The 68,787-nt window shown below is 43.6% G+C and overlaps 11 protein-coding genes across 11 annotated transcripts; 7 read left to right on the plus strand and 4 right to left on the minus strand.

Moving 5' to 3' along the window:
- Nucleotides 1-1,777: 1,777 nt before the first annotated feature.
- Nucleotides 1,778-5,633, plus strand: LOC127754768 (disease resistance protein RGA5-like). Its single transcript, XM_052280341.1, has 5 exons — nt 1,778-1,933; nt 2,009-2,080; nt 2,204-3,094; nt 3,357-5,391; nt 5,487-5,633. Exons 3-4 carry the CDS (start codon nt 2,214-2,216, stop codon nt 5,383-5,385), a joined length of 2,910 nt encoding a protein of 969 aa, XP_052136301.1. The 5' UTR covers nt 1,778-1,933; nt 2,009-2,080; nt 2,204-2,213; the 3' UTR covers nt 5,386-5,391; nt 5,487-5,633.
- LOC127755801 (probable protein phosphatase 2C 36) lies at nt 5,495-7,620 on the plus strand. Its single transcript, XM_052281444.1, has 5 exons — nt 5,495-5,795; nt 5,891-6,186; nt 6,269-6,475; nt 7,255-7,371; nt 7,588-7,620. Exons 1-5 carry the CDS (start codon nt 5,495-5,497, stop codon nt 7,618-7,620), a joined length of 954 nt encoding a protein of 317 aa, XP_052137404.1.
- Nucleotides 7,621-17,925: 10,305 nt separating this feature from the next.
- LOC127753993 (protein WVD2-like 1) lies at nt 17,926-22,670 on the plus strand. The gene is made up of 7 exons (XM_052279447.1): nt 17,926-18,111; nt 19,900-20,547; nt 20,792-20,871; nt 20,968-21,049; nt 21,143-21,214; nt 21,738-21,848; nt 21,949-22,670. The coding sequence occupies exons 2-7, from the start codon at nt 19,948-19,950 to the stop codon at nt 22,228-22,230; spliced, it is 1,227 nt and encodes a 408-aa protein (XP_052135407.1). The 5' UTR covers nt 17,926-18,111; nt 19,900-19,947; the 3' UTR covers nt 22,231-22,670.
- A 473-nt stretch (nt 22,671-23,143) lies between these two features.
- Nucleotides 23,144-28,499, plus strand: LOC127753992 (uncharacterized). Its single transcript, XM_052279446.1, has 13 exons — nt 23,144-23,631; nt 23,825-23,967; nt 24,637-24,753; nt 24,865-24,979; nt 25,733-25,870; nt 26,339-26,434; nt 26,521-26,634; nt 26,887-26,955; nt 27,138-27,208; nt 27,313-27,406; nt 27,713-27,838; nt 27,935-28,024; nt 28,158-28,499. Exons 1-13 carry the CDS (start codon nt 23,227-23,229, stop codon nt 28,254-28,256), a joined length of 1,677 nt encoding a protein of 558 aa, XP_052135406.1. The 5' UTR covers nt 23,144-23,226; the 3' UTR covers nt 28,257-28,499.
- A 236-nt stretch (nt 28,500-28,735) lies between these two features.
- On the minus strand, nt 28,736-32,537 carry LOC127753991 (CDK5RAP1-like protein). Its single transcript, XM_052279445.1, has 3 exons — nt 32,251-32,537; nt 30,446-31,500; nt 28,736-29,701 (listed from the first exon to the last, which is right to left on the minus strand). Exons 1-3 carry the CDS (start codon nt 32,499-32,501, stop codon nt 29,199-29,201), a joined length of 1,809 nt encoding a protein of 602 aa, XP_052135405.1. The 5' UTR covers nt 32,502-32,537; the 3' UTR covers nt 28,736-29,198.
- A 388-nt stretch (nt 32,538-32,925) lies between these two features.
- Nucleotides 32,926-35,342, minus strand: LOC127755581 (uncharacterized). The gene is made up of 2 exons (XM_052281260.1): nt 34,750-35,342; nt 32,926-33,561 (listed from the first exon to the last, which is right to left on the minus strand). Exons 1-2 carry the CDS (start codon nt 35,212-35,214, stop codon nt 33,388-33,390), a joined length of 639 nt encoding a protein of 212 aa, XP_052137220.1. The 5' UTR covers nt 35,215-35,342; the 3' UTR covers nt 32,926-33,387.
- A 1,755-nt stretch (nt 35,343-37,097) lies between these two features.
- On the minus strand, nt 37,098-42,049 carry LOC127755579 (non-specific phospholipase C4-like). The gene is made up of 2 exons (XM_052281258.1): nt 41,282-42,049; nt 37,098-38,325 (listed from the first exon to the last, which is right to left on the minus strand). The coding sequence occupies exons 1-2, from the start codon at nt 41,902-41,904 to the stop codon at nt 37,350-37,352; spliced, it is 1,599 nt and encodes a 532-aa protein (XP_052137218.1). The 5' UTR covers nt 41,905-42,049; the 3' UTR covers nt 37,098-37,349.
- A 1,292-nt stretch (nt 42,050-43,341) lies between these two features.
- LOC127755580 (uncharacterized) lies at nt 43,342-46,435 on the plus strand. Its single transcript, XM_052281259.1, has 2 exons — nt 43,342-43,542; nt 43,650-46,435. The coding sequence occupies exon 2, from the start codon at nt 44,753-44,755 to the stop codon at nt 46,223-46,225; it is 1,473 nt and encodes a 490-aa protein (XP_052137219.1). The 5' UTR covers nt 43,342-43,542; nt 43,650-44,752; the 3' UTR covers nt 46,226-46,435.
- A 4,729-nt stretch (nt 46,436-51,164) lies between these two features.
- On the plus strand, nt 51,165-52,854 carry LOC127755239 (putative F-box protein At5g38270). Its single transcript, XM_052280897.1, has one exon. The coding sequence runs from the start codon at nt 51,225-51,227 to the stop codon at nt 52,623-52,625; it is 1,401 nt and encodes a 466-aa protein (XP_052136857.1). The 5' UTR covers nt 51,165-51,224; the 3' UTR covers nt 52,626-52,854.
- A 528-nt stretch (nt 52,855-53,382) lies between these two features.
- LOC127754042 (uncharacterized) lies at nt 53,383-54,840 on the plus strand. Its single transcript, XM_052279494.1, has one exon. The coding sequence runs from the start codon at nt 53,383-53,385 to the stop codon at nt 54,838-54,840; it is 1,458 nt and encodes a 485-aa protein (XP_052135454.1).
- Nucleotides 54,841-66,424: 11,584 nt separating this feature from the next.
- On the minus strand, nt 66,425-68,295 carry LOC127754162 (uncharacterized). The gene has a single exon (XM_052279635.1). The coding sequence runs from the start codon at nt 68,136-68,138 to the stop codon at nt 66,867-66,869; it is 1,272 nt and encodes a 423-aa protein (XP_052135595.1). The 5' UTR covers nt 68,139-68,295; the 3' UTR covers nt 66,425-66,866.
- Nucleotides 68,296-68,787: the final 492 nt, after the last annotated feature.

Genomic DNA, 68,787 nt, shown 5'->3' on the forward strand with positions numbered 1-68,787 from the left:
GCTTTGCACCTTAGGTGCTTGTCCTACATAATGCACTTTCCTATAAATACAAGACAAGGTACCATCTATTAACTTAACTTAATTGTCTACAAGCGGCGCGCCATTGGCACGCCCCAACCTCTAGTCATCCTTGATGGTGATGCTATTTAGACCATTTGATTCTTCATGGATACTCCCTCCGTTTCACAATGTAAGACTTTCTAGCATTACCCACATACATATAGATATTAATGAATCTAAACACATGCATATGTCTAGATTCATTAACATCTAAATAAATGTGGGCAATGTTAGAAAGTCTTACATTATGAAACGGAGGAAGTAGTAGATAGCGACCATCCTAATAAGAATCAGCGTATGTATGGTGGGGGTAGAGGGTGAGGGGGATTGCTTCTACAGCTGTATCATATGGTAGAAAGTTGAGGGATATGGTGGTAGTGCCGGCGTGCCCGTTTTAGGGCAGCGGCTTCCTGACGGGACCCACAGGGTGGTAGGTTTGCTACGCTTGATGCTAGCAACTAACTTTTATGCGGCACAAAATCTATCATTCTATTATATTATTAAGATAACTTTAAAAGGAGTCACCACTGTTCGTTTTTTTCCATGTCGTTGAGGTAGTAGCTGCATAGGTGCCCTCCCTCGCCCCGGATTCCCTTCACATGTGCACCAGGTCTCAGGGCCGTGCACGTGGGCGTGCGAGCTGTGTGACCGTACATGGCCTCCAAATTTTCAGGACCTCAAAAAAATCAGCCCAATCAGAGAAGGCCCATGTATTCGTGTGAGGCTAGAGTGCCAGAAACCCGTTCGAGTCCACGCGTGTCTCCGCATGGCGACTTCGCGTGCGTGGCGCTCCGTATTCTCGACTCCAAGCCCCGAGGCCCCACAGCCTTTTGTATTATCTTTCGTTTTCGTATATGTGACTTATTCAATTCGTCTTGAGTCTGAACGTCTCGTCTCCTCCGAGCGCCAGGCCGCCAGCCAGCTCCTCCAATTTCATATTTTCATTCATCCAGCGAATAGCAAGTTAGCAAGCAACCAACATGCAAGGCACTAGGCAGCAAGCCAGCAACAACAATGAATATTCTCCGTTTTTAGTTTGACAGTTTCTGATTATGCAAAACAAGAGTTAAAAAATGTACTATTCTTAATATACCGCATTTGCTCTATAGTATATAGTATATACATTATTTTAGCTATATTTGATACCTGATTTAGGCCTCACTTAGAGCCTTGTACAGGGCCTATAAATTTAACGGCACGGCCCTGCCAGGTCGCACCGGCACAGCCGCCCTCCCGTACTCGCCCACATGCCATCGTCGCCGCTCCAGTGCTTTCTGTCACCAATTCGGCCAAGGTGAAGAAAAAAAGGAGAGAGGGAGGAAGAAGGAGAGAAGATAGCATGTGGGTCCCATAATTTTTCTATTGTGTGAATGACAAATGGCCCATACATTTTTTTTAATTCTAATCCAACATAAGCATCACATCAACGCCACGTGGAACGAAGACTAGGTCAATATTGTCATATAGGCGCCACGTCAGCGAAACCGCCCTTCAAAACCACCGAGAGAGTCAAATTACACTGGTTTTAATAGTTGGGGGTCGAGATATCTGGTATTATGGTTTAGGGTTAGGATATGAATTACACTAGTTAAGGGAGTCAAAAATGAACTTATTCCAGAAAAAAAAATAGAAACGAGGACGGAATCCAACACGGTCCATAACCATAACTGATACGGAGTCGAGGCCCAGCCCAAAAGGCATCGTCTCTTCCCGGAGCCGTTCCGTGTCGATTGGACTCGACTCGAGCGCCGTCTTCTCCTGGTCCTGGACGCGGCGCGGTGTCGGATTCTTCCGTACTTCCGTCTCGAGCGACGCCGCCGGCGACAACCGCTTCCTCGCGACCTCCCGTCGCCGGCGAGGAAACCTCGTCTTGGTGAGTGCCCGTCTCCACTTCTCACTGGTAGACCATATCCTTGTCTTGATCTAACCCTAGCCCGCCCTTGCACAGGTCCTCCAAGTTCAAGGTATCGAGCTATGGGATAATCCCGAATTCCCGATCGATTTCGATTCTATTTACACGGTATGTTCTTCACCCTCTCATCAATTTCTCGCTATTCGTTTAATTTCCTGCTATCCGTAATTCAATACCCATGGTTTCCTGCTATCCACATTCAATCCCCATGGTTTATTTGGTGTTCTCTAGTGTTGGGAAGATGGATCCTCCCATCACTGCCTCGCTGGGAGCCATTCATATTGTTTTTGGGAAACTGGTCTGGTTGCTCTCCGAGCCTGGACTGCGGCTGCACAAGGAAGGGATGAAAGCGCTAGGTGTGCTCAAAGACGGCCTCCAAGTTTTGATAGAAGATTATCTGATGGAACCATCAGATCTGGAGGGCCCTGCCTTCAAGGCTAACTACTGGATGAAGGAGGTGCGGGAGCTGTGCTACGACATCGACGACTTTGTTGATGAGCTTTTCCATGCTGCCGCTAATGTCAAGATCCAAAGAGCTCTCCAGTTTAAGGCTTCTCCACTCCGGAAGAAATTGCCCCTCTTTAAGACTTCTCAGCTCCAGGAGAAGTTATCCCGCTTCAACGCTTCTCAGCTCCAGAAGAAATTGTCATGGAGGCAAAAAATTGTTGATGAGGTCTCAAGTTTCAGTTCTTGCTTGAAGGAATTGATTATGCTTTATAAGCGTTATGATCTTGGCAGTTTAGAGAGACGTTCCGGGTGGGAATCAAATGGAACAATGTCTTTAACTCTCCCGTTAGCTGAAGAGACTAGCCAACGCTGCTACCTCGGTATGGACAAAGATATGGATAAACTTGTTGGGTTACTAAATGATGGGCAGCAAGAATGCAAGGTCATTGCTATCATTGGACTTTGTGGTGTTGGCAAGACCACCCTTGCTGAAGAACTTTATCAGAAGTTTGGATTTCAGTTTCAATGTTGTGCCTTTCTAAGGTTATCTCGAAAACCTGACATGAAGAGGGTGCTAGGTAGTTTATTCTCACAAGTTCGGCAGCATGATCCTCCTGGTACTGTTGAGGTGGATAATTTATCCCATGAGATCAAGTCATATCTGAATGACAAAAGGTAAAAATGTTGAGTTTCTTTCTTTTAATTGGCTTATCATTTTGATAATTTAATTTATTAGCTTTAATTGTTCATTTTCCATTTTTAGTAATTGATTTCCTCCATTTAGTAACTTGTTTATTAGATTTTTTTTATCGTTGGGTATAGATCCTGCGGTCAAAAAAAAATCTGACTACTTTAAGCCCTGGTTTATATCGTCACTTATTTAGATGGTCCCTTATTTTTTGAGACTCTGGGTTAGCTAAATTATGACTTTTGGCAGGTATTTTATTGTAATTGATGGTGTTTGGTCATCATATATATGGAACACTATCAATCAGACTTTGCCAAAGAATTTTTACAGTAGAATATTGATAACTACAGAAATTGATCATGTAGCTCAGAGGTGCTGTGTTGATAACCGCAAATACATCTTTAAGAAGGAACCATTTAATAAAGTTGAATCTGATGAATTCTTCAGCAGAGTCCATGAGTCAAAAAATGCTGAATATCTAAAGGAAATTTCTTCTGAGATTGCACAACTCTGTAGTGGCTTACCGCTCATGATGGCTATTGTAGCTAGTATTTTAACACGATTGCCACCAAGCACAGAGCAATGGAATGTTGTAAAAAAATCATTGAGTTCTAAATTGGAAGGGATTTTGGACCTCATTTACAACATTCTTCCTCATCCTTTAAAAGCATGCATGCTTTATCTTGGAATATATGAAGAAGATGATATAGTTTTAAAAAATGAACTGTTGAGTCAATGGTTTGCAGAAGGATTTATTGATACAGTTGATGGAAATGAGGAGAGGGTGGCATTGATCTATTTTGATGAGCTTATCAGCTATGGGCTAATACAACCTGTAGAGACCAGGTTTGATAATGAAGTGTTGTCCTTTAGAGTGCATTACATGATAATTGATTCTATTCGGTCTAAGGCAGTCCAGCACAATTTTGCCATTGCAATTGATAATCATCAGACAGATGTGCGAATTGCTGATAAGATTCGTCGGTTGTCCCTTCGTTTTGGCAATGCAAATGATGTGACAACACCAATTGGGTTGAGATGGTCACAAGTTCGCACGCTTGTCTTTTTTGGACCTCTCCGCTGTACACCTTCTATTGCTGAGTTTAGAGTTCTTCGAGTTTTGATCCTTCGATTATCTGCTGATGATGATGATGTAACTTATGACCTCTCAGAAATTGTTGAGTTGCTTGGATTAAAGTATCTGTATATTGATGCATGCCATCTGAATATAAGGCTACCAATGCAGATGCGACAGTTGCAATATTTGGCAAAGTTAAAAATAGAAGCAAGATTGAGTTATGTTCCATCAGATATTTTTTATTTGCCACGATTGCAACAGTTGATTCTTCCAAGTGAGACTACTTTGCCCCATTTCACTGAGCCGATGAAGTCTCTTCATACTTTAGGGTGTTTTGATCTCAGTGGGAGCTCAACAGAAAGTATTGTGGATATTGGGAAGATGGTAAATCTTCAAAATCTAAACATGACATGTTCTAGTGGACAGCCTGCCAATCTGAAACTTCTAGGATCTGTTCTCAATAAACTCAAAAACATGAAGTCTCTAATTCTGGTAGTTACTGGTTCATTGGATGATGCTGATTCTTCAATTATGGAAATTTCTTCTGATGACTTCAGTGTTTCATCTCCTCCGGTTCTTCTGACAAGGTTTGAATTTTCATGGCGCTCATGCATATTTTCATGCCTACCTAGGTGGATCAAAGAACTGAACAATCTCAGTATCTTGAAGATTGCCATTAGTGAGATGTTGGGACATGATATTGATGTTCTTAGTGTGTTACCTGCACTCACTTCTCTCTCTGTGTATATCCAAAGAGCACCTGAGGAAAGGATCAGTTTTGGTAAAGGAGGATTCGCAGCTTTGAAGTACTTTAAACTCAAGTGCACTGTACCTTGGCTCAAAGTTGAGGTAGATGCAATGCCTAATCTTGAAAAACTGAAGCTAAGGTTCAATGTTGGTCTCAGTCTGCAAAGAGTGGGGGGTCTGCATGGCAATAACCTTATCAACATTGAGCACTTGTCAAGGCTTAAGGAGATATATGCAAAAGTGGAGAGTGAAGGTTCTGTTGATGCAGGGTCTGCTTTGATGACTGGTGTTTGGAATGATCCAAGAAATCCTACAATTACCATTCAATTGATTTGTGGTTTCTATGGTGAAATGACTAGACGGATGACAAAAGATGATATTATCTTGGAAGAAAATCCAGACAGCATAACTGAGGATGAGGTCAGACAGAAGGATGAGAAGAAAAGTGGATGATCACAGGTTTCAATTTTTCGCTTCTTTACTTGTTTCACTTTTTGAACCTAATTACTCGTGTAATTCCTATTATAATGCAGCTAATTGGTGTTTGTAATTAGGACTTAATATGACATCAGAGGCTAGTCCTGCACTTCCTCGAAGACATATTGCTCATGAAATCCCACGGCTTCTTCCTTCATGTGGTGGGAAATGGCCCTCCTCTAATGCTGCCTTTGAAGGCCACAACCTTGTGAACTGCTATGCTGGCAACCTCTCCATCGCTGTCATCCAAGCCAATAATTCCTTCAAGGAGCAATACCGTGTTGAGTCATCCCAACCCTTCGGCACCGTCATTGGCATCTTCGATGGACATGGTGGCTCCGAAGCTGCCCAATTTGCTTGTGACAACCTCTTCCTCCACCTCCAAGGTGAGTGAATCCCCAACTGCAACCACTGACTATCATACATATTATGTTGAATTATTGATGTGACACGAGTTATTTGGTTTGATCTGTGTGTGCAGAGAATTTGTCCAGCTCACAACGTGTGACAACTGATGCTATCAGCAAAGCATTCAAGGCCACTGAAGAAGGGTTCATTGAGCTTGTGTCTCGCCAATGGAAAACCGATCCACAAATTGCAACTGTTGGGGCATGCTGCCTTGTTGGTGTTGTGCAACAAAAAACACTATTCATAGCCAACCTTGGAAACTCTCGGGCTGTTCTTGGAAAGATCAGTTGCACTGGGCAGATTGTTGCTGAACAGCTCTCTAGTGAGCACATTGCCAATGATGCATGGAAAGCAAAGGGCCTCGTACAGGTCAGCTTTATGTTACCATTTCATTTGTGTCACAATATTTGAATCTTATATGTTCTACTTATGCATTGTATGCATGATGCAGGTGTTGAGAGCGATAGGTGATGCATACTTGAAACACCCACAGTATAGCAGGGAACCACTCAACAAACCAATACTAAGTGCCAATCCATCTATTGTTTCACACGTTCTTCGACCAAGTGACCGCTTCATCATATTTGGCTCAGCTGTTCTATGGGAATATCTGTCCAATCAGGAAGCTGTTGAGATTGTTAAAAACCATCAAGCTTCTGTAAGCTTCCAACTATCTATTTTCTCACCTTCATCTTGTTTATATAGTGCTTCATTTAAATTGTTTAGCTTTCTTATGTTGTCAATAATGACTAAAACCAGTCAATTTACAAAACGTTTGTGCTGTGCCTATGCCTTGCAAAAAAGTTTACGCACAGTAAAAAGGCTTAGGCATATAGCAATATTTGAGATTCTGATATGCCCCCCCCCCCCCCCCCACACACACACACACAAAAAAAAAAATTGATGTTCACTCATTTGGTTCACGTGGTATGACTGTATTAGCTATATGCAAATTGTAGCTGTATCACTCATTGCGCTCCTGTAGTTCCAAGTGATGTTACTAAGTACTGTGGGTCCATACTAATACTAAATGTTATTAATTACATGGAAAGAACACCAATTTTTATGTTCAAGTACTCGAGATTTATAGCCTGCTGCAGTATATGATCAAGATTTATTTACATGCAAAAAAAAAAAAGAGTTCTGTTTAGCATGAAAACAGTGCTGGTAGTATGCTTGCCTTGTAATATAATTTTAGTGCCCATCCTCCACATTCATTCAGGATTCAGGATGAAAACATGTTTCTGTTAGTTGACTTTTCTCAATTCAGGCTTGAGAGGTGTATAATGGATTCTTTTTCCATTTAGTTACCTGTGTTCTAAGGCATACAATACATATTTGTGTTTGGTACTCTGGTTCTTGATGACCTAAAAGGCTGCAAGTTTGCTGCTATGGCCATAAATGTTACTGCTGCTAACTTCGTTCTGTTCTGTTCAGGGAAGTGCCAAAATGCTAGTAAAAGCAGCTCTTCATGCAGCAGCCAAAAAGCACAACTTGCATTACTCAGATCTCTTGAAGATGGACAGGGATGATCCTAGGCATGTCCATGAGGATGTAATTGCCGTAGTCTTATTTATAAACTATGATCAATTACTGAAAGGGAAACAAGGGCGGCCTCTTTCCATCAGATACCCTAGATCCATACAACATGGATTAGTTCCTTCAAGCAGAATTAGTTAATGAGATGTTTTCATTGAAACAACCTTGAAAAGAGGACACAACAAAACCTCTGACTATGCTAAATTATCAATACCTTTTGTATTATGATAGATAATATTCTGTTGTTTTGCATCATACAAGTAATGGGAAACTTTGATTGTAATATATATACTCACTCTGGTCAGATTTACTCAGAATTGTATTTCTTATATCGATATATTGATTAAGGAGTACGTACTTGGAAAGTAAAATGGAAAAGATGAATCATCTCAGAACTCAGATGCAATTGTGGTTGATTGTCAGTGCTGTAGTATTTTCGTACAGACGTACAGTGTCCGTTCCATACGGATATCACAAACTCATTTTTCCTGAAATTTTACCAGTGCAATATTTGTATTTAATATTTTTATCAGAAAGACCTCTGTTTCTCAATGGGAGCTTTGATGTAACTATGTAAGTGAAAGCGAAATGTCTCGCATAAGAGAAGGGCCAGGATATTGTCGGCAATGCAACGACGACATAATCAGAGCTCAACAACACAAACTAATCCAAACTAACTGCAAACTTTAACTGATTCATTGGTCTTTGATATTGAGCTCAGAATGTACAACTGATTGAACAAAAGGAGTACATACGTTGAAGCATGGAGCTTCTTTTTAATTCTTCACTCTACATATATGCAACCATCTCAACATTCGTCAAGAGTTCATCACCTGTAATATTCGTCAAGAACTACGAGTGTAGGGTTAGTAGAGTAGGTGCGTAACTCTTATCTGTCCGGAGTTAAATCGCAGCGTTTATGATTATGCTCATACGGATCTATATGCCTTTCCTATGAGTTTATTGTGGCTCATGGATTTATCATTGGTGCTCCATCTATTGAGAGCGCATAACTACGACGATATACGTTTGTGATGATCTGTATGTACTTCTACTACCTATCTAATCGGAGAAAAAAATAGTCAATAACTCTTGCAAGTTGCAACAATAAGAGGATGACTTCAAAGAAAGACCCTAGATTGAAATAACCAAACTGTTAATAATTACTCCCTCCTTTCCTAAATATTTGACGCCGTTGACTTTTTTAAACATGTTTGACCGTTCGTCTTATTCAAAAACTTTTGTGAAATGTGTAAAGCTATATGTATACATAAAAGTATATTTAACAATAAATCAAATGATAGGAAAAAAATTAATAATTACTTAATTTTTTTGAATAAGACAAACGGTCAAACATTTTTTAAAAATTCAACGGCGTCAAATATTTTAGGATGGAGGGAGTAGCACGCTACCGATCTTTAACGCGCGTGATTTTACCCTGCAATGCTATGAGGATGCTATGGCTAGAATGCTTCAAATCTGGCTATATAGCTTTGGAAAAAGTAAGAGATTGTTTTTTTCTGAAAAAAAATAAAGACAAAATATAAGTCATTTCCCATTCCCATCTTTTTTTTTTTTACGATTCGATGCAAAATCAACCTATCAATGTATACGAACACGTGCACGCGAAGAAGAATCCGCCGTCGATTGGGTCAGGCCAGCGTCAACAGCACCCCAAACGTCGACGGTACACACGATCAGTCGATGAATCTTGCTTCATCCGTTTCAAAGGAGACAATCCCGCATCCAGGTTGACTTTTTTTTTTTTTAAGATGAAGCGAGTAATTAAGTCTATAAAAGAAGGTGTTTTATCTGCACTCTAAGTAAAATATTACTGCTTTCGTTTCACGTTATAAAACGTTTTGATTTTGGTCAAAGTTAAACTGCTTCAAGTTTGAGTAAGTTTGTAGAAAAAAATATTTTCAACCCAAAACAATTTATTATGAAAATATATTCAATTATTGATTTAATGAAACTAATTTAGTATTATAAATATTACTATATTTGTATAAACTTAGTCAAATTTAAAGTAGTTTGACTTTGACCAAAGTCAAAATATCTTATAAACTGAAATGGAGGAAGTACTAATTAACACTAACATATATATAAATTTTAATGATAATACAAAAATGACAAGATTGATTATTTAGGATGATATAAGACACCACATAAACATACAAGTCCAAGGGCTCCTACTTCACTTTGCTTTTTTACTTTGAACTCTATTAATTTTTGGCATTACCAATTTTAAGTATGGCAACAAACTAAATATACTCTTGTCCTTATCTCTCTACTAAAAGTTACTGGCATTTTCGGAAGCTTCTTCTCATACAAACACGTCCTACTAAATTTAGGTAAGGTTATAAAAAAACATCCAAACGTTAACAAGATTTTAGTAATTGTCGAAATTTAGCAATGTAATATTGGTACGGTTAATTGTGAAGATTTATGACGTGGCATGCATGCAACGGTGATATATTAAATTAGTTAGCACGCTACCGGTTTTTAATGCGCGTGACTTTACCTTGAATACAATGAGGATGCATGGCATGGCTAGAATGCTCAGATCTGGAGATAGCTTTGGATAAATGGAAGAGTTTGTTTTTTTTTTAAAGAAAGTAAAGACAAAATATAAATCATTTCGAATTCCCAGCATGATTTTTTTTCTTTTTTACGAGGATCCAAAACAAAAAAAAAACAGCCAATTAATCAAATGTATACGAATACGTGCACGCAAAGAAGAATCCGCCGTCGATCGGGCCAGGTCAGCGTGAACAGCACCCCAAACGTCTACGGCCGGCACACACGATCAGTCCATACTCTACCGGAAAATATTTAATTTGTACACCCCAGATATAATTACACATACATATATACACATGGTTTAAACAGTTACATAAAAATTTTAAAAAATTTAACAAGATTGTGATTACGATGATAAGACACATAAATATATTAGTCTAAATTTGATCACGTATGGAAAAAAACAAAAGAGTAAATTGCATCGGTGGTACGTACACGAACGTGTCAGATGGGTGCAATCTAGTGTATGAACTTGTAAAATGCTCGTTTTGATACATGAACTTATCTTGTGCGTGCGACCTAAGATCAAAAGGACATTACATGATTAATTTTGTTGATTTATGTGCCGATTAGGATACTACATAAACATATATATAAGAAGGTTGCTACTTAGTCATGCACATGTTCAATAAAAAGATAGAATGAGATATAGTGATCGGAGAGAGATATAAAAAAACGAGAAATGATAAAGGGTTAGAAACACACGAAATTCAAGATAAAGTAGAAAACAAATTTATAAATATAGCATGTTTTATGTATACTCACTACTACCTCCGTCCCAGAATATAACAACTTTGAGCTATGAATCTGGACATACAATTATCCAGATTCATAGCTAAAAATGCTTATATTTTGGGACGGAGGGAGTATATATGTATACACGCCACATCCTAATCAACATCAGCTAGGTAAAATTAACCTTGCCAAGTCATTTTGAACCTAGTTCGTACAAATTAGATAAGTTCGTGTACTAAATTATACCCACCTTACCACCAATGCAATTTACTCAAAACAAAAACTACAAACCCAACCCTTATAGTTGTATCACCCTCCTCGTCCCCGGCCACCGCCATCGACGCACGCACCCATCGGCAACAGGTGTTCATGGTTGACTTGAGCAAATCTTAAGATATACGCCGGTTCAATCTTCGAATCTGCTCATATACGTTTTGTATATTGTGTTTTTTTTTCAAAAAAAAAAAAACAAGCTCAGCCCTCGTATCACCACCCTCGCCTTCCCCCCACATCCGCCGGCCGTCGTCGTCGCCGTCGCCCCCACTCGCGCGCGCGGACGGTTGTGCGCTTGATCGTACGGTGTACTTGGCTTAATTAGCCCCTTTTCCTCCTCGACACATCGCTTTTTGCCCCCATCCCCTCGACGCGCACCGCACCGCACCGCCCCCGCGCGCGCGCAACAGCTAGCTAGCCTACAGTGACGCGCGCGCACGCACGCGCGGGCGCGGCTGGTGGTGGTGGGATCTCCGGGGCGAAAGCGGACGCGGCAACCGCACGGCCTTATCAACCCCGGCCCCCTGCCCCCGCGCGCGCTTGCATTGCATCCTGTGGCGGCGCGCGGCGGGATCGAGCGATCCATCCATCCATCCATCCGCGGCACGCGCGCTGTACTCGTACCAAACTACGTGAAGTAGTACGCACTTTTGCTGGGTCGTACGTACGTCGGCGGCGTCGGCGACGGCGACGCGTGCATGGGGTGTGGCGATCGAGAGACGGCGGCTGGGGCGTCGGCGTCGACGCGACGATGGCGACGGTCGCTAGCTAGCTTGCGTGGTTAGCTAGATGGTTTGGGCGCGCGGTTTGGTTATGGCTACTGGCTAGGCTTGGAAGGAGGAGCGTAGGCCGTGCAGCCTACACGCACCTGCCAGCCACGTCGACGTTGGCAAAGGTTGGTGGCCGGCCAGCTAGAGCTAGGCATTGCAGCTGACTGTAGCTTTGGCCCAGGGCTACAGCTATAGCGTATTTACTGTACAAATGGCCAAATAGCTTTAGCCAATGCATGCATGCACTGATGCAAGGCAATATTGTAGCCTGGAAAGCAAATATTTGGTGGAGGTGGATCCATGGTTAGGCCATCCACAATGGGTGCCCCTAGGTCGTGCCCCTAGCGACGGCGGCAAACTTTTCCGTCTGTGCCGTCCCCCCGCGATGGAGCGGCGGCTCTCTCTGCTCCTCGCTAGCTTTTTGTGGGGAGCCGCAGCCAGGCGACGTGTTGGGGGGCTTCGACACTCATGGACACAGTTTCCTCGCTTGCGATTTCCCCTTCTACCCTCGGCCTCGTCGCTGGGAGGAGGCCGACGGCGGTGGGGAAGAACGCGAGGCGGCGGCGAGAGACACAGGCGGCATCGCCGGAGCTGTGAGGAGGGAGGCGGCGTCGAGAGAGAGTGAAGAGAGAGGCGACGGCGACGACGACCGGATCCGGCGGAGCAGCGACCGCGCCACCGCTTGAGGCACCCGTGGTCACCGCCATCAGCCGCCGCGCAGAGACGAGCGGCCTCCTCGACCTCCGCCTTGGCCTCCTCGACCTCGGCCACAGCGACCTCCTCCACCTTCGCCTTGGCCTCCTCCGCGCGGCGGCGAGAGAGAGGCAAGCAGCGGCGGCGCGAGAGAGAGGCAAGCAGCGGCGGCGCAAGAGAGAGGAGAAAGCGGCGGCGGCGCCGGCTGGGGAGGGTGAGGAGGGAGGTGGCGCCGGCACTCGTGGGAGAGAGAGGGAGATGGAGGGGGAGGACGGCGACGACGCCGAGTTGAGGAAGTGAGGTGGGTCGAGCGAAGAAAAAAAGAAGAGGAGGGGAAAGAGGCGGAGAAAAAAAAGGAAAGAGAGAGAGGGTGGGGGTGGGGGTGGGAGGAGAGGGGTAGTATAGTAAAATACCCACCATGGGTTTTTTTTTTTGTTGGGACACCCATTGTGAGTTGAGTGCCTTCATCTAGTTGCTTCAGATTTTGAGGAGCCCATTCAAGGGTGTCTACCATTGCGAGCTAAGTTCCCCTACGAGTGTCCTCAGTTAGTGAGGACGCTCTAGGAGTGGCTCACATTGTGGATGCCCTTGAGGACCGGTTTTGTTTTTATTAAGCCGAAGGAAATGTAATGGATGAAAAGCAGATGAATTATTTTTGAAAGGCCTTTCAAATGATTTTTTATGAGAATTTAGAGGACACAAAAATGAGGTGAGTGATTGAAGAGGGCATGTATAGCTCAATTGGTTAAGTCTTATTGGGATGAAACCTATTTATCCAAGGCCAAGTTTTAGACTTGATATAAATGCTCAGCTTAATTTTTTTTTCAAGTAGTAAAAAGAAAATGAGGTGAGCTTATAAAAAATCATCTAGAGGTACGAGTTTGAAAAATTTTATTAGTTACTGGTCAAATCAAGTCAGTTCGCATTAAGAAACTGTTTCAATAAACTAGATTCAAACTAACTTTTTTTTTTAAACGAATAGAAGTCTTTCTTACCTATATCGAACATTATTCCTTTCCTTTTATTTCTAGTGTTTTTAATTCATATCTCGATCTATTCCTTTCCAATTCCCTTGTGCTACACGTGGCTTATACAAGTTGTTTCCAGAGATAATTTATCTCAGTTGCGTCCCATGGACACTCATTTGTTATCCTATATTATCAAGAAAATTAAAAGCATGTCTTCCACACGTGAAAACTTCGTAATTTATATTACTGGCATAATGTGTACTTGGCACAACGGAATTGCATGCACGCCAACACCGTCCATGGAAGCTAATTTATAATTAAGCTATAGCTTAGTTTTCATAGTTATTTGTTAGCTCAGTTCACCATTGTCAGCTACCTTTCAGTGAACAATCCAAACGGGCCCTAGCTCAATCAAGCCATCCATTTCGAATTCAATATCTTTTGATTCCCCTAAACACTTTGCAAACTCATGTTTCTGATCTGATAGAGTGTTCTAAATTAATTCTTTGTGTTTGCACGTCAGTCTCAGCATTATAGATATCTTTATTAATTTGTAGCTAGCTTTAATTTGCTTCTCCAAGAAAATTTTAAAGGTTTCAAGTCTACATATACATGTAGTTGAACTGTTACATGAAGCCCAACTGTTATGTCTAGAGAGAGAGAGATACTTCAATGTGTAAGTGCAACTCAGAAGATTTCTTGGAGCTTTCAGTGATTAGGACTGTTCATCGAATGCCCTCTCATCAATCAGCTGATCAAAAAAAAAAAAAGAAGAAGAAGTTCAGAAATGTCAATGTGCCAGAAGAAATAATTAGCTCATGAGTAGGTGATCAGTTGCAAATTAAATCGATGATGTGCACAACGATCGTACAAAGAGAGTTGGTAGCATGTCATGATGTGTGGGCTAGTGTGCTTATTACTGTGGCTTAAGTAGTACACTTAATTACAATAATCCCCACTTGTATGGTCATCACTGCTATGATTCTTTGATGATTACGACGATGAGACCCTGATGAACGTTGCCTTTGCATCTGATTTTGATTGCAATGTTATTCTTTCAGTTTGGTTTCTAACTTTCTGTTTCAATTTGATTCCTTTGGCAGGTAAAGAAAGACTATGTTTGTATGATCACTAATCGCACACGTGCACTTGAATAACATTTGTGCGATCTCTCTGTGATACAAGAGTTTAATTTGATAATCATTTGGAATATCTTGTTGATTATTATTCAGGTTTGGATTGTTTAGTGTAGTTCTGCTTGCATAATTGAATTAGTTAGGATGCACGCGTTTAGCATTATTATTATTATTAGGTGAGCTCTTATCTTCAAAATAGAAAAACAACCGAATTTAATTATCTTAGAGATAGTTAATAATTTCCAAATTAAACATGATAAATGCACTAATCACTTTTGTAACGTCTGGTCTATATATTAACCCGAATATTTGAGGAAGAAAAGCAGAGCAAAGATATAAAACACAGGGGAAGTTCAAACAAATTGCATAAAAAATAAGTATATATATAGTTATAAATGAGCTTAATTAATCTTCTCTGCTCCCCTTGAGGTGATCTTGGACCGTCTGATTCGATGTACTAATTAAGAATATCATGAGCTGACTAATGACCCAACTCACCAATGACAAGAGAGAGACATAGATATGCAAGCTAGCCCCATCCTACTATCCTAGGCACAGATTAGCCGTACAAAGCTAATGATCAGTGGTCTACACACTAGCTAAAAACCAAGGGAATTTGATGTCTGATGTTTAAGTTTTTATGAGTTCATTATCTAAAAGGTTTCTATGAGTTGAATTGAAGTTACATTATATTTCAAATCACCAGATGGCCCCTGGAATTAGCCACACTACCCTGTTTGGTACCTTTTTCTTTCATGTGTGAATATATCAAGGGACTAGAAAGCTCATGCTAGCTAAACCAACTATGTATATAAAAAATGTTCATGCATGGTAGCTAATGGTACTTTGTGTTCCTTTAAACCTTGGTTCTGTGGAAAAGCTAGTGCGTTCTGGTGAACCAGAAATGTGAAAATGAAGGGGAGCTCACTTGCCTACATGGGATAGATGCTCATGCTACTAACTAGCTATAATACAAACTTATGAAAATTATGGGGTAGCTCAATCTAAACAACTACACCTACTAGTGACTTCCAAAATATTTTTATTGAATATGTGAGGTATAGACAGCAATATATTATAAAGAATTCTCACATTCTGTGGTGCAATTAAGAATGTAAACTAGTAGCGAACTGAGCGTAACTCAGCTGGTAAGGCTCTTTATAGTTGAACTTGCCTATTGGGTTTAATTACTACATTTGATAGAGATACTCGCATTTACAAGTATTATTTTTTAGTGTTAGGCCACATACCCGTCGATAGATAGCGAAATTCATATGTCCATTCTTTATGAGGGTAGAGATAGGGTGTGAGTGTGCACGCATGTATATAAATGTGTTTCATAGAAAAAAAATGTGTGTGTATGCTCGTGTATACAATTATATGTGTATGTACTATATACCGTGGATTCATGGTTAAAAAATATACAATAAAGTACATTTGTTATTTAACTGAATTAATATTATCCTATACCATGATGATGTTTTCACGAGGATATAATATCATCAGGAATTCTGAGACATAATCATGCTAGCTAGCAGAGCTAGCCCTTCCTACTCTATAGCCTTCAAAACACTGTTGATTCGAAATGACCATGGAACTGTAAACCTATCCTATCACAACGAACTGTCGACATGCGTAAACAAGGCTTAACTATAGCAATCAGCCAACTAATCAAATAGTCATCGACCAACTAATTTAACTTCCGGGCCAACCAACCGTCAAATTATCTTGACAACACAGTGCTCTAATCCCCACCATCAAACCGTACCTGCTATACTTAATTATTCGACAGTATCGTTAGATTTTCCATCCCACGTAATCCCAATTTCATAATCAAAAGTACTTTAATTTTTACTTAATTAATCGATCTAAGTTTAACTCCTCGATATGCCTTCCATCTCATAAAAAATCAACTTCTGGGAATAAACCTAGATAAGCATTTTTCCAGATTCATCTTTAGAGGTTGTCTTTTTTTTTTTTAAGGAACATGTATATCATAGTAACATTTCTGGAGTTAATTCTTACACTGTTTGTGGAGAAAATCAATCGTTGTTTATTTATGACATGATCCAAACGACCGGAAACTAAACCGAACTATTTCACGTGAAATGTATTGTTCCTTTATTTCACGCTTACATAATTTCACTCTACCCACAATGACAGTAAAGCTTAACTTACCTAATCGACTGTTTAACTCTTTTGTTACTCACTCTAATCAAATTCATTTGACGTAGTTCTCCCGACGTCAAATATTTCTTATTCGAGGGAGTATATATGACACATCTCGAGTTAACCCTTAAAATTTCTGTAGAGAATCGTTTTTTCTTTGGCTTACCATCAGCCGCAGCTAAAATTTAAATTTTAAACCTTAGTTTAGAGTTGATTTTGAGATATTTTTTTATTATTTATTTACTACTAGCATTTGCTTTTAAAAAGCTTAAAAACACAGATATAAAAATTTTACCCATCAATATTTTTTGAGTTGCTCTCTAAACCCAACCACTACATTAGGTCCCTATTTATGACACGACCCAAACAACAGTAAACTAAATGGAACTATTTCACGAGAAACTATTTTCCTCCACTTTTTACATGCCGGTAAGTTAGAAGGAGATGATCACACAATTGCACAAACAAGAAGGATGGCTGCAGTTCCCAAGAAAGGGAAAAAAAAAACACAGAAAGGATGGCTGACAATCAAGTGATCAACCGATAGGAAGGCAGGAGGAAGAAGAGGAGGCGCCCAAACCATTCGAACCAACCGTGTACCCGGTACCCGTTCGTACCACCATACTCCAAGCAGCTAACACCGTGTTTAGATCCCAATTTTTTCTTTAAACTTTAAACTTTTTCTATCATATCAAACTTTCCTACTCACATAAACTTCCAACTTTACCGTCACATCGTTTTAATTTCAACCAAACTTTTAATTTTAGCGTGAACTAAACACAGCCTAAGCTGCAGCTTGCAACAATTGCAAAAAAAGGGCCAGTTTAGTTCCCAAAAATTTTCCCCTTCACCTATCACATCGAATCTTTGAACACATGTATGGAGCATTAAATGTGGACAAAAAGAAAAACCAATTGCACAGTTTAGCTATAAATCACGAGACGAATCTTTTGAGCCTAATTAGGCCATGATTAGCCATAAGTGCTACAGTAACCCACGTGTGCTAATGACGGCTTAAGTAGGCTCAAAAGATTCGTCTCGCGGTTTCCAGGCGAGTTCTGAAATTAGTTTTTTCATTCGTGTCTGAAAACCCCTTCCGACATCCGGTCAAACGTCTGATGTGACACCCAAAAATTTCCTTTTCCCTAACTAAACACAGCCAAAGCAGAGCTAACAAGAAGAGAGGAGGAGGCAGCAGAGGGACCCAAGCAGAAAAGCAAAGCAAAGCAAAGGCAAGGCCCCCCCTTCTCATGGAAAGCTGCCTCCGAGCTAACCCGGTTTGAACCAACGAACCCACCACTGTGTCCACAGCCTCCTCCCCGTTACAAATACCCTCCACCACCTCACTGTGCCTATCCGGGAATCGAACTCAGCAAGCCAACCAAGAAGAGGAGAGGAGAAGAGTCAAAGACTCAAGAAACGCAAAAGGTTGGTGACCTCTCTTCAGTTTTGCTTCTTAGATGATGTAAGATGCATGATGAGCTGATTGTTTTAATTTGCTGTATGTGTCGATCGATTAGCATTTCTAGTTAGGGGATGGTTTTTGTTTTGGAGGTTTTATGGGGTTAAAGTGGATACTCTGTTGTTTAGCAGCTTATCTGAACCTGCAATTCCTGCATCAAGTGCTGCTGTTGCTTGACAGTTTGTCTGAGCTCTGAAACCTGGGCTAATTGACATTCTTGTTTATTAGTTTATCTGAACCTGTTGTGTTGATGGTTACTCTTGTTTTAACATTTTATCTGAACTTACATTGCATTAGCTACTAGCTATAGTTAGGAAAGAAAGAGCATCTCTTCATTTCTTGTTATCTCTTCATTTCTTGTTTAGTGGTTTGTATGATGATGCGAAATCGTGAAAGTGTTTACTGTTTAGCCCTCTTGTCGTTCTCTGCATCTCGTAGTTTAGATAATGGGAAGTACAGCTACGGAGCAAAGCGTTGAGATTAAAAAGCATCTCAATTTTGGAAAAAGGACGCTCAATGCTCTGAAACTTACTGTTAATTTTTGCATCAGAAAGAGGCAGAGCTGATGATAGATATGTCAGTTCTTTGATCTCATGATCATGAATGACGCAATTGAGAATCTTATCTTCTTTGTCATGTTGTATTGTTATAAGCCGACAGGACTTTGAGTTGTCGTGATGTCGCTGTCTTACAAGATATGAACATCATACTAGTTTGGACTTCGGACTTAATACATGCTAGATAGTACGTTTTGTGGCATTTTGTTCAGCACTAGAAATGATCAACTTGTTTAGAATAATTTAGGATGTATTCAGTTTGTTCATTGGAAATGGTTGGCAAAATGTCAAGAATAATTCTGCACACATCATCAGTCTCGTTGCGTACGGATCTACTTTAATTTTGGGTTGAGGTGCAGATGGCCCTGTACCAGCTGTCGTCAAATGTTCAGTTATCTAAATTTGATAAAATTTTATAATATTAGCAAGATGCACAACCGGAATCTTCATGGAGATCTTGCTGTTTTGTTGCTTTAACAGACATGCAGATTAGATGCCAACAAACTTCCAAATTGTATTTCTTTACCATTGGATGGGTCTTAGCTGCTAAATCCTAAAATAAAGTGAACAAGTACAATTCACAGCAGTTCTAGGCTTTTTAAAGGACACCGAGCACTTTCAAATGTTAAATTATCAAATAATCATTTTGTTGGTCAATTCAAGATTTACATGTGCACGTCTTGTGCTCTAATTCTTTGTTTCTTTTTTCTAGTTTTTAGCAGTACAGGGGTCAATTCTTGGTGATCTTTTTTATCTCCTTTTTTTTTTTTCCCTTTGTCTTCCCATAATTTGATGATGCCAACATTCCATAACTTATTGCATGGCCCTCAAAATAAAATAATATGATTGCTCACAATTTAATAATGACAACATTCCCACAACTTATTGCAAGAAAACAAAATAAAATGATCTCAAAATAAAATAATAGCTTTCAATCAGATATGCTGTCAAACTCCACACGTCATTCTTTTCCACCTATGCATGTCATGTTCCTGGACCCTGGTAGGTAGTAAATAATTTCAGTGTCCACAGGGAGGATAAATGATTTTGTCATAGTTGGCTTGTCAATTTCAGTTCTTTGAAAATAGTGCAGGGTCCTATTTTCCTTTCTCTGGTCAATATTGTCCCTTACTCCATGTCTTTATTTGATTAAAAAAGTATCATATTGTCCTAACATGTGATATCTTTATTTTGAAGGTTATCAACAGTAAGTACTCATTGAAGTATCACTTCTTCAGGAGTAGTATGGGTATTGAAATTGTACCTCAATCCTTCAATGAGGAGCTGGATTCTACTGTTACTATCACTCCTGCTAGTGACAACATAGATGTATCTGATGATACAAGTGTTCCTCATCCATCAGAAGTGCCTGCCACAGTAAATGTTGTTCTAGTTGAGCAATCTGATAATTCAATCTCTGAACCTTTGGAATCTGATGGAGCCAATGGAGCTACAGAAAATGTTGTTCCCTTGGCAAGTGAGAAGTCTACTGACAACAATGATGCTATGAATTCAGAGCCAGTGAATTCAGAACCATATGAAGCATCTCCTGCTAATAATGCTGAAAAGGGAGATGTGATGCAGCAGAGTGATGAGAACAATGGTGATAAACAGGAGAATCAGGATCTGTTGTCTCCAATGGCAGAAACAGCAGGAAGTGACAGTACCTCGGTCACATCGATGGAAGATGTTCAAGAAGCTAAGGATGCTGCTCCATCAGAGACAGATGATGCTACTGGCCACCCTCCTGATCTGTCAAATGACAAAGCTTGTGCTGGAAATGGAAATGGAAATGTCTTCCAAAATGCAAAGTGTGTCTTGACAACTTCGACAAAGAAGATGAAGGTAATTCCATTTCTTTGACATGTTCAATTTCATGAATCTTTAATTTTTCACTTAAGTAATGGAATTCATGAAATTTGTGAACTGAAACATATGGAAAGTATACTATATGTCTTTTCAGTTTCTTTACAGTAGAATAAAAGTGCCGTATTTTTCTCACTAAAGAAACAAAAGTTTCTCATAAATCTGACCAAATTGAATGCTTTCTTGCATATGAATCATGAATTCCTTCTATATATTTTTACAGAGAAGTGCATCTGCAACTACAAGGAAGTCACTGCAAGCTACTAATACAGACGAAGGGAATGCTTCTACTCTCACCAACTCGTAAGCTTGACAACTTTTGCACCAACCTCGTGTTATATGATTGCACAACCTCTTTTTCCTTCACAGCGCCTAATTCATTTAGCTCTTGAAATGCAGGAAATCATCAAATGGAAGGACCACAACAGTTCCAGCAGGCCCAGTTTTCAGATGTACTGAACGTGCCGAGAAGCGCAGAGAAGTATATACATTATTTATTAAACATTAAAATATGAAATATGGTGGGTAAAAAGGGTAAAATTGCTCATTTGTTTATTTTCATGATTTTATTCAGTTTTACATGAAGTTGGAGGAGAAGCACCAAGCTTTGGAGGAAGAGAAAAATCAGTTGGAGGCTAAATTGAAGGTATTTATCTTTGATTTTAATGCGTCCATTTCCCATGGATATGTATATTCATCTGTCTCCATATTCCATAACCCCCTTTGAGGTTCAGATAGCATAACCTGAATTTTGCCAACTATTTTGGAGTAGTTGAAGTTCTGTCAATACTCTTGATCATGGTTCAGTTATGCACATAACCTAAACTTTTTTCCCTACCTATATGATTAAGAGCACTAGAGATTAGTGAGAAATGATCTTTTGAAAACAGTAGTTAAAAACAGTTCATGATTAGTTGTAATTGTTCTTTATAGCCACAATATTCTTCTAGCTGAAAGAACAGAATCAGAGATGCAGTATCCATGAGCAGCTCTTGGTTCAACAAACAAAAAAAATCAGGTTTACTTTCAAATATCCAAATTAATGGGCATCACAAGACAGTCTTAAGCTGAAATATATCAAGTTACCAACACTCTAAAGAGCATAGACGCAGTCTGAACAATTTTTCAGAAGCTGATCTGTAACAATTTTTCACAATCTGAACCTGCAGAAAGAACAGGAGGAAGCCCTGAAGCTGCTGAGGAAGAGCCTGACGTTCAAGGCCACACCAATGCCAAGCTTCTACCACGAGGCTCCTTCTCCCAAGGCTGAATACAAGAAGGCAAGAACACTCTCTCAACTTCATCACATCCAATCTTCAGAAGAAGAAACAGAAAAAGAACATTGATCTCACGACTGTTTCTGCACCATTTTCTCTGCAGCTGCCGACGACGCGGCCCAAGTCGCCGAAGCTGGGGAGGAGGAAGGCCTCGACGGCGGCGGACGCCTCCAACTCGTCGGAGGAGAGCGACAGCACGCCGCGGCCGTGCTGCCGCGCCAGCCGCGACAGCCTCGACAGCACCTGCAAATGCAGCAGCAGCAGCAGCAGCAACGGCAAGCCGCAGCAGCCTGCAACCGCGAAGCCGGCAGCCTCCAAGAAGCAGCCCAAGCCACACGCCCACAAGCTCTCCGACCAGAGCGCCATGAACATCGCCGTCCACTAGCTGCTTCTCTCTCTGTCTCTCTCTCTCGGCTGCATGGATCAATCATGGAGGAAGGAACCAACCACCCAATTCAGGAGGAAAAAGAATCGAGTTATTGTTTTTTTCTTCTTCTTCTTCTTCTCTAAGTTATTATTGGGAGTGATATGATGGGCTTCTGCAATCTTCAATCATGTGGTATTGGTGTAGATAATAAGTTATGATGATGATGATGCACACGAGGGTTTGTGTGAGACTGCCTGCCATGGGTGAAGTTCAGAAGTGATGTTTTATTTTTAATTTATGCTGATTTTCACTTTGTTTATTTTGGGGATGTGAGAATGGCACGTGTCAGTCATAACTTCTTTTTCTTAATTTATGTGATGTGGGTGTTCTTGATGTAATTTATGTATTTATATATAATGTATATACTCACAATGCAAACAGAGGCTTTTGTTGTTGGTGGTGGTGGTGGTGGCAAGGAACACTGTTTGTTAGTACTTTACTTTATTTATGATCACTCAACTTCAGTTAAGGTTCAGAGTTGCTTTGATGGGTCTGTGATGAACAGTGGTTGTGATCACAATGTTTCTTCTTCTTTTTGTTTTTTTTTTTGGTGATTATGTTGCCTTCTGGAGTATTACTTGATTGCAAAATTTCATTGACGGGTTCAAATCGTACAGTCACATTTTCTTTGCAAATCATGTTTTGATTTTGTTTTAAAAAAGAAGTTGCTTTTCAGTGTACTGCTCGTAAGCTGTTACAGAAAATTCAGACATACAAAATTCAGAGTTCAGACACACAGAGCAGTGTCTACTCTCCTCTGGGCTGCATCGAGATTCGTGCTACCTAACAGCCCAAACCCCTCCCTCTCATTTCCCACGCTATCCAACGGCGGAGAACGCGCCACGTGTCCCGCCTCACCCACCTCAACCCATCCTCCACCTGAGCCACACTGCCACTCGCCGAGGAGAGTCGCCACGTCACTCCTCGCCGTCGCCGTCGCCGTCGCCGCGCGCCATGAGAGCCGCTTGCTTCTTCACCGCCGCCGCCGCCGCCGCCGCGTCGCTCCCCCTCCCCTCCACCTCCGCCTCCGCCTCCGCGTGCTGTCAACGGAGGCCCGCCTCCCTCCGCTGCTCCCGCCCTCGCCGCAGCTTCGGCGTGGCGCGGGCGCTCGACGAGCGGCTGGTCGAGGCCGCGCCCCCCGCGCCGCCAGCGGAGACCGAGGTGGAGGAGCCCGGCGTTGCGGATGGAGGGGGAGAAGGGGAGGGGGAGGGGGAGGTGGAGGAGGCGGCACCGTCGGGGGAGGAGGAGGAAGAGGAGGAGCAGCCAGCGAGGGCTCCGGTGAGGAGCAGGCGGCGACAGGAGGAGGAGGAGGAGGCCGCGCCGGGGCACGACCGGTTCAAGCTCATCAACGGCAAGGAGGTAGTGGCACCTCATCGTAGCCTCCTGTAGATTTATCTATCTTTTCAATGTCCAATTAAACTCTTCTCTCTGAACTAATTGGGATGTTAACTCACCTGTGTTGTGTTGCATGTGAGAATGGATAATTCACTCTGTACATAGCAATTTGAAAATTTGTTGGTTCGAATTTTACTGAAATTGGAGGGTTTTGCAGATTTTTCAAGAGAAGGCATACCTGGTTGGGGTTGAGTGCAAGAGGAGTGGAGGAAGTATGTTCAGTATAGAGGAATCGCTTGAGGAGCTGGAGCAGCTAGCGGATACCGCCGGGCTCATGGTTGTCGGCTCAACCTACCAAAAGTAAGTCCCGAATCAGATTGTAGTTTGTTGGCGTGGCGTGAGGTGTCATATAATTGATTGAATGTGGTCGCGTAATGTGGTTATGCTTCCTAAGAGATGGTATGCATTTGGATATACAACCTCGTTTCTTGCATGGATGTCCATTCTTGTGACGCTTCATGTGCAAAAGTTGAACTAATATTGATGGATGAGTGTCATAATGATGTACTGAATGGAAAAATCTGGTTAGCTAGTTTGTGCAATCATATCGTCAGTCAAAAGCATAAATTGGGAATGCTGAGGAAAGTAATGACACTCAATTTCACGCCACACCCTATGTCTGGCTTTAGGGAATTCTATGACAAAATTCAACCTCTACAAAAGGACATGGTAATGTTCGTTGAAGTATGGTTCTGAAAACGTGCCACAGCTTTGCCAGGACTTTTCATCAATCCAGTATAAATTAATTTCAAAAGTTTTTGCATTGTTATCTTACCCTGATGACGTGAAAAGATGCCACAAACAACAGTCTATTATCTGCCAGTTGAAATGTTGAATCATATTACATTTTTGCTATATGAATTATATCCCCTTTCGAGATAATGTATATGAATTGTATTTCCTTAGTGTGTTATTCTATACATGTCTTGTTTGAGCTGCAGATGTTTCATGGTTTCTGCTTTTGTTCAGGCTTTCTACCCCAAATCCAAGGACTTATATTGGTTCAGGCAAAGTTGCTGAAATCAAGAGCGCAATTCATGCCCATGATGTTGAGACTGTGATTTTCGATGATGAGTTGTCCCCTGGGTAAGATGATCATTACCTACTTCTGCAAGACTCGATTTTTCTTCTTTTCCCTGTTTGCTATATCTTATTCCAAGATTTTATCCTTGATCATTTGCTATGTTATCAATTCAGACAATTGCGTAACTTGGAGAAGTCATTTGGTGGGGGCGTTCGAGTCTGTGACAGGACTGCTCTTATTCTGGACATATTTAACCAAAGGGCTGCAACACATGAAGCTGCTCTACAGGTGAACTGAACTTAACATCTTGGTGTCATTTTCTAGACAAGCGACATGGATTTAATTGTATAATAAGCAGCTGTGTTATTAGCAGAAATTTCTCCTTGTAACAAGAACTGTCTTTGTAGTTATAAAAATTCCTATGACATTTCACTCATCTATATTTGGATGATAAAGAACATAATCTTTTCAATAAAATGCTAATGACAGTTCCTTTACCAGCTATCAGTGGTAAGTTGCTTTGGTGAGCTTTTAGGCTCTGGCAAATGCGAACTATTACAACTATAACTAGTGGATACCCCGCAGCTTGCTGCGGGATTTTAGAAGTCCTTCTAAAACACTTAAAAACAACATTGAATTAAAGGTGAGACAATATGTTAAGCTATAATTAATACATAACGGTTAGCATACAAAATACATTTATGGTCGTGATCCAACAGCCCTTCTTTTCTAGATGATGTGGCTCAACGCATGTTGAGTAATTAGGTCCAACCTTATCGGAACAGTAGATATCTTGGTAGAAAAATCTGCATGCCAGTACATTAGCTGACTATCTTCATGAAATGGCGTGCACTGTACAAAATCATATTGCTTTTGGTAGTGTTTTGCAAGTCTGCATTGACTATGCAAGATCGGAATATCAAAATTTCTACATAGATATTTTGTGATGTATGGCCTCGATTGAGACTCCTTTGGAGTTGAAACTAACTACAGTACTGCATTTGATTTAGAATTGATTTTCATGTGCAATCATCCTTTTAGGTCACTTTGGCACAAATGGAATATCAACTTCCAAGGTTGACAAAGATGTGGAGTCATCTTGAACGACAGTCAGGAGGTCAAGTCAAGGGTATGGGTGAGAAACAAATTGAAGTTGACAAGCGCATCTTGAGAACACAAGTAATATTCTCTTACTAAAAGTTCAACGATTTATATATTTTGCTTTGCACCAAATACCAAACTACTTTGCTGTATACACATATTTATGCATTGTTTCCTGATCCATGTATTTGCTACTTCAGATTTTCCCATCGAAATAGTTTATGTAGACTTCCGTTCAGTGTGTATGTGCTGTCACCTAGATGTGTGGACTGTGGAGAATATCACCAGATATGTTTAATGTGTTGGTTGTTACTACTTCCATCAGTGAAAGAACATGCATTTTGCAGCATCTTGATCATTGACTTACCACTTTTATCACCTGCGTGGAACAAAAAAAATGATGATCTGTAGCCATTTAATAGTTAATGACAAGCTCCATTGATAATTAATTGGAAGGCTTGTATTTTTTTTCACAAAGTGTATTGTCCAATCTGCATGGATAATATTTTTTTTTCTAATGATTCTCGAATCAAGTGCCATTGATAGATAAGTGCTTTAAGGAAAGAATTGGAGTCTGTCCGAAAACATCGGAAGCTGTACCGCAACCGTCGGCAATCAGTGCCTATTCCTGTTGTTTCTCTGGTATAATCATGAAGTTCTTCTCAAATATAATAGGAAGTTTCCTATTCACTATAATTTGTTAATATATTCACTTTGAAAACTTTTAGGTGGGATATACAAATGCTGGGAAAAGTACACTGTTGAACCGCTTAACTGGGGCTGATGTACTTGCAGAGGATAAATTGTTTGCCACACTGGATCCAACAACAAGGAGGGTTTTGGTACGTTATCAGGCCTCAGTAATATTATAATAATATGTAAGGTTCTGTGTGAAGTGTGTAATCTGGGGATAAATAACATCTAGCCTCATTATCGTTTTTATCTGTTGGGGAATTTCTTCTGGTGACACGCATGTATGGAAGAGATGATATTTCTGTAATAATGCTTCATTGATAATAGGTCTACGAATAATGTTTTAGTTTTCATTGATATTTTCTTGATGGTTTACTGACTAAATGTGCACTACTTTGCAGATGAAGAATGGCACTGAATTCCTCCTAACAGATACTGTTGGATTCATTCAAAAATTACCTACTATGTTGGTAAGATGTTTTCCAAAGCATGGCACTCTTATGCAAATATTGCTTCTAGAATACCCATGATGTGCATGATTGTCCTTATTCAAAGTTTACACAGAAAAATCACATAACAGAGGATTATGATTTCCCCTCCTTTGCTGATGCTAACAAGCAAATTAACTATTGGCACTTGTCCTGTTGTCCAGGTAGCAGCATTTAGAGCAACATTGGAGGAGATATCGGAATCATCAGTTATAGTTCATCTTGTAGATATCAGGTGAGCAACTGGCATGCAAAGGTTTTTCGCCACATTGTAAATTCAACATAATGCATCTATGCGTGTTGTGTTAAATATTAATGTTTTTCTCATATGCTTTCCAGCCATCCATTAGCTCAACAGCAGATAGATGCTGTTGACAAAGTGTTGAAGGAGTTGGATATAGAGTCAATTCCCAAGTTGGTCGTATGGAATAAGGTTAGTTCCTAAATGCATTGCTCAATGATTTCAACAAATTTCAAGTGCTACAGCCTGTATGGACGATATTATGATGATACGGCTGCTCTAAGTTTAATCTGGCGTATATGCTATAACATTTATCACATTGACAATACTAAAGCCTTTTGAGTAGAGGTTGCCCCTAATTTTAAGCTCTCTGTAATGCAGTTTGGGTGCACTAAGCATTTTTATTTAATCAGTAACTCTATAATATCAGGATATATATCATGCTGAATTATATAATGATGGCTTTTGAAATTCTTGACCAAAATATATGGCATGTAGATTGACAATACTGATGACACACTGAGAGTGAAAGAGGAAGCTGAGAAACAAGGGATAATCTGCATATCAGCCATCAATGGTGATGGTTTGGAGGAGTTCTGCAATGCAATTCAAGCAAAGTTGAAAGTACGATTTGTTCCCCAAGTTCAGATATAAGCTTGTGTTAGGTGTTTTTGCTTGTTTTATTTTTTTTCTAGAATTATGCCTATCTATCTTCTACAGGACTCATTGGTGCCGATAGAAGCTTTTGTTCCATATGACAAAGGAGAGCTCCTGAGTGACATACACAAGGTTGGGATGGTTGAGAAAACGGTGAGTAGCTCGATCATTTAAAACATGGTTTTGCCTATTAATATGCTCTAACTTTTAAATTGAATGCTTGGTAAAACCTTTATCCTTTTTACTTGAAGATAACAACGATGTTTCCACAAAATATTTATTGCAGGAGTACATGGAAAATGGTACCTTTGTAAAAGCGCACGTGCCTCTACCTCTTGCAAGGCTTCTCACGCCGCTGCGGCAGCAGGTGGCTGCTGTTTCATGATGTGAACGTCTTGCATATTGCTATCGGCAATTCACATAATTTGCTAGCCTTTGTACAGAGCTAAGCCATAGATTTTCATGCTGTCTGTTTGACCTGTGTAGAGCATCATTACAAAAATGCAGTAGATGAGTTAGATAGATGTAAAAACAGTGTAACATCAATTGCATTACTACTGTAAATATTTTTTGGGCAGAAATTCACACTTGCCTTGCTCTACTTGAAAATCTGTCTCTCTACTGAATATACTATCGCCCCAAAATTATTATATGGTGTACGTGATCATCATTTCAGTTATGAATTCTGCAGATAAATCAACTTGGTGTTCTGTACAGACAAGGCTACTACTGAAAAAAATAATAAGTTTCAGGGAGCAGTTAGCAAAACTTAGGGTCACTAACGTTTGTGTGCAGCAACAGATTCACTGGTGTGCAGTCCTATAGTGGAACCAACTCTGCAGTGGCAAGAAAAATAGTCCAAGATACCCTAAGGATTCAACAGAGAATCCTATGATACCCATCGCAAAATCTGCATCATACAATGAATGTTCTATTTTACAAGGACAACATTCATTCCCAAAGAAGAAAATAAATAAATAAACCTCACGCTGCCGAGTTGCAGTAACTTGCAAAAGAAACAAATGTTGTTGGCCAGTAGTGCTTAAACTCTTTACATGATAATACAGACTTCATAAGAGAAGAGGCATTTCTTCACATGACTAGCAGACTAAATGCTGGTGATTGTTTTGGCTTCGAATGCCAAAAGCATATCACATTAGTTGTCTTCACAAAACTGAGTCACCATTTTTTTTTTCTTCGAAAGAAGTCCAAACCCAGTTAAATTGCATTGTATGATCTAACTTATCAGTCATTTCAAGATAGAGGTCATGGCAAGGGTATCTGATTCAGTTGAGATGTGGCCTGCTACAAACTCAACTAGTAATCCTTAAGCCGCAACAGCATGTGCTTCAGATGAATGATTCTTGTAGAACTTGCTCAAGCTTGTGCGCGCGATTACATCCCCAGATAATGATGCTGTTGATGACTTGGTGATTTTCACCTCAATGAAGTCACCAACCACTGGCTTGCGCAGTTCATCACCTTCAAATGTATGCGGTACAGGGACGGTCGCAAACGAAACCCTATGCCCCCTGTCGGTTTTTCCAATCATCTCAGTTTCGGGAGCCCGCTTGTTCGGTCCCTCGACTAGAACTAGCTGTACTGTCCCAACCTGAGAATCGTAGATCTTCGCTGTGGTTTCACGGAAGGTGCTGATTAGCTCTGCAAGTCTCCTCTGCTTGACATCATCGGGGACATCATCCACATAATTCCGATGAGCATGAGTCTTTTCTCTCATGCTATATGCAAACATGTAGGCCATATCGTATCCAACAGCCCTTACAAGGGTAAGAGTCTCAGCATGTTCCTCTTCTGTCTCTCCACAAAAACCTAATACACAAGAGATTTTTTTTTTGTCAAAATAGAAGTGAATAATCATTAACGAAGTGCACTCAGAAAACAGATGTGTAATAGCTAATTGTAAAATGGCAAATTGCAGAAACAAAATGCAAGTCACAGCATAACTTCACAAGAAATCTGGTTCGACAGCAGGACTTGTCAAAGTCATCTAACAAGACAGCTGATATTGTTGTAGTATTATAGTAAAACTAAAGCATTTTCAGTTTTTCAGTATGAATAATTAAGGGGAGTGGAATGGAACTAGAGGATATACATTTGAACTACCATGGAAATAAGAAAAGGAGCATATAGAAATAAATATAGAATGTGGATCTGGTTAGGCCAAAAATATAGTATGGACTTATGGTCAACCTAGTTCTAAGTTGTACCTAGAAGATATTCTCAAGTGCAAGTGACACATTTGTGAGCATGCAACAAATTAGTCAAACAGGATATAGTCTCAAACTCTAAACACGCATGCTAGTTTTATTCAGTGACTTGGTGGTACTTAGCTAGCACATCATTTTCCAACTCAGGTTATTATATCCTTACTACTATCCGCATCCACAGGAGGTACAGCATATGGTCTATCACCCTTTCTTGAAGCAGCCAAACAAGAAATAAACATCCACATTGCTAGTACTTCATAGAAAATATTGCAACTTCCAAAAGCAGGAAACAAATGTAAGATAGACCATAAGGCCATAAAATGATGATCTCGGAAAAATGGCTTACCACTAATGAAATCACTGCTTAACCCAACATCTGGAACGATACTACGGATTTTCTGCACAAGCTCCAAGTATGCCTCTCTAGTATAACCCCGACGCATACGTTCCAGCACTGCTGAGCTGCCTGATTGAGCTGGCATATGAATAAGTTTGCAAACATTGTGCCTATCCCGCATTAAATATAAAAGCTCGTCTGGGTAATCCTTTGGATGTGGAGAGGTAAACCTGAACCGCATCTCAGGGTATTCCAAAGATAACTGATCCAGGAGATCAGCAAAGCGCAACCCCATATTCTTCACCTTGCACATGCTAGAAAACCCTTCACTGAGCTCCCAGTTTTTACCAGGCTCTAATTCCTCAACTTCAGAAGTGTCGTTATAACTGTTTACATTCTGACCAAGAAGCATTACTTCCTTCACGCCTGCTTTCCAGAGTTCACCAACTTCTCGGACAATTGAAGACACTGGACGGGACCTTTCCCTACCTCTAGTGAAAGGAACGATACAAAAGGAGCACATATTGTTGCAACCCCTCATAATTGATACAAATGCGGTCACTGAATTGTCAGAGATCCTAACTGGGGTGATGTCAGCATACGTCTCCTCGAGTGAGAGGAGTGTGTTGATACCCTTCTGCCCATAATCAACTTCCTGCAGCAACCTAGGCAAGTCCCTATACGCATCAGGTCCACAGACAACATCAACCATCTTATCAGAATCGAGAATTTTCTCCTTCAATCGCTCCGCCATGCACCCAAGGACAGCAATCTTTGGAGGCCGCAGAGATCTTGACCGCCCTGCAGCAACATTAGCTTTCCATTGCCTTTTCAGGAACCAAAAGTAGTTCAGTCGCTGCCAGACTTTCTGCTCTGCATTGTCACGGATTGCGCATGTGTTGATAAATATTATCTCTGCACTCTCAGGGTCAGGGACAATTTCATCATACCCTTCATTTTTCATGATAGAAAGCACAATCTCCATGTCGTTTACATTCATTTGGCACCCATATGTCTCATGGTAAATGCGACCCTTGCTTGCTGTCATCAGACCAGACTCTAAACTAGAAAAACCACAAAAACAAAGCATGGGGTCAGCAAAGCTTTCAGTCAAATCAAAAGGAGAAGTATGAAGTAAGCATAGTAAATTGGGATAGCAAAACTATTTGTGTAAAGCAAAAGAACAAGTCTTTGAATCCTTCAAGGTTCGGTGTCACAAGAAAGATAACTACCTAGTACAAAAAGGAAAATAAATTCGGAGATGCAAAGTTATTGGCAATTGAAATCATTTCCCAAAAGAGGTGAAATATTTCAGCACTGATCAGAGAAATTCCCCGGGTAAGAAATTAGAATATACCCATACTTAGGTACCCCACTCAACATGAATTAACTAAAGAATGAAAATTATGTGTTTTCTACACAACAAAACAATTCCTCAGAACGTCTATTTTCTAGGATTTACATTTTTCCACCATAACACATGGATTGTTACTGTTCTCATCTCTTTGCAATCTCTTTATCGCACTAAACACAACTTTAGCACTGATTTTTAACATTCCAATTAGAATTAGGCAGCAGACGCGCGCACACCACTGATCATCACCCCCACCAAAAACCTTAGAATAATTCCACCTAACAACTCGCACTGCTTGCTAATCTTCCTTGTATTACAATGTGCTCAATTCTAGTAATATAGCCTACTTTTTATAACACTACAGTGCCACTGTTCGTCTGTTACCCAGCAACCTTTACAATCAGGACAGCAGGAGGAAGAAGTGAGAGGGGGAGCTGCAAAAAGAAAACGGGCCCATTACTCTGTGTGCGCCTCGGACACCGCCGTGGCGGCGGCGGATGCGGCGAGCGGACGGGCGGGGCCAGAGCGGGCGAGGCGGCGTGGAGAAGGCGGGGGCGGGTGGGCGGCGCTGGAGAGGCATCGAGGAGCGGCGCCGGGGGGCGGGGAGAAGCAGCAGCGGCGGAGGAGGAGGGGGGAGAGGAGGAGGGCGCGGCGGTGGCTGATGCCCCGGCCGAGGCGGAGCGCGGCGGCGGCGGTGAGCGGCGCCGCCATGGCGAGGTTGGGTTTTGGATGTGGTGGAGAGGAGAGGAGACGGGGGTAGGGATCTTTTTTTACTCGGATAACCCTCTGGGGTCAGGATAGCCGTCGGATCGAAGATCAGCGGCCAGGCAAAATAATGCGCCTAATTTCTTGTCGATTTTTATGTTTTGATGGTTATGACTAGCTTATGATGGTTCAGGCCTTAGATCATGAGAATTTCTGCTAATTCTTTACAGGATTACAAATTACTACTCCCTCTATTTCAGACTATAAGTCATTTTAACTTTCGTCAATGTCAAACTACTCCTTTAATTAATTTGTAGACAAATATAGTAATATTTACAACATTAAATTAGCTTTATTATAAATCAGTAATTGAATATATTTGTCTTAGGTTAAAAATGTTACTACTCTTTTGTACAAATTTGGTCAAACCTGAAATCAAAACGACAAACGGAAAGAGTAACTTTTAACTCAAAATCATGCAGTTCCAGGTTCAAATCATACAAAACTTTCAACAGTGGCTCCAAAACTTTCACCCGAAAACTTCCACACGAATTATTCGTTGGAAACACACGTGCGCTAATCCCCAAGCATTTTAGATCAAAGGTATACATGGTTTCTTCCACGAATTATATCCATTTCTCCCAAAACATCAATAGCTGTACACAAATTTCAGAAGCAGCATCTAAACCAAAAGCCCTCATATTCTGAATTTTTCAGAACACATCATTCGGTTCAAGAATATAGACAGAAAACAGAACATTTATGCCTAACTCAAAAAAAATAAGATTTTTTCAGCATTGTTGATCGACATGCTTGGTAACCAAAATGCACCATCTGAATTCTGACACACTAACAACTATATAGCTTGCTCAAGGAAGTAAGGAACTTTTCATCATGGTGTGCTCTTCTTCCCTTCTTGCACAGATATCTGATTCATGTTAAGAAGGTGATGAAGGCCAGCGATGACGTGCTGCCTGCTAGTTGGTACTCCAGTCTTTGCTAAAGCTCGACCGTTCTTGTCCAGAAGCACAAAGCACGGGACATATCTGATGTCGTAATGCAGAAGCTGAAAATGTACGAAGAAATGTTGCTGTTAGAAACTGGAAACAACTCAACATGTGTATGTGAGATAGTGCAATACTATGACAGGAATACAGGCATACAGCTCCCACGTGTATGCAGAAAGTGCTAAACATCTTTCATAAGCTTGGTCAGTTACCATGTATTGGGACAAAACGTTTGTCGAACAACAAGAGATAGACAATACTAGTAGATATTACTAGATACAATAGTTCAGTAACAGGGCAAGTACAACATGACACCATAACCAACCATGGTTCAGCATGCAACTTTACCAAATCATGTAAGCATGGTTCAGAGCCTCAAAATATCCCAAAAGAATAAGTTGTTGTTGGATAGCCAAACAAATATACAAAAGGTTACGAGAGTAGAAAAAAGGAAAACAGCAAGGATGCAAAATGTAAGTCCAGATTCAACTATTTACTCCATATGAAAATCTGAGAAATGCATACTACTTAACAATTTTCAAAAGAAATCTAACACAGAGCACAACTTCCTGTTACTATCACAGCCCAAAGTTGACACTAACGATTTAATTGAGCTCCATTGTTACACATCACAATTGTAATGAATCTTCACCAAGACAGTTAATAACAGGAAACCACCACATGATGGTAGAACACTTTAGTCCCCAGACCAAGATAAACATCATATTTCCTTACTCCCATGTCCACAATTGATTATGCACTGTAGGGCAGAAGTTACATGTACATTATCAACAGCGAGGAGCTCCTCTGATCCCCACATTTTCACTGTCAGACAATTTACTAACACATTAATCAATAGCTATAAACTATTTAACCACTGAAGACACAAAGATGGCACCTAAAGCAGTAATTTCCAATGCCCAATTCACACAACTTGAAGTAGAGTTAAGCCAGGACGTGAAGCCATCAACGATCATTCTAAAGCAGGATTACAGCACGTCTCACAAATTAATCAACGGCCCAAGTCTGAATTTCACCATAGAACCTATGAACATGACATATTCATTTTCTACCAATCAATACACACGCTATTAAATCATCTCATCTCAAAATTAGAATCAGGAGACCAATCTCATCCAACTAACATGTCATTGCGAAGGCACCCTCGAAGTTGGAAACTAACGCCCAAATCATCATCACAAATCTATGGGGGCGCAGAGCAATGCAATCGGGCGAAGGCGCCTCACCTCGGGGAGCCACCGGTCGTCCTCGGCGTCGGCGAGCAGGAAGCCGGCCCGCCCGCCGGCGCCGTCCTCGAGCTCGCGCACGAGCCCCTGCAGCGACGCGCACAGGCGGCACCGGGGCGAGTAGAACTCCAGCACGGTCGCGTCCCTCCCGCTCGCCAGCGCCGCCGCGAGCGCCCGCTGCTCCGCCTCCCCGCGGTCCGCCTCCGCCGCCAGCCCAGGGCCCAGCCGCCTCCTCCTCCCCCTCGTCCTCGCCCCACCGCCGCCTCCTCCCCCGTCCGGCGAGGGGGAGGGGAGGTCGCCGGCGATGAGGAGGCCCTGTGCCACGGTGCGGATGGACTTGAGCAGCCAGGGCATCTCGAGGTCGCCGCAGGGGCTCGGGCTAGGGCTAGGGCTCGTTGCCTTGGGGTCGGGGCCCCATGGCCACTTGAAGCAGACGAAGGGTGGGGGCTTCGCGGCGGCGCCCATCTTCTCCGGCGAGGGAAGCGCCGGCGAGGCGGCGGCGGCTGCGGCTGCGGATTGGGCGATGACGTGGGGTGATGAATGGACGGCGCATCACTTCTCGATCCAACGGCTGAGATCTACCCCACTGGAGTGTACTGGACGCGGCCTCTACTTTTGCAAATTGGCCCCTCGTTTGGTTGCTACAGTTAGCGATTTTTTTTTTAAAAAAAAGGATGGTCCTTTTTAAAATTCTGAAATCTATAATTCTTGTGATTGGTTCTTAATTTGGTCAATTTGGGACAATCATAGAACTGTAATTACCATGGAAATATCATTAGACAGAAAGCTTTGCATCCATATTTTATTTATCGTAGATGCAACTGGATTGGCGTCTCCTTCGTCTTCTTGCCGGAGATGAAGGAGATGCTGATCAAGTGGGTCGGGACTCGGGAGGGGAGGGTGTGCGAGGACTGGTTCTGGAGGAGGTTGTAATAGGTGAGGATGAAGTATAGATAAGTGAGAAGAAGTCAAGAATATTCAGGCAAGAGCTCCAAGTTGTTGATCACCCTTTGGAAGAACTCTCCAGGTAAAATTTTGTTTACTACTGGAAAGCGGCATATTACAAACTTTGTTAATATTGTTCTATATATGACATACTCCGTACCTCCAACAAGCCCCTCATGAGAAGGGTGAGTAGGGAACTTCCACAGAGTCCGTATTCTGGGCTGGGTGTGGTATGAGGCGACTCCTTTCGGCCGAGGTTCCTGACGAAACATGGAAATTTTGGCATTATTATTTTTGCAACCGTTCTTGTGTCTTTGTCCACATGGATATTTGCCCGACAATGATGATTCTGTTGGGGATTTGCGTATCTTTCTTGGCCTTATTCCACGTTTCAGCCTTTTCCTGTACAGCCCATGGGCTGTGCTCGTCTCATCGATCGTATTGAGTGGAGTGTGACCGTTCACCGGAAGGGGAGGGGGAGGAGGGGACATGGCCACACGTCACAATGAGTGGCGCAGTTGTGTAAGCAGAGGCTATATATCCCTTCCCGGTCGGCCATTCTACACCAGTCATTTCTTCACTCTCATTGTGCCATTTTGTCCATATTAAGATATTAATAATAGTAACAGACACACATCATGTCTTTTTGGACAGCGTCATACACGGTGATCAATCATGCCATGGAAAGGACAATGTTACATTGGATAATGCTTCCCCTAAAGTGTAGATTGCCAATGGGCTGCCCGGTCCGGCATGACCCAAGCACGACTGAGCCTAGGTCGAAATTAGTCGGGCCAGCACGGCCCGACGTACATGCCGGGCTAGGCCAGACTTGCCCACTTGCTGCACCATTGGCCTAGGTGCTCAATAAAACTCGGGCCGACCCGAAGGCACGAAAGTCTATCTTGCTCATCCTTGGAAAAAGTCTATTTTGCCTCTCTAATCTTTTTGGGCTGGCTCTTATATATCTAGAATAAGTATATTTTACATCCTTTTGAGCCGTACTTCATATGGCTAGAAATAAGTCTATTTTGGCTCCCTCGTCTACTTTACTCCCTAATCGTTGGACCAAACCATATCAGGCCGGCCCATCATGTTGAGGAAGAGGCCCATTCACGGCCCAAAAATCGGGCCGTGCTGTGTTTGGACCGGGCCAAAACTCTGTGCCATTGGTTGGGTCATCGGGCCTCGAGCCTTTTGGTCAACTAAACCCTATAAAGTGGCCGACCGGCACTGCACACGATCGCACGCTCGCAAAGTCGCAACGTCATCACTCATCATCCGTTAATCTCCATCGGGACGATTAGGCCAATCCTAACCATCAAACCCAATAGCTGAGATAGGAGACGACAGAAAACGCAGCCTTGTGTCTATCCACAATTCAGACAAATTTGCTCCAATCATATGCCTTTTTTCACACTTTTATTAGCAGTCACTTTTATTGCTCAAACAAATAGTAACAATTACAACAATATGAACATGATGATTTACAGTAATTACAAAGTTTAATTAAACCCAATCTTTCCTTAATGAATCAAGCACACACGAACCAATTTACCTCTAAGCAATCATTAATCAATCATCTTCCGGAGTAATGAAAAGTATGAAACAAACACTTACAAAGTTGCATTTGCAATTCATGGATGCTCTCGATCCTACGATGCATTGAAGCAGGGGAAGCAACCGCACAGCTTGGACAGAGCCGACGGCGTCGCCGGCGCCGGCGCCGGGGCCGGCGGGTCAGCCGCCGGAGCGGAAGTCGACGCCGAAGCCGAGGCCGGCTGCAGCATCGGGACGTGGGACCCGTCCATGCCGCCGTCGCGGCACCGGTGGCACTCCTCCCGGAACCGGTCGAACGCGTCGCGGCAGTACTGGGCGGCGTTGGCGACGGTCATCCCGCGGACGAACACCTCGGGGTCGTACCCTTCCCCGTCGTGGTCGCCGTTCAGCGCGGCGCCGAGCTGCACCAGCTCGGCCTGGAACTCCGACACCTCCCGGTGCTCCTCCGCCTCCGCGTCCCGCAGCCGCGGCGGCTCCGGCAGCGTGGCGGGGCAGTCCTCCCTCGGCTCCGCCCGCGTCAGCACCGTGTCGAACGTGCCCGCCCACGCGTCGCGCCTCGTCAGGAACTCCTTCAACCCAAATATCCTCTTCACCGTCGCCGGGATCGACGAGTGCTCGAACTGCGACGTCGGCTCCGGCCCGGACGTCGGGGCGTGCACCACCGTGCCCGGCTCGATCCACGGCGAGATGAGAAGCGTCGGGACGCGGACGCCGAGGCGGTCGAAGGCGAACGACACCGGGGCGGCGCTGACGATGCCGTCGGGGGAAGGGACGCCGGAGACCGGGGTGGGGACGTGGTCGAAGAAGCCGCCGTGCTCGTCGTAGGTGATGACGAAGAGGATCTCGTGCCACTGCGGGCTCGAGCGGAGCGCCTCGTAGACGTCCTTGACGAGGCGCTGGCCATGGGCGACGTCGTGGGAAGGGTGGTCGTCGTTGCCCGGGAGGAGCTTGAGGTCGAAGTAGCGCTGCTCGATGACGACGTAGTTTGGGAGCTTGCCGGCCTTGCAGTCGCGCTTGAAGGCGATGTCGTAGGGGTGGAAGTTGCCCACGTACTTGAGCTGCCTCATGTTCCTGCAGATGCATGCCAATATATTAAGAGTAAATTTTACAAAACTACATATACTTTGACTAAATTACCACAAAACTATATATTTAGATTAATATATCACAAAACTATATATTTAACATGAAATTTCTCAAAAAAACTATATATTTAAGGTGGAGTATTGTAAAACTACAAATTTAATAATAAAATTATCACAAAACTACAAGTTTAGTGATAATTTAATCATAAAACTTGCATGATTATAACTCAAACATAACACTAGTGCTAAGGATTTAAACTCTAAAATCTGTAATTTTAGGATAACTTTGTTATTAAATCTATAGTTTTGTGATATAAATCCGTAGTTTTGTGATAAATTTAGTGCTAAATTTGTAGTTTTATTATACATCACTTTAAATCTGTAGTTTTGTGATAATTTGATCAAAATATATGTAGTTTTATGAAATTTACTCATATATTAATTCAGTGCTAATTCATAGCCGATTAACCAAGTAATTATTATCATGGGTGGACATAATTTTTTTATTAAACGGAAGACACGTACTCGCACGTGACGAGACACAACTACACACACATACCACACTCATGTACTCGTAGATGATATACATATATAATATACTAATAAAATTAGCCTTACTAAAGTCATAGTGAAAGCACAGAGTGGAACCCCGAAACTCACCTAGCTAGCTACCCTACCTAGAAACCACCTATCCTGATTAAGGACTAATTATAGCAAATTTAGGCTATAAGTTATTAGTTTATAAGCCGAAAAGTCTAAACCCAAACAAACAAATAGTTTTTCGTTGTTTTTTTTTAATTCACTCTAACACCTTTAAGCCAAAAGTTAAGTTAAAGATGTTTTTTTTCTTATGTGAGGTAAAAGTAAATATTATGAAATAGTCCAATATTTGTTTTCAAAGTGCATATCATATATTTAAATAAGAAAACAGTTGATATACGAACATATCTGATAAAAAATATATATTATGTATGGCATATTATAATATATTTTCTTTTACCCATAGCAAAATATAGACATTTTTGCTAGTATCTTAAAATATGTGTAGAGTGTTGTTGCATGAGAGCTAACCATTTATTTTTCTTATTCTCTCATTTTTACATAGGTTTATAGTTAGGTTAATTATAGCTTACTATAAATTGGCAGGTTGCTGTTGCAAGAACCACATGCAAATCAGTAAAATTGTTGCTACCATTATAGAGAGAAGCATCATGCATGGCTGCTAGCTAGATTGAGATCTAACCGATCAAGTGACCGAGATTTAAAAATTAACAAATCTCAGTTTGCATTAATTATTTGGATCACTACTTACAAAATTAATCAGAAGATAACAAAAGAAAATTATCCAGCTAACCAGAAACGCCCAAACCTCTAACCTCAAAGATGCCGTCTGCATTATGTAGATTATAAATTTTAGTTTATATATATATACACATTCATGACTGCTATACCTAAGTTGAGCATCTCTTACTTACTCAATACTATACTATCTAAAATTTCAATCTGATTTTATATGCGCAGTTGAAGGCATCAAACACTTAGTGTTTACTCGCATATTCGATCGTCTGGTAAGAAATTATCTATGGCAGTTGTTGGAAAATATTATATACAATATAACTAAGTCAGGTCAACTGCACATGGTTAAGATAGTTAATATATTTTCATCTTAATCTTATAATTGTATCAAGACAACATCCATCCAAGAAGAGGTGATCTGTACGCTACATGTTTAAGAGAATATCCGTTCGATATGTCCTATTTCAAAGTCAACACTAGATCACTACGTCTCTACCAACGAGTGAAGCAATCATAGGCTGTTAATTAGGAACCCCTCTATATATGCTATAATTGAGCAAATAATAAGGCAATTAATGGAAGTTATATATACTATATCCTAAGTGTCACATTTCTCTCTGTTTTTTTAGTAACTTCAAGCACAACTTGGACGAACATATAGTCTTAACATCTGCATAATATTATGCGCAACTAGTTGACACATCTGTTCTGTTAGCTTCAAATTCAAACAAACATCAGTATGCTTTGTTCAAACTTAGCCATCGTATGTGTTCCCTCGTCACCATTGGATAATTCATGTGTCAACTATAATGATGACTTCGACAATGACTATAATGTACTCTATCTCGTGCAATTTGCAAGGTTATGATCATTTCGTCAAATGACAAATATGAACTGAGCTATCAAGAACCAAATACTTCCAACATTTGCATAGAACATATCGATTGAGAGTCGAATGCATGAACACATTACTTTCTTAGTTACACACATACTTACTACTTTTTAATAGATGATATTATTAACTTTTGGTATAACAGTTGATCATTCGTTATATTAAAAAGTTAGTGTAAATATAAAAGAATATAAATCACGCTTAAAGTTTTTAATAATAAAGTAAGTCACAACAAAATAAATGACACTACTTACATAAATTTTTAAACAAGACAAAAGATCAAATGTCATGCCAAAAGTAAACAGTTTCATCTATTAAAAATGGAGTTAATTAGTGTATCCTATTAAATTAATCCACCACAACAATAATGAGCCTAATTTAAATAGCATTATTTTGCAATTCCGGTTCGAAACATTAAAGCTTCGCCTTCTCCAATGCGAAACTATTTTGACCAATAATCTATATTTTGTTCAGTTGTTTGTGAATTAAGCAAACTTCATTCAAATTAGTCAAAAAAATTAATCAAATTTCAAAAAAGAAAAAAATCAATCTTCGCGTGCAATCATATTAAGCAGCCCGTCTACAAAGACTTATCTTCACGTGCGGTTAATTTGGCAGTCCGCATGTGAAGATGGTGATCTTCACATACCCTTTAGGCAGACTGGCCATCCAACCGTACACGAAAACGTGTTTCGACCGTCTGGAAAAACCGTTTCTTCTCTAGTAGTTCTAGCTGCCATACTATACTACTGACCTGTAGAAGAGCACGGAGGGAGGGAACTGGTAGTAGACGCCGAAGGAGTGGCCGGCGTCGTGGAGGGCGTCGAAGATGGTGCGCTGCGGCAGGCCGGCGCGGAGCTGCTTGCCGTCGTTGCTGACGAGGCCGTGCGACGTCGCCGAGTGGACGAACATCCGGTTCGGCTGCGTCGACGTCGGCACCGACGCGAACCACCGGTCGCACACGGCGAACTCCCTCACCAGCTCCCGGTACACCGGCACCTTCTCCGGCCGGAACCCGTTCATCACCGTGCTCGACATCCCGGCGCGCTCCTTCTCCGCCTCCTGCGCGAACCCGCTCATCGGCGGCGAGGGCACCCCCGGCTTCGTCGCCGGCGAGGTGGTCCCCCACGCGTAGGCGTCGCCGTACACCTGCTCGTAGATGGCCTGGAACGAGTGGCCCGGGTCCGGGTCCACGTACCCGGAGCCGTCGCCGAAGTGGATCGCCGGGGAGGAGGCGTCGCCGGCGGTGGCGCGGTTGAACTCGGCGCCCGTCACGCCGTCGATCTCCGGGTTCAGCGACTTCATCCACCCCAGCATGTGGTCGAAGGAGCGGTTCTCCTGGACCAGCACCACCACCGTCTTGATCTTGCCCGCCATGGCCGGCGGCGAGGCTGGGATTAATTGGAAGAGGGAAGAGGGAAGAGGAAGCTAAACGATCGAGGATGGCTTAGCTAGAGCTCAGTGGCGAGCTAATAGTAGCGGCTTCTATGTGTATTTATTGGCGGCTCTCGTGTGGTGGAGACGTGTGAGATGCTGCTAAATACAGTATGTACAAGTAGTCTCATTTTGTTAATTAAGCAAATCCTTGCAGTTGCTGAGGTGACATGATTAATTATTAGTACGTCGTAGTAGGTTCTTATGTTTATTAAAAAAATTACTGTATTGGGTTATTATGTACTTCATCCGTCCCATAAAAAATCAATCTAGAACTGGATGTGACACATCCTAGTACTACAAATCTGGACATACTTTTATTCAGATTTATTATACTAGAATGTGTCACATCCGATTTGTTTTTTTCGAGGCGGAGGGAGTACAACGTACTCTTCTCATGTCTATTTTGAAAGAAGAGAAAAGAAGAATATTGTAAGACACGTAAAATAAGGTGAGCCATTGAGATATACTCCCTCCATATTTATTTTTATGATGCTAGTTAGTTCAACGTCGTTTATTTAGAGAAGGAGGTAGTAATTAATTAAGTAGGAGTATTAATTATTTCAAACTTAATAAATAAATAATTTTTTAAAGGAATATTCCTATAGAAATTGATGAGGATCTAAGAATACCTTCAACTTCAACTTTAGCAACAACTCTTATTTCTCTCTTTTGTTTCAACGTACACTCTATATTATGCCTAGTTTAACAACACAATAATTCAAATATGCTTCCACGTATTATTTAGCCACTCATTTTAAATTATCTGTTGAGTTAAGTTTTTAAAACTTTAATTCATCCATATAGTTCTAGATAATCCGTGGCAAAAGACCGGAGTACTAATGTACTTATATAGGGCCTAAATAGACTTTTTCCCTAAAAACATAATGGGGGAATAAGTTCATCTGAGGTCCCTTAACTTTATACCGAATTCGATTTTCGTCCTTGAACTCCAAAACCAGATATAACATGTCCTTGAAATGTCAAAACCAGTGCAAACAAGGTCCCTCGGCGGTTTGGAAGGCGGTTTTGGCTGACGTGGTGTCTACGTGGCTGATTTGACTAAGTCTTCATCTCACGTAGCATTGACGTGGCGCTTACGTGGCAATTCTATACCGGAAAAATAATAAAAAACCGTGGGCCCACATGTCAGTTACAAAAAAAATATTTTTTAAAAAAGGTGGGCCCCATGTGGGTCCCACATGTCATTCACACCCCCCTCCTCTTCTTCCTCCACCTTCCCAGATCCCCTCTGTTCATCCCTCTCCAGGCGTCACACCCCCTCCTATTATTCCTCCTCCTTCCCAGATCCCCTCTGTTCATCCCTCTCCAGGCGTCACTGCCGTCGGCGGAGCTGGGCGGCTACGGGCCGCGGGCGGAGCGGGGCAGAGCAGAGGGGCGGGAAGCTCACCGGCGATGGGAGCGTGTCCAACGCCCACGCAGTGCTCCCGGCGGCAGGCAGGTGCTCCGCCGGCGGCGACAATCCCCACCAATGCAGTCTGCTTCAGATTATGCTTCTGGCCGTCTCAAACGCAATAGTGACGATGACGACGAGGGCTGCCACTGCTCCAAGAAAAAACGGTGATTAAACATACACACACCTTCACCTGCACGCACTTGATTTGCTCCAAATTAAAACGACATTAACGATTCTGTGATGAACTTCTTGCGGCGGCGCATGGATGCAGGAAGGCCTCGTGGAGGGAGGCACGCTGGTGGACGGGGATGGCTGCACGGAGGGCAGTGTCCTCCTTGGCGACGGTGGTGGCGAGCTCGGCGCAGCGGAAGTCGAAGGTGGGGCGGAACATGCGGAAGTCGGCGTTGCTGCACAGGTCCCACCACAAGCGTGGCCGGTCCTTCGCCCACAGTGGAGAGTGGGAGCAGCGCGCGGCGGACGGCCTCCTCCTCCGGCTGCCACCGCCACGCCTCCCCGCATCTCCTCCTCCGGCGGCCACCGCCGCACGCCGCCCCTTCTCCCCGCCGCCACTGCCGGATCTCGGTCACCGGCGCTGCTCCAGGGGGACTCGTCGCCGCACGCGTCCTGCTCCGCCCACCGCCGTCGCCGACCCCCTCTTATCGCCCCGGCTTCCTCCTCCAGCCCTACGCTCTCGCCGGCGGTCACCGGTCTCGTCGCCCGCCGAGCCACCGGCCCGACCTCGTCGCCTCGCTCCTCCAACCCTTCACCACTTCCGCCGGGCGTCCTCACCATCGAGAAGAGAGAGGAGGGGGAGAGAGACGAAGAGAGGGGAGATAGGGAGAGAGGAGGAAGAAGAGGGGGGTGTGAATGACATGTTGGCCCCACCTTGTTTTTTTTGGTAACTAACATGTGGGCCCACGGTTTTTATTATTTTTCTGGTATAGAATTGCCACGTAGACGCCATGTCAATGCCACGTGGGACGAAGACCTAGTCAAACCAGCCACACCGCCTTCCAAACTGCCGAGGGACCTTGTTTGCACTGGTTTTGACAGTTCAGGGACCTGTTATATCTGGTTTTGGGGTTCAAGGACGAAAATCGAATTCGGTGTAAAGTTAAGGAACCTTAGATGAACTTATTCCCATAATGGGGCCCTTAGTGGCCCAAAGTTCTGCAGGCCTCGGTGAGCCCAGTACTAAACTGTTCGGCCTTCGCGAGTCTATGGGCCGTGTGCTTTTCCGATTCTAATTCAGTTTTCGGACGCGCGCGGCGTGCGAAACAAGAAGAGAAGCCGTTGGGGCGGCCAAAATTCCCAAATTCCCAAATTCTAGGGTTCGCCTCTTCCACCGCCACGCATTCAGGCGCACACGCCCACATGAAGAAGAAGAGGCCGGCGGTGGCCGGCGGCGATGGCGCCGGCGACGGAGACGGAGCGCCCGTCCAAGTCAACGTAGACCCCGCCTCCTACCGGGACTGGGCTGCTCTCCCGGACGACCTGCTGCTCACGGTGATGGAGTCGCTCGCCATCCCCGACCTCTTCCGCGCCGGGACCGCCTGCGCCTCCTGGTACGCCGCCTACTCCACCGCCCGCCGCGCCCGTATCCCCATACGGGATTCGGCTCCGTGCTTGCTCTACTCCGGCGAAGGCGACGACGACCCCAGCACGGCCACCCTGTATAGCCCCTCGAGCGGGGACTGCTTCCGCGTGCGGCTCCCGGACCCGCCGCTCCGGAGCCGCGCCCTCGTCGGCTCGGCGCACGGCTGGCTCGCCACCGCCGACGAGCGGTCCGACCTCCACCTCGTGAACCCGCTCACCGGCGCGCAGGTCGCGCTTCCGCCCGTCACGGCTCTCCACAATGCGGAGAGCTTCCTGGACGAGCAAGGGAGCCTCATGTATAATCTCTACGAGGCTGTTTGGCCGGACGAAGTGAAATCTGATCCCCAGAAGCGTGAGGAGCTGGAAGAATTCCTGAGCCCGGACCCCGCCGTGTACCGCGCACAGAAGCTGCGCATGTTTCTGTACCACAGGGTGATTCTGTCCTGCAGCCCATCTGCCGGGAGGAACTGCATTGTTCTGCTTGTGCACAAACCGGACGGGATGATCTCTTTCGCCCGATTGGGAGACGAGAGGTGGACACATATCAACCGGGCGACCAGCAACGGATCGCTCAAAAGGGATATTGGCTATACTGATGCTCTCTATAACAAGAATGATGGGCTGTTCTACTTGTTGAGCTTTGATGGCTCCATATGCACATTGGATTTAAGTGGGTCTAATCCTGTGGCGAGGCACATTATGAGAAAAAAGACAATATGGGATAATCCTAGCAAGTACATTGTGCTGGCGCCGTGGGGCGATCTCTTGGAGGTGTGGAGGTTGAGAGAGACTGAAGAAACAGACGAGATTCCTGATAATGCTTCTCTTGATGGTGATTCTGAACCGGACGACGAAATTCCTGATAATGTTGCTCTTGATGGTGATTCTGAACCAGATGAACCTGATGAAGATCGATCCGATAGATGGTTTACAGAAGAAATTATGCTATATAAAGTTGATATTGATAAGCAGAAGTTTGTAAAGATGCGCAGCATTGGGGATCATGCCCTGTTCCTTGGTTTCAATTCCGTGGTGTGCCTTCCAACAAAGGATTTCCCTATGTTAAAACCTGACTGTGCTTATCTTTCTGATGAATTTTATGAAGAAATATGTGGCAATATGCATAACTGGCGAGAAATAGGCATTTGGGATTTGAAAAATTGCAAACTGCAGAGCCTTGGTGATGTGGAGTCCCTTCATCCTTGGCGTAATTGGCCATCACCAATTTGGATAACACCATCTCTTAATTAGAAGTTACTTATCTGGGAGATTTTCATGTGTTAGGAGCTCCGATTTGGATTTCATTTTCCCTTTGTAGGGAAGATTAGGAGCTCCTATTAGATAACACCTTCATATTTAGACCCATCTGTCTTGTTTATGTTTGAAGGGAAGGTGCAGATAAGATCATTTGTAATTTATTGATAGTTCATTTGAATAAACAATCGAGATACGTTCTTTTATAGTGAGCATCATATGAGCAATTTTCTACTGCTATGTCATTTTGTATTCCTTTTTGGCCTTCTGCTTATCTGCTATGTTGACCAGTAATTCATTTATGCTCATGTAGTGGTACAGTATAATTTTAGTTACAAGATTATCAAAATGGTTTTTGAGCTACATTGATGAGCCATGGTGCAGACTCAACTAAATTCTAATTTGTAAAATTATTTATTACCATCCAGCAGAACTGTGCTACCTCAAACTTCAGCAGGAACTAAAGTTTAAAAAACGAGCATGTTAGTGGTTGTTCCCTGGCATCGGATTATATTTATAAATGCAGCCCTAAATCCATCCAAATCTATTCCGAGAATCTGAGTTTTTGTTGCTAATCATGCTTTCTGTGTGCTGACCTCATAACCATTTATTGTCAGTTATTGGTCTGTATTTCTTTTATTTTGGATTGTAAGAAAGAGGTAAATGCACAATCTGCATGTATATTTGATTTCTCAAACAAATGCTGCCCTAGGATTGAACTGTTAGCTTCTCTAATAATCTTATTTTGAGATGATTGACTGATTGTCCTTCCTTGCAGGCAGCTTCTCTAATAATCCTCTGTTGAGATGATTGTCCTTAATCGCAGGTACAAATTAGATTGTAAAATTTTGGCTTTTCACTTTACTTTTTTTACCTTTTAAAAAAGAGAGAGATATCTATGATGAACTGATGATAGCCCAACACTCATTTTGGATAGCTCCTGCACAATAAAAAAAGGGGGAGTAATTATTATCCTTATTATCTCAAAGCTCAGCAGTTTACTGCACCATTCATTCCACCGGTCTGCTCGTGTGATATGCATGCAACACCTCAGCCTGCTACGCCCAGACTGCTCCTTCCTCTTTTTTTTTTTCGTTTTCTTTCTCTGGCTGTTGGATGTTAATGTTTATTTGCTTCCTTTTATTTCCTTACCGGTTACTCTTCTGTTCTTGCTATTGTACCAATTGTTTCCTTTGCTTGTGGGTCCTTCTGTCAGTTTGGTTTGTGACTTGCGATGAGTTGGATTGACATTATAAACTGCCCTTTTGTTGCTCTGTACCATCTTTCTCCCTCTGCTATATAGACCCTACTACCTTCCATTTTTCATAGTCCTATTTGTCTGGCCACTGCTCTCTTCCTTCTTCTGTTTATTTCCCTATTGCAGTTGATTGCTGCGTGTCATCGCAAACCCCCTGCTAGCTTTGCTTCTCTTTGTTCCTTTCCTTTCTATCGTAAGCTGTCAGTTCCTCTGCCCTGCTTGCTCCACATCTTCATGATGCATTCTGAAGATCTTCCTGCGCTCTTCCTCTCCCGCCTGTACAGAGAGGCAGGCAATCTCCCTCTCCTCCTCACTCTCACTGGCAAAGCTTCCATGCTTACATTGTTGCTTGTGGCACCATGACGCTCGCCGATGGTGCCGGCGTGCTGCGCAAGGGAAGGGGAGGACTTTGCCACGGTGGCGGCCAATGTTCATGCTGTTCTACTGGATGAGAGGGCAGCTTGTGGCCATGGCAGCTGGGTGAACCCTATGAAAGAGGGAGGAGGGGAGGTCTACCCAGTGGTAGGTCATAGAATTACTGTTATCTTGCCTTGCCCACGTCTATTCTCTTAATCTCTTCACAGATTGCCGGTTCTCATACTCCGTAGTTTTTAGCTAGTCAAAGACATATTAAGCAGGAGGTTAAAGGGAAGGGGGGGGGGGGGGGGGATGGTCTTTGTGGGACACGTTCTTAGGCTAAAATTACGATCTTCTAGGGACGGAAGGAGTATGTATGTATTTTTGTTTCATGGTTTAATTTCGGTATCTTGCTCTAAACTTTGCTGATCTGACGTAGAGGGTGTCTTGGTGGTGTTCCATCGGTAACTGGTACGGGGAAAAATAACAATTGGAGTGGATGGTAATGGCAGGTGGCGGCAGTACAGAACCACATCACTCCACGATGCTGTTCTCCAGGACCTGGTGTGTATCTTACATCTACCTCCCAAATCGATGAGTGCAGGGATCACGATGTTGCATTGCTCTCAAGGTAATTTATTTGGTTTTTTCACTGCTAGATCTTCATCTTAATGTTCTATTCACATACTACACTGTTCTACTTAGGTTTGCATTGTGCAGGAAAACTATTTTTGTTAATTGTATTTTCTAATCCCATCGTATTTGTTTTTCTAGCTTTGCATTGCTGGATCTTGTGGGTACAAAGAGCCTGTGCTATGCAGCTAATGAAGGTTAGCCATTGCTCTGATTCCTAGCTACACATATTCTTGTGGATTTTATCTTACGTTTGCCTCTCAACCCAATCTATCTGTCAGATATTTTAGTTTTAAATTGTTCTGTACAAAGCAATTAGGTATGTGGAGGAAGTACTATGTAGAATGCTCAGTTTTTTTTGAGGTGGCTGTTGATGATGTTTGCAATATGTGGATGCAAAATTAGGAGATTTTGTAAATCTAGTATTCCAGAATCATAGAGGATTCACAATTTAGTAGTGGTTGCTGCAGAGAACAATTGGAGCTTTGCACTGTAAGTTTGATTGTAGTAGTATATCATAGGTTTAGGCTGTTGCATGCCATTCTGTTATTATCAAACCTTTTATAGATTTATTTATTAGTGCTGATGATTACGTTTCATGTTTCTACTATTATCCACCATATAATAATTACGTTTCATGTTTCTACTATTCTTTAGCATGTCCTTGGAACATTATTGCACATCTCAAGCACAAATTTGATTTCATGGAGGGAATATGGCTTGCTGGGGCGGGATATCCTTGTCCGCAGATGCATTTTATTTCAGTTTTCTTCCTTGGATGTTGAGATATTGAATTGTGCTTCTCATGATTAGTTTTTTGAACAGTTACATATTGAATTCAACAACTTTTACCTCTGGAGTAAGAAATAATTAATAGTGCATTTTAGTTGAGGTTGCATTGTTGTTGCTCATGTATTTGATTCTACTGAAATACTGATCACAGAAAAGACAGCAGGTTGGTAGCTGTCGCAGCCAGCAAGTACACATCTGAATTCCTTCTCGTTTCTTTGCCGTTCTGCTGTTTCTTGCTAATGATTTGGGCAATACATCGCATCAGCTAATCTGTAAATATCATACTTGTGCTAAATCTCTCTAAGGGCTTGTTCGTTTAATCCACAGGAGAAAGAGGATTGAGGGGGAATAATTCCACACCACAATATTGTGGAATAAATCCCCTTCAAACCCTCATATGAGAGGGATTAAATGAACAAGGTCTAAGTGGTCTTTTCCTAATAGGAGCACAATTGTTTGATGGCCCTAGACTCTTCTTTTTATGCTATGAATGGGACTAGGAGTATATTCTAATTATTCTATTTACTCGGGTAGGCCACCTATAAACATTTATTTTTACAGTCATGGCCCGCCATTGTGAAACCCGTGAGTTTAATTTGTGGTTCTCTTATTGTACAGTTCGGAATTTCAGCTGGTATATACTTGGATTGGTTATGCTGAAATCATGCATCAAGCTATAAAATTGATGGAAAATGTAAATCTTTTTGAGAAGATATAAGGAGCTTTAATTCAGGCAGATGTATGATAGCTGGTATTCATCTGTTTAATGCGCTTTGAAATATGGTTATGATTTTTCTTCTAATTACCCTTGCAGCATATAAGTTCTGAACTAAAATTACCTTAAACCGTGTAGTTTTTAATTTATGATAAAATTTTGTGTCGAAACAATAAATGTGTTTCCTATTAATGTCCTTTTTTTAGATTCTGCTTGAAATTTTAGATATATTAATTTTATTTGTTCTATCAAAATGTTTGAATATTTCTATTTAGGATAGGTTTTAAACCTGATATTTTTTTTAAAATAGATAAATTTTGTTCAATTTTCATTTTTTTTCATCTTCATCTTTTATTTTTTGGGGGAGAATTCCACTTTATGAAGTATCCTTGAAATGCTTTGATCTCTACAATTCGAGATCAAAATATAAGTGGGTTAATCATGCAACCTGGCATGGGGTATAGGCATCCGTTCTAAATTATATCTCTCTAATTAAGTAAGAAAATTTCAAATAGAGGTCATAGTATTTTTTCGCAAATTACTACTCCCTCCGTTTCACAATGTAAGTTATTCTAGTATTTCTCATATTCATATTAATATTGATGTATCTAGACATATATATATCTATCTAGATTCATCAACATTAATATGAATGTGGGAAATGCTATAATGATTTACATTGTGAAACGGAGGAAGTACTAAACTGGAGTATCATGTAACAAAAACACGTTTATAGATTGTTCTATGCTAAATGTCTGGAATTCATAATGTACCGTAGCAAGTTTTACCAAAAAGAAATAAATAGACATGGTCTTTTAATTACTATCTAAAATTGACTTATACATTGCTAATGCCACATTATGGTTATTTCACTGATAAGATTACTTAGTGCAACCAACATTCTTAGTACTACCAGTATGTTCAACTGTAATTTATCCCTATAGTTGACTAGATAACCCGTGGCAATAGGCTGCTTACAGCTTATACTAATATAAATCAGACAGGGCTTAAATAGACTTCTTCCCCAAAAATATTATGGGCCCTTAGTGGCCCAAAGTTTTGCAGGCCTCGGTAAGCCCAGTACTGAACTGTTCGGCCTTCGCGAGTCTATGGGCCGTGTGCTTTTCCGATTCTAATTCAGTTTTCGGACGCGCGCGGCGTGCGAAACAAGAAGAGAAGCCGTTGCGGCGGCCAAAATTCCCCAATTCCCAAATTCTAGGGTTCGCCTCTTCCACCGCCACATGAAGCGGGCGGCGGTGGCCGGCGGCGATGGCGACGGCGACGGCGCCGGCGCGCCCGTCCCCGTCAGTGTAGACCCCGCGGCCTACCGGGATTGGGCTGCTCTCCCGGACGACCTGCTGCTCACGGTGATGGAGTCGCTGGCCATCCCCGACCTCTTCCGCGCCGGGACCGCCTGCGCCTCATGGTATGCCGCCTACTCCACCGCCCGCCGCGCCCGTATCCCCATACGGGATTCGGCCCCGTGCTTGCTCTACTCCGGCGAGGCCGCCGCCGCCGCCGACGACGACCCTAGCACGGCCACGCTCTACAGCCCCTCTAGCGGGGACTGCTTCCGCGTGCGGCTCCGGGACCCGCCGCTCCGGAGCCGCGCCCTGGTCGGCTCGGCGCACGGATGGCTCGCCACCGCCGACGAGCAATCCAACCTCCACCTCGTGAACCCGCTCAACGGCGCGCAGGTCGCGCTCCCGCCCGTCACGGCCCTCCACCATGTGGAGAGCTTCGTGGACGAGGAAGGGAACATAGTGTATAGTGTTGATGAGTCTCTGGGGCCCGACGATCCAGAAGCCAATCTCCCCGAATTCGAGGAGCTCGCCGACCGGGAAGTCCCCGTGGAATACCCCGCGGAGAAGCTGCGCCTGTTCATGTACCACAGGGTGATTCTATCCTGCAGCCCATCCGCGGGGAGGGAATGTGTTGCCCTGCTGGTGCACAGACCGGATGGGATGATCTCCTTCGCCCGACCGGGCGACGAGAGATGGACCCATATCAACCGGACAACGAGCAATGGATCGCTCGAATGGGATACCGGCTATACCGATGCGCTTTACAACAAGAATGATGGCTTGTTCTACCTGCTGAGCTTTGACGGTTCTATATGCGCGTTGGATCTAAGTGGGTCAAGTCCAGTTGCGAGGAACATTGTGAAGAAAAATACGCAGTGGGATAACCCTAGCAAATACATTGTGCTGGCACCATGGGGAGATCTCTTGGAGGTGTGGAGGTTGAGAGACTTTGATGAACCAGATGAAACTCCTGAATGTTCTTCTGTTGAGTTTGAGGATCGATCTGATAAGTGGTTAACGGAAGAAATTATGCTATATAAAGTTGATATCGATAAGCAGAAACTTGTTAAGATTCGCAGCATCGGGGATCATGCTCTGTTCCTTGGTTTTAACTCTGTGGTGTGCCTTCCAACAAAGAATTTTCCTATGTTAAAACCTGATTGTGCTTATCTTTCTGATGAATTTTATGAAGAAATATGTGTCAAGAGGCATAACTGGCGAGAAATAGGCATTTGGGATTTGAAAAATTGCAAATTGCAGAGCCTTGGTGATGTGGAGTCTCTTCATGCTTGGCGTAATTGGCCATCGCCTATTTGGATAACACCATCTCTTAATTAGAAGGATGTGGGAGATTTTCATGTTTTAGGAGCTCCAATTTGGATATCATTAATTCATTATCACTTTGTGGGAAGATTAGGAGCTCCTACTAGATAACGCCTTCCCTAATTTACTACTGCTCATCAGGTGTCTTATTTATGTTTAAGAAGGGAGGTGAAGATAAGTTCATGTGTACTATAGTTGTTCATTTGAATAAACAATCTGGATATGTTCTTTGTAGCGAGCATCATATGAGCATTTTTTTGGTAGTTATACTGTAATTATTTTTTTGGTAGTTATACTGTAATTATTTGGTAGTTATCACAAGGTGGTGGCTAGACGACCTGGGTTCGAAGCCTCACCCCTTCTAATTATTTGATATTAGGTCATTCCCTAATATTCGTGTCTTTTTTTTTAACATAACGTAATTAAATATAAAATTGCACTTGTATTGAAACAGAGAAACGTAGTAGTATTGCGCAATAAGCTGACACTGTTATGGCCTCCAACAGTACGTAGCATCGTGGCATCTTACAGCACGGTATCATCTGGAGATATTGAACGTCGATCAGGGCAAGAGAGACGTGCCTAGTCCGACTCGGAAAATGTGCGCCGTGTTCTGGCCCGTCCGAACCTAATCCAGCACGTACGGGTCTAACACAGCACAAAACATCTTTTTAATCATTCCAGTCTCTCAGGAAAATTATCGCGTTCATAGAAGCGTTTTAATTTGCTCTGTCGACCGACGATCGCCGGCGGCGGCGCCGTCAGATCAGTCATGGAGCCGACCGGCGCCGGCGCCGGCGCCGGCGTGATCCAGTGCTGGGAGACGCTTCCCGAGGATCTCCTCGTCACCGTCTTTTGCCAGCTGGAGATACCCGACCTCCTCCGCTCCGGCGCCGTGTGCGCGTCCTGGCACGCCGCGTACCGCGCGTTCCGCCGCCTCCGCCTCCCGTCGCCGAAGCAGCCGCCGTGCCTCCTCTACTCCTGCGACGCCTACGGCCCCGACGCCGCCGGACTCTACTGCCCATCCACCGGCGCCACATACCGCATCCCCGTGTCGTGCGGCGGCGGCGGCGGTGGCTTCCGTAACCTGACGCTGATCGGCTCGGCGGACGGGTGGGTCGTCGCCGCCGACGAGATCGGCAACCTACGCCTCCTGAACCCGCTCACCGGCGCCCACGCCGAGCTCCCGCCGCTGTCCACGATGCACCACGTCGAGGCCGCCTTCGACGACGAGGACGAAGGCGGCGGCCTCGCGTACGACATCGTTGATCGCCTGTACAACCGGCCCAGCCTGGTGCGCGTCCCGGCGCGCGAGGTGCGGGACTGCATGTACTTCAGGGCGGTGCTCTCCTGCGGCCCTCACGCCGCCGCCGCCGGCGGCGGCGACGCGGCGGCGTGCGTCGTGCTGCTCCTGCACATGCCCAGGTGCGAGCTCTCCTACGCTAGGCCCGGCGACGAGCGGTGGACGTGGATCTCGCCTGGCGCCGGCACCGGCCTCCGGTGGCGTAACCTGTACTGCGACGCCGCCTACAGCAGAAACGACGGCCTCTTCTACGTCGTGCGGGATGACGACTCCGTCCACGCCCTGGACCTCACCGGGCCATCGCCGGTGGCGAGGAAGGTGTTCGACGAGCGGACATGGAGCACGAGCTTACCATCCAGGTACCTCGAAGATGTCCACCTGCCATGCGCCCAACCTTGCAGATACCTCGTCAACACGCCGTCGGGCGAGCTCTTGCACGTCTGGAGGTTCAGGCAATGGGTCAGTTCCTACTATTCGTCATCTGATGATCAAGACGACTCCTCCTACGATTCCTCATCATATGAGGATCAAGACGACTCCTCCGATTCCTCATCTGAGGATCAAGACGACTCCTCCTCGAGAGACCTGTATGAAGATCTCATCACCAGGGACATACAGCTCTACAGGACTGACTTCCATGGAAAGAAGCTCGATGCGACGGACAGTCTAGACAATCATGCTCTGTTCCTCGGTTACAATACCTCCTTGTGCCTTCCAACGGAGGATTTCTCTGGATTGAAGCCCAATCATGCTTACATCACGGATGATTCGCTCGAGTTTGTCAACTATTTTAAACAAAATAAAAAAGAAATTGGCATGTGGAACATCGAAAGCCAGATCTTGGAGAGATTTGGTGGGGCGTCATCTCTTGAAGAACCTTGGTTAAATTGGCCTGCGCCTATTTGGATGACACCCTCACTTTTGTAGACGAAATTACTCCCTCCGTTTCGAAATGTTTGACGCCGTTGACTTTCTAACACATGTTTGACCATTCGTCTTATTCAAAAACTTTTGTGAGATATGTAAAATTATATGCCTACATAAAAATATATTTAACAATGAATCAAATGATAGGAAAAGAATTAATAATTACTTAAATTTTTTTGAATAAGACGAACGGTCAAACATATGATAAAAAGTCAACGGCGTCAAACATTTCGAAACGGAGGGAGTATATCGTAACAACACTGAGGCGATAATGTTGTGTTGCCCTTTATTAATCCACTTAAAAAATAAACAGGAGAGATACAAACAATTTTACATACTCTTTTATTATTATACTAGCTAGTAGCAAAATGTTTCTGTGTTGCAACAGGAGAAAAAGAGTGAACATGTTATAGTAAAAATCATGAAACATCGTGTCTTATACTACCTCCGTTTCAAAAAGTTTGACACCGTTGACTTTTTTAAATACCGTTCGTCTTATTCAAAAAATTTAAGTAATTATTAATTATTTTCCTATCATTTGATTCATTGTTAAATATATTTTTATATAGGCATATAATTTTACATATTTCACAAAAGTTTTTGAATAAGACGAACGGTCAAATATGTACTAAAAAGTCAACGGTGTCAAACATTTTGAAACGGAGGGAGTATTTACTTTTGTCAACATAACAGTCCAGCAAATCGTAATTGATTTATTTTACTTTCATCGATTAATCCTCCTTGAGTAGCTATTCTCATGAGCAGCAGAAACGGAAGGTAATCAGATTAATGGTATAAACAAATTTGATTTACAGGTGCGTGTCTTTCCTCCCTTTGCAATAAAAAAATGCACTTTTTTCGTTGGCATCGAGGAGTCGAGGAGTACCCAAACTCCCAAAGTTATCCCCTGATTACTTCTCAGCACAGTATTTAGGATCGCCACGCAGCTCGTCGCGCGGGGAGGAACGCGCGCGATAGTATTTTCGCTGGTTTGGTGGAGGCTAGCGACGCGCGAGGCCTGTTGGCGGTGGTATGCTCGTTGTGCGAGAGGCCGCAACTTCCCTTCCGATATCTCCTTCTGCTCCTGATTCCCTCTCTTTCTCCCCTTTCGTGTCATGTCACGTGCGCTTAGTAGCAAAAGAGTCCACAAAAATGACAAGAAACAAAGAGGGATAGTGACATGAAATAAAAAGGGAGAGTATTTGAGAGGTCATGCGGATTGGATGGCAAATAAGCAAAGGCACACGCAGTAGATGACATGCTGTGTTCGAATCTTCTCACGATGAAGATTAAAAGTGGGCACACAAAACGAGACAGCTATTAGCACGTGATTAATTGAGTTTCAGTTGTTACAAAATTTGAAAAATGGATATATTTGATATTTTAAAGCAACTTTCATATAAAAAGTTTACACACAAAGTATACCGTTTTGTAGTTTAAAAAGCGTGCTAATGAAAACCGAGGTAAAATCTATATGGAGTGGGAAGGTCGAGCAGAGGTCTACATCTAGAATCCACCACCGCCCCTCTGCACAACAGAGGCCATCGCCACCAAAACCCCAATGTCCTGCACAACACCATTATCTCCGTTCCAGATCACCTCCTCTCCGCCTCCCTCCTGCTAGACCTAGGAGAGACAGCGTGTAGCAGCTCACCGTGGAATTCAACAGCGTGCTTTGGTGGAGGGGGCTAACGAGAGAGGCGGCCTCTTGCTCCTGGCGGCAGCCACCTCGAGCTCGAGCCCACCGACTACGGGCCATTGGTATTTGGTTTTTTGTTTTTCATGTGACTGATATATACAACGTCACATATTTTTTAATTTTTTAAAGTTGAATTGCCACATGAGCTCTAAGTCAGTATTCCACCCCATACAAAACGAAATAGAAGAGGGTGCCACTTGCTTAATTAACTCTATTTTAGATCAAGTTTAAGCTGATACGGTTACCTAAATTTGTATTGAGTGGGGTACACATAGTGAAAACAGGTGAGCTATAGCTTAAAAGTTTTATTGATCGGGTTCCTGGGCACCCCCCCTCCCATACTCTACCTCCGCACTTGGGGGTGGACAAGTCAACGTGTCACTTAGACAAAATCATCAGGTGGCACATAGAGCAAAATTCACCATACAAACCACTTGAGAAGGTAAAAACGATATAGTTTTCGATAGTTAGGGAGCGCCTCTATACCTGGTATGTCGGTGAATGGATGCGAATAGAGGGAGGTAAGAAAGACTTTTCGAAAGGAAAGAGACGGCAAGGTCAAGGCGACAAGGCCCAACGCGAGGGGAGAGAGAACAAAAACGGTAAACACACGAGTGCGCTTTCCCCAAAAACCCCACACGGCCCCTTTCCTTTCTATTCTTCCTCCTCGTCTCTAGCGCGGGAGACCACTACTCTCCCCTTTCTCCGGCAACTAGCCGCCGCTCCCACTTCTGCTCCGCAACTCGTCCCATTCTTCCTAGGTGAGACCACCCCGTTCCTCTTCAGCTCCTTCCTCTCATCCTCCTCCTCAGCTCCCGGCGCAACTCGTCCAGCTCTTCCAAGGTGAGACCACCACCCGTTCCTCTTCAGCTCCTTTCTCTCCTCCTCTTCCTCAGCTCCTGGCGTGCGGCGGGGACACCAACCATCGCAACCACCCACTCTCCGGCGACTACGCGGCCGCTTTCGCCCCCGCGTGCACCTCGTCCCGCTCTTTCCAAGGTGATTCCGCCACCCGTTCCTCTTCTCCTCCTCCCTCCCCCCAACCCCTGCAGGGGCTGCACTGCTCCTGTTCCCCACGTGTTCCCGAGACACTAATACCCTCTCATTGTCACAGAAGCACGAATAGATGACGATCGCGAGGCTATTCTTAGTTGGGAGGACCAGGATTTTCTTGATTGGGACGATGAGGTAGTAACTCCACAGAAGATGACAACGCGGAGCCGATGGTTGCCTGCGCCGACGAGGAGGAAGCTGGAATCAACACGAGGATTTAGGAATACTTCGATGCTGCATCTGAAGAACCATGATGTAATGCAATTAAGAAGGGCAGCAAGGAGAAAATCATTTTCTTCAAAAGACATAGGTTGTGCGATCACTGTGCTAAGCACAGTAAGTTCTGCATCAACAAGAAGCTATCTGAATGCCAAAAATACTTCAGCATATTCCAGAATTTGCGCCAGAACCATGTCAATATTGCAGGCTACTTCGTCAGTAGAGAAAGTCCTCTCCCTGACCAGGTTATTCACGTTCAGGTTCTTTAACATTCATGTCCGATTGCGTTTGCATTTGACTTATAAATCTTAACCTTAATAGAGATGCAATGAAGTGTACTTTCTTTAACTTGTATTTTACCATTGTGATCTGTTTTATTTGCTTCATCAGTAGAGAAAGTCATCTCCCTTATTTGCTTCATCAGTATAGAAAGTCCTCTCCTGACCAGGTTATTCTCGTTCAGGTTCTTTAACATTCATGTCCGATTGCGTTTGCATTTGACTTATAGATCTTAACCTTTACAAATATGCAATGAAGTAGTACTTTCTTTAACTTTTGTTTTACCATTGTGATCTGTTTTATTTTTTACTGTTATGTAAAGTTAATTGCATGGGCAATCTTTTTACCGTTAATTGATAGCTATCGTTTCTCTTAGTCTTGCTTAATGCTCTGCCATGTGCAAAATTTTATTCTTTATGAAGTGGTCTGATATTATAATCCATCCTTAACATACATTATATACTAAACGTCCATTAAATTTTCTAAGTTGCCATACGGCATCCTAAAAACGCTCCTAAGGTACAACATTGCACTTTAATAAATCGGTGGACCCGCTATTTTAATTATTAGAATTATTTTTTAAAAGAATTAAAACCCCATAATTCACATCTCTCCTATTTCCCATTAGCCCATTACGTAAGATCCTACCTTACTCCTAAGTCCCGCCAGTGGCCAAATAGAAAAAGGTGAGACAAAAAAATATACGTACGTAAATACATACACATATTTAAGGAAAGAAAAAAAAAGAAAAAACCATATGTACATACATACCCAAAAAAAAACAAAAGGAACAAGCACACTATCGTTGGAAAAAAACATATACGTACATAGGCACCTACCATCGAAAAAAACAAACGATCAATATGGCTATTTAAAGCATAGCACATCTAACTTATCTATTAATAAAAGAAAAATATTACATCACGTATTAATAATATTTTAATTTTAACTAAAAAATTATCACAGGAAACCGTATTATGCCTTTTTATTTGTTTTCTCACTAAATAGTGTTAACATTGAACATCACATTCATTGACAAACTGTTGTCGAATGACAACTGCTTCACGTCGAAGGACGTGGTTAACTTGATGAGTTGTTGGAATAGTAAAACAATATATTAATTGGTAAAATTTTTTGGTATGCCCCCATTACATGACCCTAGGGGGCTATTTATAGTACTAGCACAGGCTCATACCCTCTAGGGCTTAGTTAATACAGGGGAATTTACATGGCTACCCTTATGATAGGGACATTAGCGTGGGTATACAATGTCTTTTGTATTCATGGACCCTAAGGCGATCTTCTTGGGCCGGCCTATTAGTGGCAAAGGGCCTCTTTGGGCCGCAGGGCCTCCAAGCACTTAGCCGAAGGCATCTTCTACTTCGGGCGGCGGCCTTATGCTTCGCCCTACGGCCTTCGCCCTTGGTGGATCTTCGGTTGATTAATGAGCTTGGTGGCAAACCCTTTGGTCTTCGTCACCTGGCTTTGCCCAGGCTTGATGGCGAACCCCTTGGTCTTTGTCATTCCGCTTTGCCCAAGAGTTTCGCCCCTTGGCTTCGACTTAGGTATTCCTCTTGGACTTAGTCGATGTTTGATGGATTAGACGGTTTCGGCAGGTCGGCCGAAGGCCCTCATGACATACCTCCAACGAGCCCCTCATGGGCAATGGTGAGTAGGGAGCTTTGGCCGATACCGTGCAAGGTGTGTGGTATGGCATGAGACGCCTCTTTCGGCTGATGTTCCTGCTGAAACCTGGCTTCCACCTGCAAAACTCAACATTTGCAATTTGTTTGAAACTTGTGATTTGTCTTTTCAACGTTTGCCTATGTTCAGCAAAATCTTTCTTTTTTTTGAACATTATTGGGCCGTGGGTATTATTTTCGTTCGGCCTTGCAGTATGCGGCCCAATCCAATGGGAATTTACCGTTTCATCTACCCTTAGGTGACACGTGGCGGGCTAGGATTGGGTGGAAGGCGAACCATCGCTTCGCCGGGCTATATAACCCTCCAGCGGGTCACTTTTACCTTTACCCCGCTCACTTTTCACTGCAGTTGCTTTCAAACACGCTCTCGTCCTCCCGCTTTTTGCGCTTTCGCCCGCTTGACCTTGCCCTTTGCCACACTAAGTCCTCCACCTTCATGCTTGCTCTCTATCCTCCTTTTCGCCATGGTTGAGATGGCTCTTTGCAAGCCTGCCAGGGCCGGAGCGACTGGTGAAGGCCCTGGAAGCCTCGGCGACAATTGGTCTAGCTTCCTGGGCAAGTCGAAGGTTGACGACTCTGACTTGGTTGCGATGGTTCTCGCCGAGGTGATTGCCGAAGGTTAGGCCTTTTGGCCTGTCGACGACGTCGTTCTAGCACCGAGCAAAGAGCGCACGGTGGTCTTCACTTCGTTTTTCGGCGCGGGCCTGCGGCTGCCATACGACGATTTTCTTCCATCCGTCCTAGAGATGTATGAGAAAAGGCTTCCACAGCTTAATCCTTCGGCCATCGCGAAGCTCTCTGTCTTCGCCTGGATGTGCCGAATGACTGGTTTTGCTCCTACAACGGAGCTTTTCACCCTCCTCTTCACCGCCAGCACGTCGACAAAGGACATGAACACACCTATCAAGCCGAAGAAGACGGTCTTCGACTGCGTGAACTTCAACCTTCGGCCGGAGCATTCGGACTCGTGGCTGGTCCCTGCATCCATGCCGAAATGGGATTGGTTTTGGATGCAGAAGTGGTTTTACATCACCAACACCTACGCCACCAACTTAGATAATGCAGTTAGGCTATGATTTTGCCGCCTCCCTATCTCCATCAACTCCAAGCTGAACGTGGAGGTCGACGGTACTTTAGAATCAAGGCTCATTCTCCTTCGCAAGGTTGAGCGCCGCCTTAGCACCCGTGACCTTTGCGAGGAGTACTGTATGCTCCAGATCGCCCCCCCCCTTGCACGAGACTGGGGGGTCGAAGTGAAGGAGGACGAGGAAGAGTTCGGCCTTCCACGACTCGTTCTTCCCGTGGGGATCAACCGTGAGTCTTTCGCCATTAATTTTGGTTTTCCCCCTCCCTTTTTCTTTTATTGCAGGCCTAACGTCCTTTTGGCCTTGCAGGGCTTTCGTTAGAGGACGCGGAGGCCGATGCCATAAATATCATCAGAGGTTTGACGGCCGTGGAGTATGGTCGGTTGATCCTGCGCTAGCTGGATGGACGGGCGAACCGGGTACACAGCGGCGAATAGGGGTGGAAAAAAAGCTTGGGCTCGTGAGCTCAACTCAGGCTTGGCTCGAGCTCGCTTAGCTCGGCTCGGCTTGAATGCCAAACGAGCCAAGCCCAAGCCTCCTTTTCAGCTCGTTCCTGAAACGAGCCGAGCCCGAGCTAGCTCGCGAGCCGTTTGATTTGGCTCGTGAGCCTAGGCCATCATGTATTTATATGGATGATTTTATTTTCTAGTAGAGTTATTATTTGTCAATATGTAATTTATTATCTATATTCTAATGAATTGAATATATAAAGTTATTTTAATTTTACATGTTGATGATTTGTTATTATTTTTCTTAATGATTACAAATTATATAGCTTCAACGGAAGGCTCGCAAGCCAGCTCGAGCTGGCTCGAGCCAGGAAACGAGCTAAGCCGAGCTCATGTTTTAGCTCGTTTCCCAAACCGAGCTGAGCCAAGCCAAGCCTAGCTTGTTGCGAGCCATTGCAAGCCGAGCCGAGCCTGGCTTGGCTCGGCTCGTTTCCAGCCCTAGCGGCGAACTACCTGCCCGGGCGAACATCGTCAAAGTTGACAATGGCGCCGGTGCGTCGAAGAAATGCAAACTTGCAGTGCCGAAGGCTGCGCCTGGAGCTCGGGCCAGAACCTGTAGGGCCTCCAAGGCGCCTGTGGTCGAGTCGGAGGCAGATGACGTGGACGACGAGGAGGACGAAGCTACCGACGGGAGCGGGGGCGAAGAGGGTTCTCGGGGTTATGCTCCAGTGCATTCCCGCTTCGCCAAACGGACCTTGAAGGAGCGAAGACCTTGGCGGATATTGCCAAGGCCACGCCGAAAAAAGGTGGTCCAAGCGGCAGGAAGAAACAAGCGAAGATTGTGACGAAGGGAGGGGTGATGATTCCCTCTACCTTTACGGACAGCGAGCCATCTTCGCCAAGCACACCGACGTCGTCAGCGCCCTGAGCTCCCTAGGTCCTCACCTTGGCGAATGTTGTGCCCCCAGTTGGCGATTAGGACGGAAGTGCGGACATCGGCACATCGGCTTCGGCCGAGAAGGCAGTGAGGGACTCCATAGAAGCCTTCGCCGCCCCGACTACTAGTCCTCTTCTTTCGCACCTAAGCCTTAGGGCTGAAAAGCGTCCTGCCGCTTAGACCTCCGCCTCCGACAACAATTCGTAGTCGGTTCCTCGTTTCGTCCCGGTGGATTTCGAGAGTGCTCGGAGCTCATCCCCTTCATCGGTGGGGTGAGTCAACTCGTTTCACTGGCCAGCGGGCCTAGCCCATTCACCGAGCTAAATGAGTTCCACGAGGGCTGCATGGCGGTGAAGAGCCTACTCGTTCGGGTATGCCTTTTACTCTTTAGCATTTTTTATTACTTTTCGTGCGCGCGAAGCTTGTACGTATTCCACTAAATTTTTCGCCTCACCCCCCTTTTGCAGGCCCTTTTGGCCCACCGCAGCACGGAGCAATCTGTTCGGGCTTGTCTTGACGGGTACAAGGACCGCCTTCGCAGGCTCGAAGGAGACTTGGTCGAAAGGACCAGGAGGGGGAGGTGGTGGCCAAAGCCCTTAAGCAGGCTAAGGCCGACAACAAAAGGTCGAAGGAGGACCTGGAGAAGGCGAAGCGCCAAAATAACAACCTCATAGACTGCTATAATTCGTCCGAGGGAAAAATGAACAGCCTTCGTGAGGAGCTTGGACCGAACTTCGCACCGTCTTGTGCTAGTCGTTAGAAAAAGGTATTGACATCTACTGTGGGCTAAGCAAAATAAAATGATGTGTTCTTTACTTGATGAAGGACTGATCATCAAATTCTAGCATCCACTACCCAATGCATCACTGTTCATGAGAAACTTCCCGCCATTCTCTCTCCAGTCACCCGTGAAAACACTCATTTGTTCTCGCTGGTAAAATCTTGCTTTTGACATAATTATAACTAAAAAATAGATTGAAGATTATGAAGCACCACTATGCTATCTCGCCACCATCATGTGCAGGTGGACTCCATCCTAATGCTTTGAGAGAGAGGATAATTCCATAGCAAGTTGCATATCTGATCCTGTTTCCCTAGATAGTTAGCAGATGGCATGTTCAGACCTCCACCTAGCCAGCACAAGACATGGTTGAAGGCCCTTTTGCCCTGTAATTGATGGACCAGCCCACAGACCCAAGAGCCACCACCATGGCTTGATCGATCTTCTCATCCAGCCATGGACGTGGAACCTTAATCATCCACTGCACGCGACGCCGCTAGGAGTTGGAGCCGCGCTTCTGCCGCGCGTTGCTCGATCCGCCTTCTGAGATCGCGTCACCGTCAGAGAGGGCATAACTGCTTCAACCGGAAATCGTGTTGCCTCCCTGCCTTGCGTCGTTCCCTTCCGCAACGGCCTCTTCCGCTGATTGCGCCGCTTCCGCTGAGGATGGCGACAGCGCCGCCGTTGCCAGGGCCAGCAGCGAGGTTGAGGCAGGCTCTCCAAGGAGTTGCCCTGGCCGAAGCGGAATATATCCCACCGTCGTGCTCTGGAGGACGACGTCGCAGTGGGAACGGGTACTGCATCCTTCTCCATTGGTTGTAGCTGGGAGCTCACCCTCCATCTCCCGACCTGCTCCTAGTGCGTCTTTTGAAGACACCGCTACATGATAGTTCCAGAACTATCATGTGGTCGACAGCGCTACATGATAGTTCCAGAACTTCTATGGTGTTAACAATTTTCTTCGAGAACTAGTACAGCTTAATAGGGAAAACCAAATAAACTATTAAAATGCTCTATAGACCAAAGGTTCATGTTAAACATAAGTATCTACTAACATTATCATGTATTTTGTGCTGTGGGGCGAGATATCTGCTTTGCTCGAGAGGTGGAGAGGTGGCTTGTATAATAAAACACTCAACGAAGTCAAGGCAAGTTTGACTCGCATTTTCCCTGCATTGTTTTTGGCCTTTTGCCAGATTAATTACCCCTTTTCATGATGAGACTCTCTCCATGCAGGATTTTGATTCATGTGAGAAAGTGCTTGCAGAATACAGTAATTCCAGGCTCTATCCTCAGATAATTTTCTTGGAGCATATCGACCTGTTTTCAGAGGCAGGCACAGAAGCCACAGTCTTTACAGGTCTGCAAATGACATCCTTCAGTATGATTAATGCAACAAAAGTAACTAGAGGTTTTTGACAAATATTATTGGACTGATTAAACACAATATATCATTCTGTAATTCATATTATGCTCATTTTGTGGTAATTTACACTTAAACTTATTTCATTCTCTTTGTATACTGCTTTGTCACAGTTTATAGCTATCCAAGTGAGAATGGTAGCCATTTTGTCTCTGGATTACTGGTCAGCATTGCTGCCCCCTTTGACATTAATCCTGTTTATGAAGGCCTGCACTCAGAATGCAAGTACACTATGGTTTCTGCGGTATGTGCACATCAAAACTTTTATTCCCAGATGCATATTTTATACCAATTTGTCAAATATCATATGGCAATAGCCTGGCCTGCGCCAGGTTTAAGTCAAATATTAGAAAGGAGTCAATTGAAGGTAGGAAATTCTTTACTTACCACAAATCTAAGATTAGGAAACTAGGATAGGGATCAGACAGGTTTTCATAATAGTAGAGATTAGTTTCTCGGATATGAAGTCAGTCTACTACAAAGAGTTTAATGTTTCAATTTTCTTCTTGATTGAGGTTGTGGCTTGCTAACAGGTGAGACTCTCTGCGATTGCATTTAGTGATGCTTTGTTGAGTTACACCAGGGTTATAGACTTGGGTATGCAAATACTTGAACGTGTCTGTAGCAGGACTCTTGCAAGAGTGTGAAATTGCATTGCATTTGTTGCATTGTACTTATCAGCTGTTGATGTTCTTATAACCGTCCCAAAAGTGATTTGCCAATAGATTTGGTCAGAAGCCCTTAATCTTATGAACTTAGCCATGGCACTGCAATTCAAACTAGAAAAACGAGAGATTTAACTGCATTATTTTGTTGGTATGAAGGTGAAAGAATTTATCTGTGGTAGGCCAAGTGAAGAAGTTAATAAAGAGGCTGCACTTTGTTTGATTCAGAATGCAATCAAGTATAGCTACCTTATCCAGTAGAACGGATAGTATTATATAAACAGTGTCGAGCAAATTTGCCGTTCCGCTATCAGATGGATATATTATGCAATATATTATATCAGCATCAGTATTACACCATATATCTTGACCAATTACCTGCGTTTTTTTCTTAGTTATTATTTTCACCTATGCACAGACCACCATATATTACACATATGAATTTTCACCTATGCACAGTACCACCATATATTACACATATGATCAATGTCTGACGCACTATGTAACATTATCAGGTATTTCGTGCTGATCAGCAAGATAGATATGCTTTGTTCGAGAAGAGAAGTGGCTCGTATATGAGAAACACTCGACTCAGTCATGGCAAGTTTGACTAGCATTTTCCCTGCATTTTTTAGGGGGCTTTTTGCCAGATTAGCCCTTTTCATAATGAGACTTGTTTTCATGCAGGAATTTGATTCATGGGAGAAAGTGCTTGAAGAATACAGTCGTTCCAGTTTCTGTCCTTGATAATCTTCTTTGAGTGTATCGACCCAGTTTCAGAGGCAGGCACAACAGCCACAGTCTAGTCCACTGCTGGAGCTAAAACTTTACAGTTCTGAACATTTTGATGATGTAAAGCTGAATTTTCTAGTCCATGGTATTTTTGCAATATCACTTCATCTATAAAAGGGAGGGTATTTCCAAATAGGCGCATGCCAATTCAAGTATTGGCGAGCCATAAGGGCTTTGCAACAATATATGCCGCACAAGTCGAGAGAGAGAGAGAGAGAGAACCCCTGAACTACTTAAGCTGTACAAATGGCTCTCAAACAATGTAAAAATGTTCGAATAACATAGAGGTCTCGACATGGTTCGAATAACATGGTTATTGATGTGGCAAGAATATAAACAACACTGGAAAAAAAAAACTATTCATGAAAAAAACAAAGTACATAAATGATGATGTATGATCATGAATTTCATTACGTTTTAATAGAATAGATAGTAGATTTACATTCACAATTGATCAGTTATCACCTCCATTTGGTGAAACGTTGTTACTGGTAAGAGAAGATCTGATGGAAAAGTTGGCAGCAATGAGACATTTTATCAATCTTATCTTTGTATCATAACATCAGAAGGCACAGTAACTTTTACTATGTTTTACCTAAACATATTGGACGCAGTTACAACTTACAACACCATACATAAAAAAAGAGGAACATGATGAAACCTTCAAGGAAACCATACATAAAAGAAAGAGGAACATGAAACCTTCAAGGAAAGTAACTTAAGATGTCACTTAAACAGGAGTACAAACAAAAGTATTATTCAAACAAGAGCACCTAACTATAGTAGAGAAAGAATTTGTCCCAACAGGACAAATTACTACAGGTTGAATTTATCCAAATTGAAGCTCTTGAGCTCTAGCCCACTGGTTGAGGGCATATCAATACACATAATGTATCCAAATAGAAGCTCCCAGTCTCCCACTGTTACTCAACTCTCTCTCATTAATAAATGGAGGGAGTAATCCAAATTGGAGGTGGCCAGTTAAGCCAAGGAAGGACAGAAGGTGGATCACCAAAGCTTTCAAGAGTCTCACTCTTGAAGTTCCAAATGCCCAGCTCCCGCCAAGCATGTTTATTTACACATATTTCTTCGTAAGCATCATCCGCAAGATACGCACAACCTGCCTTCAAGTTTGGAAAATCCTTAGCTGAAAGGCAAACACTGGAATTGAAACCCATGAAAAGAACATAATCTTCCAGTGAATCCATCTTGACAAGTTTCCGACCATCGATATCGACCTTGAACAGCAGTATTTCATCCGTGTACAGCTCCTGACATGGATCATAAACATCATCACAATCCTCCGGAGGGAAGCGTACGGGGGTATCAACCCAGCGCGGATCCCTACACCTCCAGACCTGCACCATATCGCCGCGGGGCGTCACGGCGATCGATTTGTTAGGATTATCCCAGAGCGCCATTTCTTTGAAAATCTGGTTTGCGACCGGAGAAGAAGCAGGTCCATTCAGATCTAGCGTATGGATCGAGCCCAGACAGTTTAACAGGTAGAACAACCTGTCATTCTTGTTGTAGAATGCATATCTGTAGCCCGTTTCCGGGAGATTCTCGATGCCGGTGAGCCGTGTCCAGCTCCGGTCGCCGACGCGGGCGAAGGAGAGCTCCCCGTCCGGCCTGTGCAGGAGGAGGACGATGCACTCGCTTCCGGCGGATGGGCTGCAGGAGAGGGTGACCCGGTAGTACAAGAAAAGGCGTAATCTCTGTGGATGATACGGCACGGGTAGCCACTGGGGATCATGGCGGCGCATCCAATTGTCCTGATTGCTGTACATGAGGCTCCCTCGATCATCGGTAAAGCTCTCGACGTGGTAGAGCTCCGTGACGGGCGGGAGATCGATCTGGACTCCTGATAGCGGGTTGATTACCTGGAGGTTGGAGAGCTCGTCGGCGGTGACGACCCAGCCGTGGTCGGAGCCGACCATGTAGCGGCGGCGGAACGCGGGGGCGGGTAGGCGGAGCTTGAAGGTGGCGCCGCTGCTGGGGCTGTAGACCGTGGCGACGTCGTCGGCGTCGGCGTCGCAGGAGTAGAGGAGGCATGGTGACTTGTCGGTGATGGGGAGGCGGAGGGAGGAGTAGGTGGGGCGCCACGACGAGCAGACGGCGCCGGCGTTGAGGAGGTCGGGGATCCCCAGCTTCCGCATCACCTCGAATAGGGTATCGTCGGGGAGACTCGTCCAGTCCGCCGCCGCCGCCATGGTGGCCGCCGCGACCGCGAGGAAACCCTAACCCTAGTTGGAGGCCTAACGTCCCAATGGGGAATTGGGGATTTCTTTCTTTCTTTCTTTCCTTCGTCCCTCGCGCGCGGCCTCACTTGTGAAGAGGCAACTTTTCCTCTTTCTTCTTGGTGATATGGTTCGCTCTAGCATAAAAGGCAAAAAAGACGTGCCGAGTCCGACACGGAGAATGTGTGCCGATCCCGCACAGGTTTAATAGAGCAAAGCCCTCTCCGTATCCACTCCAATCTTGGTTGTGGCAAAAAAAAAAAACAAAAATAAAGAAAGACAGAAACAAAATAAATTGATTTAAATAACATAGTGGGCTAATGTAATGGTATAAAATAACGGGTCTATTAATTTAAATAAAAATCGAAGGTGAAATTACGTAGTGTCACATATTACATGACGATTTAAAAACACTGGTAGCCAAATGACCATATTTATAGAGTAATAAATTTTATTCTTATAATATAGGAGATCCTATTTTACTTTGACTCCCTTAATTGTACGCCGAATCTAATTCGTACCCCTTAAATAAAAAACCGGATAGAATGACTCCCCGAACTAATGAAACCAGTGCAATTTGACTCCCTCAGCGGTTTTGGAGGGCGGTTTTGCTGACGTGGCA

The sequence above is a fragment of the Oryza glaberrima genome, chromosome 11, assembly GCF_000147395.1.
Source record: "Oryza glaberrima chromosome 11, OglaRS2, whole genome shotgun sequence".
In the NCBI taxonomy this organism is placed as follows: Eukaryota; Viridiplantae; Streptophyta; class Magnoliopsida; order Poales; family Poaceae; genus Oryza; species Oryza glaberrima.

Excerpts from the sequence above, each read along its gene's own strand:
- LOC127754042 (XM_052279494.1), top strand. The coding sequence starts at position 53,383 with ATGGAGCCGACCGGCGCCGGCGCCGGCGCCGGCGTGATCCAGTGCTGG.
- LOC127753992 (XM_052279446.1), top strand. The coding sequence starts at position 23,227 with ATGAGAGCCGCTTGCTTCTTCACCGCCGCCGCCGCCGCCGCCGCGTCG. Across the intron at positions 24,754-24,864 it reads GATGATGAGTTGTCCCCTGG|ACAATTGCGTAACTTGGAGA; the intron begins GTAAGATGATCA and ends TTATCAATTCAG. Across the intron at positions 27,407-27,712 it reads AGTTGGTCGTATGGAATAAG|ATTGACAATACTGATGACAC; the intron begins GTTAGTTCCTAA and ends TATGGCATGTAG.
- LOC127754162 (XM_052279635.1), bottom strand. The coding sequence starts at position 68,138 with ATGGCGGCGGCGGCGGACTGGACGAGTCTCCCCGACGATACCCTATTC.
- LOC127754768 (XM_052280341.1), top strand. The coding sequence starts at position 2,214 with ATGGATCCTCCCATCACTGCCTCGCTGGGAGCCATTCATATTGTTTTT. Across the intron at positions 3,095-3,356 it reads TCATATCTGAATGACAAAAG|GTATTTTATTGTAATTGATG; the intron begins GTAAAAATGTTG and ends GACTTTTGGCAG.
- LOC127753991 (XM_052279445.1), bottom strand. The coding sequence starts at position 32,501 with ATGGCGGCGCCGCTCACCGCCGCCGCCGCGCTCCGCCTCGGCCGGGGC. Across the intron at positions 31,501-32,250 it reads GTGTCCGAGGCGCACACAGA|TTTAGAGTCTGGTCTGATGA; the intron begins GTAATGGGCCCG and ends TGGTTTTTCTAG. Across the intron at positions 29,702-30,445 it reads AAGCAGTGATTTCATTAGTG|GTTTTTGTGGAGAGACAGAA; the intron begins GTAAGCCATTTT and ends CTTGTGTATTAG.
- LOC127755801 (XM_052281444.1), top strand. The coding sequence starts at position 5,495 with ATGACATCAGAGGCTAGTCCTGCACTTCCTCGAAGACATATTGCTCAT. Across the intron at positions 6,187-6,268 it reads AAGCAAAGGGCCTCGTACAG|GTGTTGAGAGCGATAGGTGA; the intron begins GTCAGCTTTATG and ends TGCATGATGCAG. Across the intron at positions 7,372-7,587 it reads CTAGGCATGTCCATGAGGAT|ATAATATTCTGTTGTTTTGC; the intron begins GTAATTGCCGTA and ends GTATTATGATAG.
- LOC127755581 (XM_052281260.1), bottom strand. The coding sequence starts at position 35,214 with ATGGGCGCCGCCGCGAAGCCCCCACCCTTCGTCTGCTTCAAGTGGCCA. Across the intron at positions 33,562-34,749 it reads ACGACCGGTGGCTCCCCGAG|CTTCTGCATTACGACATCAG; the intron begins GTGAGGCGCCTT and ends GTACATTTTCAG.
- LOC127755579 (XM_052281258.1), bottom strand. The coding sequence starts at position 41,904 with ATGGCGGGCAAGATCAAGACGGTGGTGGTGCTGGTCCAGGAGAACCGC. Across the intron at positions 38,326-41,281 it reads CCCTCCGTGCTCTTCTACAG|GAACATGAGGCAGCTCAAGT; the intron begins GTCAGTAGTATA and ends ATGCATCTGCAG.
- LOC127753993 (XM_052279447.1), top strand. The coding sequence starts at position 19,948 with ATGGGTATTGAAATTGTACCTCAATCCTTCAATGAGGAGCTGGATTCT. Across the intron at positions 20,872-20,967 it reads GCTTCTACTCTCACCAACTC|GAAATCATCAAATGGAAGGA; the intron begins GTAAGCTTGACA and ends CTTGAAATGCAG. Across the intron at positions 21,215-21,737 it reads AGTTGGAGGCTAAATTGAAG|AAAGAACAGGAGGAAGCCCT; the intron begins GTATTTATCTTT and ends CTGAACCTGCAG.
- LOC127755239 (XM_052280897.1), top strand. The coding sequence starts at position 51,225 with ATGAAGCGGGCGGCGGTGGCCGGCGGCGATGGCGACGGCGACGGCGCC.
- LOC127755580 (XM_052281259.1), top strand. The coding sequence starts at position 44,753 with ATGAAGAAGAAGAGGCCGGCGGTGGCCGGCGGCGATGGCGCCGGCGAC.